This window comes from Arachis stenosperma, chromosome 8 (assembly GCF_014773155.1).
Source record: "Arachis stenosperma cultivar V10309 chromosome 8, arast.V10309.gnm1.PFL2, whole genome shotgun sequence".
NCBI lineage: Eukaryota > Viridiplantae > Streptophyta > Magnoliopsida > Fabales > Fabaceae > Arachis > Arachis stenosperma.
In genome coordinates, this window is record NC_080384.1 from 8,423,219 (window position 1) to 8,495,307 (window position 72,089).

Genomic DNA, 72,089 nt, shown 5'->3' on the forward strand with positions numbered 1-72,089 from the left:
CGCCTGAACGCCATTGCCACCCTCCTGAACTCTGCAACCACCGCTTTCACCACCGTCCGGCGCCGACCTTGCCACCGCAACCCACCTTCTTTTCTCCTCCCTTTCTCCCTTCGCCTCCTCTCTCTTCACTCCCCCCTCAACACCCCTGCCTCCACCGAACCACCGCTGCGACCCCCATTGTCGTCGGCGGCCTGCACACATCACCACCAACCCCAGTCTGTTTCCCCCAGTCGCGACCCTTCCTCTCCACCTTGCGCCCCGCTTCCCGCTCGCTTGGCACCACTGCCCCCTGCCTGTGCCACCCTCTGCTCCACCGCGAGGCTCGTCGCCACCACCGCTACTAGGCGGCGCCACTGTCTTCCTCCCTTTTCATTTTCCAACACCAATCTCTTCTGCCCTGTTCCAGGTTCCCCTGCCTCCAGTGCTCTGTTTCCTTTCTTTTCAGTTAATTATGTTTGTTGTTCTTAGTCAGTTAGTCGATTAATTTTGGTTGCTAGGATAGTTAGCTTGCATGCTGTTAGGTAGCTAGGTTGTGGTTACATGATTCTAGGCTTGATAAGTGCTATGTTCCTGTTTACTTTTTGCTTGCTAGTTATTTGGTTGTTGTGTGGTGATGTCCTATGTTATTTTTGTTCCTGCTATGCTGCTTTCTCCATGCTGTCTTGCTGCACTTTACTTGTAAAATTGTACTTGCTGCTGCCTGAACTTATGCTTTCATGCCTCATATGTAATTTTTGCTGCTTTTTGCTACCCGAGAACGTTCGATTTATTGCCGGAATGTTGCCCAAATTTTTAGAAATTGTCTTGGTTTTAAACTTGCTACCTAAAGTTGAACTTGACTCTTTTGGAATTGTGTTTCACTTGACTTTTATCGAGCTCAATTCTTTGGTTACTTGGGTCAGCATTGCCGTGTTTCTTATGTTTCCCGTGATATGCTTTGCACCTTCCATATGGCTCACTCTTTCACAATGATTGGTGGATTTCATTTGTCTAAACCTTTTCATTCCACTTGGTTCTTAACTTGCTTTTGTTACACTAAGTGCATTTTAACTTTTTGCAACACCACTTATTGCCCATTCAGTGACCATGACATTGTTGATGACTTGTTTTCCTAATATATGCTCTCATGCACAATTTCTTATTTCATCATCAATGACTGCATCTTTCTCTTGTTTTCTGCATATGTCACTCTTTGTTTATTATAAAATGATTTTTTCGATTCAACCACGGTCGAACCGGTTGAACCTATAAACCAATAAACCAATATCTAGAGCGGTTCGATGATCGGTTCAATTTTCAGAACCTTGCTATCTAATACAAATTTAATCGGATACTAAGAGCAACATGTATAAACAAGGATTGATATGATATTTATCATAATTGAAATTTGCCATCCTTGTATTGTCCATTTCATGGGCACCAGCATAAATTTCTTGCACTATTTTGTAGGCGTTAAGCTTAAATTAGAGGTATAATTCATTTTGTGTGTGCTATAGCTGCTGAAATAGTTATGCGCATTTTGATAACAGTTTTTATCCATACGTATTTAGAGAATTAACCTATTTTCTTTATTTATTTAAATAAAAAAGTTCATTTATATTTATTAAATTTTCATAATTATCAATAAATCTTAAATAAATCTTAAATATAAATTTAATTATTATTAGATACATTAAAACTATATTTTCTAATATCTAAAACCTATTTATTTTATAATAATAATTCTTATTCCTTATTTTCTATTTATATAACCAGAATAATTTTTAAAAGCATTAAACACCTCAATTAAATTATTATTATACGTATATATTTTATATCACCGAATTTACCAACAATCATAAATAATTTATTAAATTCATATTTAAAATTTAAAATTATTAATATAATTCATTACCTAAATTACATTAAATTTATTCGGTTTCCATTCTTCATGGTACTATAACAATAATAAAAAATATACCTTGCTTAGTTATCACTTCCAACAATTATTATATTTAAACAATTTTAAAATTTTCGCTTCCAACATAAATAAACAAACATTCTCAAGTAACTATTCTAACAACACACAACAACAAGTTATTAATCCTTAATTAATTTCCCCAATAATTATTATATTTAAACAATTTTAAAATTTTCACTTACAACATAATAAACACACATTCTTTAAGTGACTATTCTAAAAACACACAACAAGTCATTAATCCTTAATAAATATCTAAATAATATATTCATAATAATAATAATAATTAATTCAATAATTTTTTAAATATCTTCTAAATTTATTTTATTTTATTTACTATTTCTAACAATTAATAATAATTATTTTATCATACCTATAATTTTAATAATTATTACTATAATATTTCTACTAATTTCTAATCTCTAACATTATCATTATTATTTTTATTAAATTAAAATATTTAATAATAAAAACTTACATAACTAGAATGATTAAGATAATTAGTAATATGAAACTCTCAACGATTGACGGTTTTTATTTTCTATTTCCTTCGCATTGTTGAAGAAAAGTTTATGATGGTGATCCAATTTTTCCTCCAGATCTGATTCTGCATCAACAATGGGACAAGAGAAGAGAAGAAAAAGTGGGGTTGGGGATAAGTGAGACACAAGTGAAAGTGAGAGTGAAAGGGATGGTCCGATTTGTTTAGCGAAGATGCAAATAAGACTGGAGAACGGTGCGGTGTATGTTTGACGCGTGATATATAGTGTGCAAATTAGACGGTCCAATTTGTGTGTTTGCGATGCGTGTAATCGGACCATCTGATTATTCTCCTCCCAATCAGGTCTGATTTGTTAATCAGCACCGTCACATTTTGGTCATATATTCTGCACTCCAATAAACGTGCTATACACCACTCCTACTCCAGTATCAAAATAAAAAAAAAAATGACATGTTAATGTGGGACTTTTTCACATCTTGAGAGAAGGAGAATTAATGTAAATCACCTCCCTTCCATATGTTCACACCTAATAATTTAAATCAAGAATGAAAATTTTGAAAAAGAATGTTAGAGATAGTAAATTTTGTGATTTATAATCATCAATTAGATATTATTAGTATTTTTAATTGTGTGAAATTTTATTCAATAATATAAAATTACTTATTTTTTTTTACTAGTTAAGTACTAACCAAATTTTAATAAAAATACTACCTCTTATACTTTTTCAATTTTAAATATTAGATGTTGAAGATTAGGAATAGCAATGGACTCTTTGGTGGAGATCTCTTTTCTATTCTTTGTTTTTATTTAATAAAATATCTTTTATTTTTACCTTGCTTTTATCATGAGTTTTTATTTTTTTTTGGGTTAGGAAGCAAATTTGTGGATATCTATAAATATTTAGTTCTATTTTATTTTTAAAAAGGTTAATGCAATTATAATAAAATTTAATATAATTCAATTAAATATATCAAACTAAAATACAATCAAACACAAAATTAACGTAATTAATATATACACAAAATATTTAACAGTAAATTAAAATAAAATGACACAAATTTAAATAATTAACTATTATAAATTCAAATATTATACACATAATTTGCTTTTTTATAAAACTTTGAAAAATAAAAACAAAGACTATTAAACATATACTTGTATAAAAATATTTAAGTAATTTTTTCGTGAGAATTTTACAGAATTTTGTAGAATAAGTACATTAATTTTTACCTCCTTCTTCATTTATCCGTGGAAACAGGTCTCCGTTATAAAAATTTTCAAATTCTCAATAATCTTTCCGTCACGATCTGTATGAGTGCCAATTTTTTTGCCACCTCTATCTACAAAAGATATAATTCTCAAAATAAAGTTGGGTGGAATTATGCGCGAATATGAGCTGCAACTTCTTCCACTCAGTAAGAAGCAAATTTTTTTTCGCAAAAACAATGGAAGAGTGACAATTTTTTTTGTAAAAAATTTCTTTAGCACTGGTAATAAAAAAGAGAGGTTTAATATAAAATTTTTTAAAATTATAAAAGATAAAAATCTCGCATGTCGCGAGAAGAAAATTGATGTGATAGTTTTAAAATAGGACATTCACTTATAAATTAAAGTTTGTATATAGAATACACTAAGATATACAGCCACTCGATATTAAAAAAAATTATTACTCATTTAATTTTTTTTTAATTAAATTTAATTAAATTAGTCTAATATAACAAAAATCAGTTATAACTAATATTATTCTAAAACTTATTATTTAACTTAGTCTAACATAATAAAAATTAGTTATGACTAATATTATTCTAAATCTTATTGTTTAATTTAGTTATACTAAATTAACAAAAAAATTTAAATATATAGTATTATTCTTAAAAAAGATAAGAGCATCACCAATATTAATTTTAATTTTAATTTTATTTTAGATTCTATAATAATATTTATGAGACCATATATTATAAATAATAGTTTAAAATTCAAAGTAAAATTTATTCGTCTAATATTTAATCTTAGTTCATTTAAAATTTTATATTATTTTTAATTATTTTATTAAGATAATTATACAAATAGCAAAATTTTATTGGTTTTTCATCAAAATAATATTGTATCTCTAAAGCGATACGGTTTTATTTCATATATCAACTATAATGCAGATTTTAATTTTAAATCAATTCACTTTTTGAAAGTATAAAAGTGATACTTTAAAAACACTCCATTCAAAATGCTCTAAAGTGACAAATAAACCTCTGATTATTTATATTTTGGATAGGTTTCTAAAAAAATATCAATAAAATCCTTTAGAATAACAAATATAGACAAGTTAGTTCAAATTAAAACCTTCTATCTTAATCATAGAGACTAATTTAAAGATAATGTATCAATAGTTATGCTATAGATTTTTTTTATATATGTTTCTTTAGAGATTCGAAGTGTAAATTCTTAGATATTTATTTGTCACTTTACTATTAAAAAATTAAAAAAATAAAGATGGACTCACCCACCTTTTATTTTTACTATTGAGATTTTGATGGTGTTTTTAAATAATGTGAAAAGTTAATGTATTTTTTTTATATAGATGTTAAAAATCTGAGGGTCAAATTTGTGACTTTTAATTTTTTTTTAATGCCACAAATTTGAGGGTCAGATTTACATGTTAGTGTTGAAAAAAATTTTAAACTTACAAATCGGACCTTTCAATTTATTTAAAAACGAAGAAAATTCTATTCAATTTGTGCATTATGAAAATCTGACTCTTTGATATATCAAATCTGAGAATCCGATTTATTATTTAAATTAAAATAAAAAAATTTAAATTCATATAAAAAAAAATACACCAATTAACTATGATACTAGATTACACATCATTTTTTTCCATTTCTAAAAAAATTAGCCGGACTCACCACCCACATGACTGATGTTTTAAAAAAACATTTATTCTATATATGTTAGAGAGAGCAAGTGAATGATAAATAATATAAGAATTTAAAAAAACTAATATATATATATATATATACCAAAGTTTATATTAGCTAAATTTGTAAAATAATAATAATAATAGTTAATTACGTTGCCTGATGATGGCCTAATGATAATTCTTTTCTTCAACGCATGATTTTTTTAATAAAAATGTACTGACTGGAAGTAATAAAAATTAGACTGATTTTACCAAAAAAAAAAAAATTAGTGTGATTAAATAATTGGTTAAATTATAAAAATCATGCAATCTAGTATAAAACCAACAAAAATACTCATCTCTTCTTTTACCCTCTCGTTTTTACTTCTGCATTTCCAGATGAAATCAGTAATGCATATTTCCAAGCTTACTTCAATTGGAACAGTGAACAAACTGCAATTTCTTTTTCCTTTTTTTTTGTCCATTAAAAAAGTATCAATAACCAATTTAATATAGACATAAATGTTGCCAGTTACTTGTATTCAAATAGGCTTCATTTAGCACTAAGTTGTTATTCATGTGATGGAGGGATGCCACTTCAATAACACTAACTCCTGAACAGCCATCTCCTCCACTGTCTCTCATCATATCCCTCACCCTTGCTACATCACCCCACCTCCCAACAATTGCATAAAGATTTGACATCAATACATAAAATCCACCATTTTTGTTATTCAAGAAAAATAGTTTTTTAGCCAAACATTCTCCAAGCCGAATCTCTTGTTGGATGCAACAAGCACTTAACAAGGCTCCCCAGACAGCAGAATCAGGCCGGATTTTCATATTGTTGATGAACTCAATTGCTTCCTCAAAGAAGCTTGCTCGCCCCAGTAGACCAACAATGCAAGCATAATGTTGCAAGCCTGGCATCAATTTATGCTCTTCTGTCATGATACGGAAGTATTCTATTCCTTCACAAACAAGTCCCCCATGGATGCATGCTGCCAAAACTCCCAAGAAGGTTATCTTATCCGGTTTTAGGCCTTGCTCTTGCAGTTTAGAATAACAACTGAAAGATTTATGTTCAAGTCCATATAAACTATAACCTGATATAATAGAGTTCCATGTTGCCAAACATGGATCATTTATGCTATGAAATACCTTTTCAGCGTAGTCTAATCTTCCACACTTAGTATACATATCTATCAGAGCAGTTCCTGTAAACTCTTCCAATTCCACATCGTTCCTCAGAACATAGCCATGCAGTGTCTCACCAATTCGAAGATCCCCGAGCTGGCAACACCCGGATAGTAAACTAGCTATAGTAATTGCATCTGATTTTTGTCGACATGCGTTCATTTTGCAGAACAACAGCATGGCATCACTTGATTTTCCGGCCTGCACACAGCCGGATATCACAGAATTCCAAGTGATCAGCGGTTTTTCACTCATATCAGTAAACAACGACAACGCAGCTTCTATCTCATCGAATCTAGAATACATGCTTATCAGCCCGTTTGCAACTAAAGAGTCGGTGGTCAGCCCACTTTTCAAAGCATAACCATGGAAAGCACATCCAATAGCAAAATGAGAAGGATTATTAACTCCATGAAGGACAGTAATCAAGGCAACTGCATCTGGTTTTATGTCTAACTGCAGAGTTTGTATAAAAAACTCAACAGCGGAGTCAATATCACCTTTTTCAGAATAGCTAGAGACTATAGCAGTTAAGCAAATCAGGCGTTTTGAGGGAAAGCACTTGTAAAGCAATTTCGCTATATCTGTGAACCCTTGTTTTGCGTATAGACAAACCAGCGAGGTAATGACAGAATCATTATTGATTAAGCCACATTTGGTAATATAACAATGGAAAGTTTCAGGATCAACATTTGCTGAAAGAAGATTCATCATAGTCACTGGGCTGGGATTCAAACCTTCCTTTAGCATCTCTTTGAAGCAAAAGAGTGCCTTGTCAGAGAAACCATTTTGGCCATAGGCACCAATCATGGTATTCCAAGAGACAACGTTTCTCTCGCCCATTTCTTCAAACAAGAGTTGGGATGCTCCCAAATCATCACATTTAGCATACATTGAGGTAAGGGCATTACTCAATTGAGGGTCCGAAGCAAGGCCAGCTTTGATTCCAAACCCATGAATGGATCTCCCCTGAAGAATTAGCCCATTGTGACCACAAGAAGGTAGCAAACTAGCCATGGTGGTTTGATTAGGTGTGAAACCATGTCTAATCATGTGTATAAAGAATTGCAGAGCATCATAAGGATGGCCATTTTGTGAATACCCACAAATCAATACGTTCCAAGAAACAACATCTCGGTAAGTCATATCCTCAAACAGTTGGTGTGCATGAGTGGTAAACCCAAATTTCATGCAGAAATCAATAAGAGCAGTATATACATAGACAAAATGGTTGATACCCCGTTTGAGGAACTGACTTTGAATCTGTGTTACTTGAAGTCTCGCAGAAGATAGAGCGTAAGAATGTGAAGAAGAAGAAGAAGAGACGCACGATTTGATGAGCAATGAGAAAGTGAGATCGTTGGGGTTGGCATTAGCATCTAGGAGTTGACGAAAGATGACAAGAGGACACGTGGCGTTGTCGTTCTGGAGAAGAGAGTGAAAGAATGATAGATTAGGTGCAGTTCTGGTTCTGGTTATGGCGCACCCCACCCTGGAAGCCACATTCATGTTTCATAGTACAGTTACCTAGTTCTCTGTTAGACTGGATCGGTAGATTTAACTACTTGTTCCAACTAAGATTCCGAGTAAAATGTTACACATGGTAACGAAAATTAATATTCGCACTTTTAAAATCAATAACCTCTTCGAAGGAAGGGTAATTTGTCTCTTTTTTTTTTTCTACCAATAAAATAACGGATAATATTATATTATTAGTGTTTTGAATAACTAATATTTTGGTGTATTATTGACTTCTGCAATAGAATTACACGTCACAATGAAAATAATAATTAATATTAATAACAAGATAAAAGAATAATGAAAAAACAGGGAGTATATAGTGAGTGCATGTCTTGTTCCTATTAGAAATTGATTGTGCAGAGAAATATAGCAAAAGCTCGCTTTTGAGTTTTGAATAAAGGGAAGTTCCCTGGTGTGCTAACGCGGAAATGTTTAGTAATTAAAAAAAATTAGACAAAAATAATTATAATTTGTCTTATTTAGTATTTATGCTTTTAAAGTATGTCATAGTGAGAAGGTGACGTATGAAAAGTGATTGTTGGTACTTGGGTCATATTTAATCATTTTTTTAGTTTATTTATTAACTATGTTTATGAAATTTAAATATTTTTAACCCTATTTTCAAAATATTTATTTTATTGTACCTCTATTACTTTAATTTGAATTTTAAATCCTGATATCTTTAAAATTTTTTCTACCACCGTCTACTAATACTTGTGCTTAACCAATCTTTTTTTAATTAATTTGTTAACAAAGTTAAGGGAGATTTAATATATTTCAACTCTAATCTCAAATATTTTTAAATTCATTGAATCTTCCGTGGTACATTTTAATTTTAAATTTTCAAACTTAATTTTCAAAAAAAAAAAAATTTTACCGCAATCTACTTTCATATGGCTTCTTATGACGTTAGAGAATTGGCACATAAATTGCAATACATAATACTTTATTAACATCAAATATAATCTAATTACAACATAAAATTCAGCAAAATACACATAGTACCCACTTCTAATCAGCACATTAGCTACCAAAACTGTTATTATAATTCGCAAATTCACTAACTAGCAGTGTTAAGAACATTCTATTTATATGAGAAAGAATCAGCTAACCATAAATATACTCTTATTATGAAGAACAATTTTTTTTTATTTTTTTCTCTCACCTATTAGATCATTACTACGCCAAATTTTGGTTCAAAAATACACCTAAGGTAGTGACAGTAAAAAATAAATGCTCAAAATTTTTTATTTTTCATTATTTTTAAAAAATATTTTCTTGCATTCTCGACCTCTAATCATATCTATTTTGCATTATAAAACAATAAATATTATCATCGAGTTCATAAGAAAAAAATGCCCAAAATTCACCTATCCTTAACCAACACCTAACTGTGACCCACGTACCAAACTACTTTCCACACGTCAGCTTCTCATTATGACACACCTTAAAAGCATATCATGCTGATAACCAGCGTCAGCACCAGAGAATTATCCTTAAACAAATCCCCTCCAACACCAAAGCAAAAGAAACTAGGGCACGAATTCGGTACGCCGGTCTCTTTTGAGCACCGAAACGCCAAAAACTTATTTGACTTATTGGTGTGCATTTTTAATAGAAAGTTATTAGATCTTTTATATTTTTTAGCTCAACGGTGAATATCATCCTAAATGTAGTTTGATGGGTTAATAGCTAAATTCATTCTTGAAAGATCACCGATTTTTTAAATTAGTCCTCAAATTATTTTTTTAGTCATATTAGTCCTTAAAAGATAAAACGTAAGTCAAACTGATTTTTCCGTTAGTTAGATGATGATGTGTCACGTTAAATGTCACATGGCATGGTGACGTGTGACGTTAAGTGCCACGTGTCACTAGATGATTAGTTGATGTGTCAGGTCAGTGACACTTAGCACGCCACGTGTCACTTGACATGTAAGAAAGATATTTATAATCAAAATAGTCCTTAAAAGTTCAAACGTAAGTCATTTTTATCCCTAAAATTTTAAAAATTAATCAAATTAGTCCTTATATAATTTTTTTAATTTTTTTATAATATTAAATTTAAAATATTTTTTTATAGTACTAATTTTAATATTATTTTTAAATCTTAATAAACAAAATTCTCATTACATAAAATAATAAAAATAATTAAATTATTATAAAATTATTTTGTCATTTGTATTTTAAAGTTTTACATTTTTAAATTGTAAGGCTTTTTATAGTAAAATTTTTTATTTAAATGAGTTTATCAAATTATTGTTGATTATATATTTAAAAATTTAATATTTTAAATTTCACTAAATAATATAGTAATTATTTTAAAATTTAAATCTTTTAAATTTTTTAAAATTATAATTTATATTATTGTTTAATTTATATGATAAATCTCAATAATTTTTCATAATTTAGAATGAGCTATTTGGCCTCTAATCAGTAATGATTACATGAACAAAAGGAATACATCGTGCATACAATATGAGAAACAAATAAAAAACTAGTTTCAGAACTAACTTCTGGTTTCATAATTATCACTGAGAAGAAATTTATCATTACTCTACTAGTTAAAAGCAACAGAAAACTAAAGATTTTCATTTCACTACTATATACTTTAGGATGGCCTACAGAAAATACAAAATACGTTTTAAACAGATTGAGTTCTATCATATAAATTGGTTTTTAAATTATATGATTTCTATCATATAAATTAAATAATAATATAAATTAAAATTTTAAAAAATTTTAAAGATTTAAATTTTAAAATAACTTTTATATTATTTAATAAAATTTAAAATATTAAATTTTTAAATATATAATCAACAATAATTTGATAAACTCATTTAAATAAAAAATTTTACTATAAAAAATTTACAAGTTAAAAATATAAAATTTCAAAATACAAATAACAAAATAATTTTACAATAATTTTATTATTTTTATTATTTTATGTAAAGAGAATTTTGTTTATTAAGGTCTAAAAATAATATTAAAATTAGTATTATCAAAAAATATTTTAAATTTAACATTATAAAAAAATAAAAAATTATATAAGGACTAATTTGATTAATTTTTAAAATTTTAAGAATAAAAATGACTTACGTTTGGACTTTCAGGGACTATTTTGATTATAAATATCTTTCATACATGTCAAGTGACACATGGCGTGCTAAGTGTCACTGACCTGACACGTTAACCGATCATCTGGTGACACGTGGCATTTAACATGACACGTCATCATGCCATGTTGTACTTAACGTGACACGTCATCATCTAACTAACGGAAAGACCAATTTGACTTACGTTTATCTTTCAATGACTAATATGACTAAAAAAAATTATTTTAGGACTAATTTAAAGAATCGGTGATCTTTCAAAAACGAATTTGGCTATTAACCCGTAGTTTGATGTAATTGGTTACTTAATATCTTTTTGCTACTTTTGTATCAGTAGGTTGCTTTAAAAATATTATTTTCTTGATGGTTATTGTTGTTATACCAGAAATATATGTGGATTTATATAAAAAAATTAGGAATATGTAAGATTAAATTAATTAGAGTTAAATATCTCCTATTATGTTAAGTGCCACCTTCAACTCCTTCAACATTTCAGCAGTGAACCGATTGTCCATTCCTCAATGCTTCCCTAACACTCTCCAATATTTTATTCGCCGCAAGAATTATCCTCACAAACCTTTAACAGCTCCCTCTTTTTCGCCACAACCTCGTGCACCTCGGCATCAATCATCTAGTCGGAGATGAGCTTGAGGACTCTGGCCAAATTGTTAGAGAAAAGTTGGGACTGGAAAACGGCACCATTGGCGAGAGAAAAGAGTGACTCGAAGTTGTCACGGTGGGAGAAGATGTAGGATTGGACCTTAGATCAGATCCGAAGGAAATGCGATTAGTCATTGGATGAGGAGGCAGAGATTTAGTATGGAAAACAGTATTGTTGGATTGGAGAGGTAGCGCGTCGAAAGGAGACAGGTGTTGATCGCGTCAAAGATCGAGTCCATAGGACGATTGAGAGAGGGAGAGATGGATTAAGGGTGCCCTTAGCTTCAGGCGGATAAAATGGAGGCTTCGGTGGTAATTTTTGTAGGGGTAGCAAAACGGGTCGAACCCGTCAGGTTGATCCGCTAAACCTACTAAAAAAGGCGGGTCGGGTTAGGATTTTGAGCCCGCCAAATTAAAAAAATCTGCCGAACCCGTACCGCCAAATTGGCGGGTTTTGGCGGGGCGGGGCGGGCTGGTCCGCCGGACCGAAGATTTTTATTATTTTTTATTAAATAAAAAAGTGATTACTATTATAAATTAATAATTATAGAATTTTTAAACACTTTTTTTTCATTTTTTGTTTTTATTCTTCTTATAGTTATTAATTTTATTTATTTTATTTTACAATTTTGTATATATGCTCAAATTATGTGACTTATTTTTTAAAATAAAAATGATTCTATTAACAAATATTATTTTGAACAATTGTATTGAAGTTAAAAATTAAAAAATAATAATACAAAAATTATATTATAATTTGACTATTTTTTATTGTATTTGATTTTTTAATTATTATTTTTTGGTTAAATTTTAATAAATTTTATTTTTTAAAAAAAAAAAGAGTCAAGCGGGCTAGCCCGCCGACCCGCCAATCCGCCATAAAGTGGGGCGGGCTAGCATTTTGAACCCATTTTAATTAGCAGAACAGGCCAATCCGCCCCATTTATGGGGCGGGCCTAGACGGGACAGGACGGGTTGGAGCAGATCGGCCCACTTTGTCACCCCTAGATTTTTGTAACTGAATTTTTTTTAACGTAAATATTATAAAAATGCTTTATCTATCTCACAATTAGTGTATATGTATTAAGCCCATAACATATTCTATATTGATTTTAAATTTGTCTTTTTTTATTAGATTTTGTAAGAAAAAAATATAAAATATTAAAAAAATTTAATTGATAAAATAAAAAAGTTATGAGGAACATTTATGAAAAATTTCAAATGTTAGTTTTGACCGTAACAAAATATATTTATCTTATTTTTAAAAAAAATAAAACACTAATTAGTAAATTTATAAAGTAATTTTATTAATCACAATAATATGATATGAAAAATTAATAATTGTTAGATTAATTTTATTAATTAATGTGACATGTTATAAAAAAAATTATTAATTATTTAGAGTATTAATTATAGTGCTATGAAAAATTAGTATTTTTTAGGTTAATTTTATTAAATTGCAAGGTTGTAAGAACCGGACCGGTTAATGAACCGATAAGACAACTGATTCACTGGTTCGATCGGGGTTCAACCGATTTAATTAAATATAAATAAAAATATTAAAAATTTAATATATAATTTTCAATATTTAGATTTAATAATTTCTAAATCTAAAAATTTTAATATGAAAATAATTTTGAAGTTATACCTCAACATGAGACTAAAAGGTGTTATACCTCAAAATTAGACATTAATAGTTTTCTTAAAAATACTAACATACATTAAGATGCTCAAGTAAAAACACACTTGAGATAATACATTCATAATAATTAAGACAGGATCTCTCCATTATTTAGAAACAAATGATACCAATAAAAATAAAACCCTCTAAACTACATTCCCATACCAAGAGTGACTTTATCTAGCAAAAGAGAACACAACATAGAGAGAGATTAACAAAAGAAAAAATACTTCAATGCAGGAACATGTCCGTGAATGTCATGATTGATTAAATTGGGCGAGGGATTTGTCATGGCTTCAGAAGCGAATCCAAATCCAAAATCTAAAAATCCAAATTACAAATAACATCCAACAATTATAGCAAAATTCAAATCGATAACAATTCAGAACCCAGAAGATTATATCAATTCATCCAGCATTCAAAATAAAAAATTATATTCAATCAAGTGGATAATTCTAGATTTCTTTAGTTATTAAGAAAAATGTCTAGCTAACTACTCAAATTTCTGTATTTTGTTGATTGTTTTTGTGTGTTTACAATTTGTACTCTTAGCGACTAATTTGCTAGCTTCTAGTTAATTATTAACATCACACTACTGTTTTAATGCAAAATTTCTTTTTACGGCATCAATAGAATTTGTTATAGTCTATTATCTTTCATTTCACACGTGTTCTTATTCAAATCTGGTAAATGTATGAACTAATGGAAAAGGATATCGGAAATGATTTCAACTTTTTTTAGTTGGGTCGGAAAAAAAGGGGAAGAAAAAATAAAAATAAAACCAATAAAAATCCATTTGGCAAATATAATCAAGAGAAAAGTAATCATCAATAACAGCAACGAATGAGAATAGTTTTTGTACAATTAGAAGATGAAGATTGATTCAATAGGGCAGAATTTTGAATTTATATAGCAAAATTCAAAATCCAGAGTTCCAAAATTGAACTTATATCAGAACAATTAATTCATATAATTAACAAAATAAAAAAATTGAAAAGCAGAATAAGAACTCTGCATCAAGCCATCAATTCATATAATTAACAAAATAAAAAATTAACTGAACTTAAATCTGAACTAAATTCCTCACTGCAGCAACCAGCAATTCATACAGCTAATTAAAACCAAATAAAAAAAACTAATTGAAAACCCAAGAACTCACGGCGATTCACGGCGGCAGAACAGATGCCCGACTAGTCGACTACGATGTTGACGATAAGCCGATGACAAGCCGACGACGGGGACACCAGAAGCTTCAGTGTTCAGAGTTCAAGACGATGACACTGCTGACAGCTGTGTTGTGGGGTGTGTCGTGTGTGTTCTTCTGAAGACCAGACGACGATGATGCTAGACGCTTCAAACCACGAGGGTGGCAACCGCTGGTGGTCACTGGCTCACTGCCGGCGTCGATTGTGGAGTCCCTCTGCTCGTTGGAGGAAAAGGAAAGTAGGGTTGGGGAGGCGTGTGGTGACAACTGAGTACTGAATGATTTGGGAGTGGGTTAGGTTAGTGGGTCGTGGGTTTTGTTTTGTTTTTTTTTTTTTTTTTTGCGTCACAAAACGTCCCCGTTTTGGGCTATTTTAAAAACCGAAACTTCAAAAAAATCCGTCCGGTTTGTCCGGTTCACTGATTAACCACCGATTCAACCGGTTTTTTAACCGTTTTTTTGCAGAAAAATTTTGGGTCAACCGGATCGACCAGATGACCGATTCCCGGTTAATCCGATCGAATCGGCCGATCCGGTCCGGTTTTCAGAACAATGTTAAATTGATAGGATTGACTTGGAGAATAAATCAAAAATGAAAAAAAAATATATGTAATAAATTCTAAGGTTTAAATGAAAGGATGAACGTATACCAAGGATAAGAAGAAGGAAAAGAAACCCTAAAATCCTAAACACTAAATCTTAAACTTTAAATATTAAACCTTACGGCATAAATCATAAATCCTAAATTCTAAACACTAAATTCTAAATTAGTAATTTTTAGAGTAACTTGATTAATTATATATATATATATATATATATATATATATATATATATATATATATTAAAAATTAGTAATTTTGTTACATTAATTTTATTAACTATAGTTAAATGATATGGAAAATAATTTTATTATAATTAACTATAGTTAAATGATATGGAGAATAATTTTATTAATTATAATAAGATGTTATATGAAATTAGTAATTCTTTAAAATAATTTTATAGATTCTAGTAATATGATTTAGGAAATTAGTTATTTTTTTAGTAATTTTATTATTTATAGTAATATAATCTAAGAAATTAAAAATTTTTAAAAATAATTTTATTAATTATGTTAATATGATATGAGAAATTAATTATTATATTAAATTAATCATATTAATGATAATAATATGTCATAAAAAATTATTAATTATATAGAGTATGAATTAAAATAACAATATAAAGTTTTAAAAAATAATGATATAAAGTTTTTAAATTAAAAATTAATAATTTAAAATTTTAAATGGATGTGCAAAACCAATTCAAATAATCGTATTTATATTATTCCTCAAATAAACTTTGGCTCTTTCTAATTTAGAGAATACTTATATTTTATTTGGTTTATTAAAACAAAAAGTTAAAGAAAAAAGAGGAGCGAATGGATTAATGTTTTCCTCCAAAAATAAAATGATAGTAAATTTGATTGTAAAAATAAGAGCAATTAATTTATAAAAAGATATTATTATGTTTGTATAAATGATAATGTGTTTTAAAACATGTATTTCAGAACACAAATGTGGAGTTTAAAGAAAAAAGTAAATCCAAGTTAAAAAAAGAGTGAAAATCAAGGGTAATAATTAAAGATTATAGATGGATAAAATAGATAAAGTGGGTATATTGATTTCTTATGGAGTATAGATGATGGAAGAATACAACAAAAAAGATTCAATTCAATGTATTACGTATTCCTATGTGCATCGTGTACTTGTTTATTAGTTTTACGTTTATGGTTTAATCTGTATTTTGTGGTTGATTTTGGTCCTTATGTCAAAAGAGATTAAATTTAATCACTTGACATTAGAACTCTGTACTCCCTAAAAAGGTCGAATTTTTAACTACTGATCTAAATTTTTTTTTTTAGTTTTATAAATAAAATCATCTATAGAGCAAGTACCTAATACACCAAGCAAATGATGCATGAGCTAAAGTAGTGTTTGTGGAATGCTTTTGGTTCTTATATTCAACCATACACAATTTTTTTGTGGAATTTTTAGAAAACCTTATATTCAAAGTCGAACCATCAAAGTATAAAAGCGAATTGGATAAGAGCCTCCCCTAATCTCAGACTTAGTTACTTTAATTGTATAATATTATCATAAATCATAAATAAAAAAGAAGACCTTATGATCTTCATCTTGTGATATGCTTACCACATCTCTATTATTCTGTTATTACGAGCACACTTCATATGTGAGATAGTTGTATGGAGGGTTATTATGAAACCCAATTATAATACTGAATAAAATATGCGAAATATTACATAGTTAATATTTTTTATTAATATTAATTAATATTTTAAGTTAATATTTTTATCAAATTCTAATGCGTCGTTCTTTTTGGACCAAACATAAACTGGCAACGAAATATAAGGTTGAATATGGTTGGATTTTTCAATTAGGATGAAAGACCCATTTGAAAATAGAGAAGAAAGCATGGATTAATTTTTCACTACAAAGATAAGAATAGAACATAAAATTAGAACAATATCTCAGTTGAAAAACAAAAAAATACAAAATATATACCGTAATGATTTTTTCATTTCATTTTTGGAAAAAACTATGACTACAACAAAAAAAAGAACGCATCTTTGGCTTGAAGATGCAGGGATGAAGATGCAGTGGAGCTGTCACTATGATGACGAAGTTGCTGTATCGATGCCAACGACGTTAGGAAGCTCCGATTACCCTGTTGAAGATGACGGCAAAATGGAGAAGAAGAAGAGGCGTGTTTTCATTTTTTCAAAGAGTGATTCAGGAATTTTGATCTGTTACTAAAAAAGGGTAAATATGTACTTTTACCATCTTTACATTTTAATCCCAGTTTTCTTCGCATCTTTGGGGAGAAAAAATTAAACTGGCCCCACATACACTTTTTTGTTTTCCATGCAATTTTACTGCGGATTCTAACAGAGGAAAACTAAGTTTTCCACCCATTTTTTTCTCCCCTTTTCTTTCCTTACAAATTCTTTTAAACCAAATAAAGTGTAACACTATGTTTGGATGTATGATAGAAAATGAGAAGAAAGAAAATAAATGGAAAGAAAATGAGAGGAAAGAAAATAAAAGAAAAAGTGAATTTCTATGTTGTTCGGATGAAAAGAAAATAGAAGGAAAGAAAATGAGAAGAAAATTTTCTTTTGTTTGGATATAAAAAAAAGTAAGAAGAGAGAAAATTATCACGGAATAAAATTACCTTATTACCCTTACATATATTATATACATATTATAATTTATTAGTGTATATAAATTATTTTTCAATACAAAAAAATCAACCAAATTATTTTTTCAAATTTTAAATGTCATAAATGAAAAGATATATATTTGTTTTTCAAACACATAGAAATAAATAATTTGTAAAAGAATGATAAAAATTACTCATAGAACGTCATCAATTCCTTTTATTATATTACAACGAAAATGTCCCTGGATCGTCTTCCAAAAAATAAAATAGTAACAGTAAAAGTTGTTAGCATTTCTTTCTTACTACAAGCGACAAAAAACCATATACAATTCTTATAACCATATAATAAAACACTAAAAGAATAACAACGATCAGGACTCCAGGAGAGTAATATTTAAACACCACACGCCAATTCCAAAAAGGGTAATTCTTCATATTTAGAGTCATCAGCGTATGCCTACTTCCCAAAAAATTAATTCCACATAGTTAGAGCTATCTGTCCATGTCTACTTCCAAAAAAATATTTTTTCTAGTTAAAGATATTAACACATGATCTATTTCTGCTTGTAGTAAGTAGTATACTTGTTCACAAACATCTTCAAGTATTATGATCCCTGCACAAGCATACACAATAAATATAAATTACTTAACATAAAAAGTGGATCATAATAAATTATTTTTTGACATTTTTTCTATTCAAAGAATGATATCACTGAATAGTGATTTGTAACCATGTCTTAAAATAAATAAAATATAGAATGATATCTTGGTCAAACACATGGACATATACTCATAGATTACGGCAATAAAAATATAATAATCAATTGTTAAAAATATTAACCTCAAATTTCACATAAATTAAGTCCTTCATACCTGTAATGGTGAATGTTTTCTAGAAGTACCATATCTCCTAGGTGAATACCAGTAGCAGTCATGAAATGAAAAGAGCATCTAGACACAATTCAGGTGGGATACCAAAAATTTGGCACTTTTTCTGCTCATTTTCACATAAGAATTGATAACATTGAATCTGATATGAACCTATCAAACCCAATTCAGTCAACATATCCCATACATCTGATTCGCTATAAAGGAGAGGCCTACTCTGTTGCATTATAGCTAACCCTTTTTTTTTGCAATTACAACTTGTCTTTCAATTAATGAGACTTGTTTTTCGGTAACCGATGTAATACCCTAATATTTCAAATCCTTATGCTCGATTCATAAATTAATGATAATAAGGTGGTACAACTCTCAAGGTGAATTTTTAATACATAACTTATAAGTATAATTGAAAGGAGTATTAATCGAGAAGTCTAAAAAGAGTAAAAATAATATCCATTCGGTAACACTCTGTATCGAAGGAAAGAAGATAAAACGTATTCGGATAGCGAACCAGAATAAGGTATAACGATAAGGAAGAATAGAATAAGGATAGGGCACATATATGTATATAGACATGAATATAATAGCCACTAGTCACCACCTACGAAGCTTAGGCCGACTAGGGTACATTAATAAAATCAGTTGATAACAGTAATTTTCATATCTCTCCTATTATATACATCAAAGCCTCTATAGACAAGTTTTCAAAAGGAAAATAAATACATAACAAAAGGTTTTCAAAATAAGTTTGGAGAGATTCTAAACAAAGTAAAGTAGAGTCCAACGATCTTCGCCATCTTTCAAATAAACCACAACTCACTGCTAAGCATCTAGACTTGTATCTAAAAAATAAGAGATATATACAGAATGAGAACCCCCGACTCATGGGTTTCCAGTACGGTAAAAGTGCCAAATAAATACAATGCACTATAATAAAAATTCACTAAGCATCCTAAACTTCACTTCACCAAATATTCATCCTATGTTCTCGCTAATCCATAAATAGGCAACTGTCATAAGGGAATGCTAAATCTAATTCATCTTCCTCTTGCTTCCCAACTTTCTAACTCTCCAACAAATCAGAATCAGAATCATAAACAAAACCATCACCAGCTATTCTGTCTCAACAATTCTATATCAATACCTCATATCCTCACCTGGGGCAAGTGAAATCACTTCACTGCGTCTACCCAGGGAGCTCAAATCATCTCATTTAATATTCATCATGGTTAATCAATCATCTCATCATTTCATTTCAACAAGAACAGCCCTCAGCGTCAACCGACACCAGCATGAGGGACCTCTCAGTTGTACAAACACAAGCAATACAGACAAGTAATACACAAGTAGATTTATGTAAGGTAAATAGCACATAATCACATAGTATGGCATATACAATTAGGCAAACCAATACAAATAAACAAACCCAAACAAATCAAATATATGCAAAATGATGAATGCCTGTCCTATGGCCGATGATATTATTTGTCGGTTACAAAGCCAACCTGACATGTCCTGGTAGCTAACCATTGGACAGTCCCTGCGAGCGCGTATCCCCAAGTTCAAAGTCATAACCAATAAAATAAAATATCCATGGGGGAGAGCTCATCCAGAAAGGTCTAAGTGTTCGGCCACATCTTACGACGCAGGGTCAACAGAATCTCGGATCTCAACCTGGAGCAAGTGAAGCCGACCCACTGTATCTACCCAAGAAAATTTAAAACTCAGATAGTTTCACAAATCTTAAATCAACCTCGACTAGGAGCAAGTGGAGGCTAACCACTGCATCTATCTCAAGAGTCTCAAACCAAACCTAGAGCAAGTGAAATCACTCCACTGCATCTACCCAGACAGGTATATCTCAATCAGGTTCATATTTAATATCAATCTCTTAATCGTTATCATTCTCATTAACAATCTCATAATCATCATCATTCTCTCTATCAATCTCTTAATCATCATTATTCTCATCAACCATCTCATCATCATCATCACTCTCGCTAACAATCTCATAATCATCATTATTTTCATGATTCATCACTAATTCTTCTCTTATGTCATCCACAGAACTTACCAAGCTTAAGTCACCATCCTCTAAACTCATAACCACAATTATCCCTTTTATTCTTTTACTATTCTTCCCCTTGATTAAATACCCTAAAACTGGTAAAAAAGTTTTAAGTAAGTGTTACAGAAGGTTGCAAGCTTGTCGGAAAGGTAAAACAGTTAAAAGCAAAGTTTTTTTTGAAAAATAGGGCAGTGTGCGTACACATAGGGTTGTGCGTATGCACGCCCAGAAGGATTTTCAAGAAGTATGTGTACGCATAGAGGTGTGCGTATATACAGTAAGTAAAAATTTTCATTCTGCTCATACGCACGATGCGTGCGAATGCCCTCAACAGTAGACATATCCCTGTGTGTGCGTCGCCGCATGAGTTCAAAAATACAAAGGGTGTGCGTGTGCACACAAACCAGAAATCACAAATTCTGCAATATCACAGAATTCAGATTTTTTGACACCAAGTTTCAACGATCATATCTTTCTCTACAAAATTCAGATTTCTACAAAATCTATATCGTTTTAAAGCTCTTTGAAAATTCTTTAATTTGATATAAAAGCCATCTAATTTCAAAAACGGTAGCTCCAGATATGATCCGTCAAAGTTAGCCTAAAACTCATTTTTACCAAAAACACATATTTACCAATTTTCCAATAATTCACTAGTCTCAATCATTTTTCAACCAACAAAATGAACCTAGACCAACTCAAATTATCTATTTACACACAACCAATTCCCATCCTATTCCTTTTACACATTCCACCTAAATTGCATCTATTCCACATAGGGGTGGCAAGCGGGGAAGTCTGCCCCGTCCCGCCCCGCTAGAAGCCCGCCCTTTGGCAGGCTGGCCCGTCTCGCCTAGTGAGGCGGTCCCAAAATCCCAGCTCGCCCTGCCTAACAACGGGTTGGCAGGCCGGTGGGCTAAGCCCGCCAAATTTTCTCTTTTTTCTTTTACTTTTAACTATTAAATCATATATATTAAGGCATAAACAAAAATCTCTTCTGTTTTTTACTTTTAACTATTATAATTTCTAAAAGTATAAACAAATTATAATTTTTATATTCACAAACATTAAAGTCTTTGTAATTATAAATATCTAATAAACATAATTATAAACCAAGTTTTCATCCAAAACATAATTATAAATATTGTCTCTAAAACAAAATAAACATAATCCAAAATACTCAATTTTCATCTTCATTCTCTTGTAAGTTGGATTGGGGAAAGTTGGATTTTGGCCAAAAAATTGTAAAAATACCCCTAGCAAAAAAATGCTAAGCCCGGCAGGGAAGCCCACCCCGTCCCGCCAAAGCCCACGGTTTAAGCAGTGCGGGTTAGGCGGACTTTTTCTATTTGGCGGTCCCAATTTTCGAGCCCAGCCCACCTTTTTTGGCGGGTTACGCGGGCCGGCCCGGCGGGTTTAGGCTTCTTTGCCACCCCTAATTCCACATTTTAAAAACCTCATTTTCCACTATTTCATTAATTAATCACATTTATATACAATGCATACCAACCCTTCATTCAATCTCATACATTATCACACAATTCAATCGTCTCTTACCGTCCTTACCTTTTTTCGGCCTCTGGCCCAAATTCATAATTCAATACACATTTCACAAACCATTAATCATTATCCAATTCCTCAATTCCACAACATACCAAACACACTCATTCATACAAAACTCATTCCAATCCATTAATTTCCACATCATAATATCTATGTACATCAATTCCAATCAAGACACAAAATTCAAACCTAATCCTAGGGGCATCTAGCATAGGAATTCACATCACACTACACAGTACTTAAATGAAACTTAAACCGTACCTCTTGTAGTCACAATAATTTGGTCATTCCTTGTAAATTTCCACCAAGCACGTAGCTTTAAACTCCAACAAGAGTTCCGCAAGCCAAATTCAAGTTTCCAAGAGTACCAAAATGTCACCCAACAACTCTAACACAACAAATATCATACATACATCAACCTAGGTTTAACAAAATCTAGTAAATCACAAGAGTTAGTGATTTCTTATCTCAACTCACTGAAGTTCGTGATGAATATCACCCATGGCTTATACTAGAGCACTCCTAAACAACCAAAATCATAAAATCACTTAACACCCATAACCAATCACATTTTCAAAGGGAAAAATCAAAACTGGTCAGAGAAGAACGAAATACTCACCACAATATCTATCTAGAATTGAAGAGGACGAGAAGAGCAACGCGTGGTTGCAAACAGCTCATCGATCGGAGCTCCATAGCTCAAGTTATGGTGGTTTGAATATCAAGAGGGGTTAGGATTTTCTCTTCTTCCCTCTCCTCTCTATTTTCGGATCTCTCTCACAAATGGGTGAACTGTGGCTGCTGAATGGCCTTAATAAGGCTATATATATGTTGGGTCTTGGGACCAATTGGACCCGATGCACTTGGTTTAGCTCGTTGGCCCAATTTTGGGCCAAAACCTTTAAGGTTAGAGTTTAAAATCGTATTTTAAATATTTATATCCTCCCAAATTATAAATTCTTAGTTCTTAACCTTATTCACTTATAATTACTTTTCTCAGCTGCAGTACCGGACAGATCTCAGCCGGTATTGCCGGTCAAATTTTCAGTACACGTTTTAATGCAGAAAATTATGTTTTCTGACTCAGAAAAATCCACTTAGTCCAAATATCATATTATTATCGAATTCCGATTGCTAAATTTTCTAACCATGTTCGCTCACATTTAATTTATTATTTAATTAATTACGATTTGACCGGGTTTTACAACCGAAACCTGCCTCTCTGTAATAGAAGCTTGTTTCTCAGCCATGTCATGTAGCTTGCTAGAAAGATTATTACCCTCTTTTACAGCATCGGCCATGGTAGTAATTCCCAAAGCAACTTTTTTATATTGTGCCTCCAAAAAATATTCATTGGAGCCTTACGTTTTGTACCTCTTGAAGTTGAAGTCCCTCCTAATTGAGTTGGCTGAGTATGCGGAGCACTTGGTGAATCTATATCAGTAGAAAATATTGGGATATCATGTCCCACATTAACTTCTATGTCAGAAAACCCAATATTTTCAAACGAGTCATTCAAGTCAATGTGATCTCTATCAAGTTCTTGAATCCTTTCTCGTGAAGTAGTAGCCCTTTTACCAGTAGCTCTATCAGCTCCGAACAACTCCTTCAAAGTATCATAATGCTTAATTTGTATTTTTTTTTCATTTTTCTGCTTGTGGTTTCTCCTACGTAAACAAATATGAAAATTATTTTTTGACTAACTTCATCAATAGTATAAGTAATAAAAGTAAAGTTTAAAATACCTTAATAAAGTCTTGCCATACTTCTTCAGCTTCAAACTTTCTAGTAATAGGATTCGACGCAAATCCACTTAAGTGAAGAAATAAGTCGTATGCCTCAGCAAAATGATCTTTCAATTTCTTCATCCTATTCTTTATGTGGTTCTTCGTTATGTGTGGGCCTATTGCTATGCTCAAAGTCTTCACAACATTGGCATATGCTTCAGTTGTCCACGAGTCATCGTGTCTATTACCTTTCGATGCTTCCTCTGCTAATACATTTAGAAAAACTTTGTCCATATCATCAGACCGTCTTAAATTGTCTTGCGAAGGTTGATTGGCTTCTACTGTTTTATTTCCCTTATTCAGCTATCTAACTTGTAACAATCTCTTAAAAAATTCAATCAAACAATTATGAGTGTAAACTACACATATATATACACATTCACATATGTGAAACATATAATCACTCATAATATTTGATACACTTTCCACATTTTGAATGCAATGTTATCTCTCAACAATAATGCATGTCTATATTCATCTTCACATGGTTGATTTGATTGTGATCTATCTATGCTGTGTTCTTGTAGCAATTCTCGATCAACCGCATCAATTATAAATTCATCAACACCGACACCCATCAAAAAGTTATGCAGAATACAACATGTCAAAAAAATGTCTCTCATAGTTTCAAATGAATATTAAGGTTCAGTGTCGCCGGCTATAATTGGAAATCTTTTCTTTGGAACTCCAAAACATCTTTCGATGACATTTCTTAATGAAGAATGTTGGTGGTTGAATAATTCTTTGGGATTTTGTGGCTCACGTACTGAATACTCTTTCAAGTGATACTAAACACCTGTATATGGTGTTAGTGTCCGGGACTTTAGCATAAATTCAGCATCGGCTAGATAATATTTTCTTACACCAGTTACACATACAAATTAAAGTATTACATACTGTGACTATGAATTTAACTTTATATAGACAATTTCATAAATAACACTATCACAGACCTTCGGGTATTCGAAGTGGATGTTCTCTACTCAAAACGTCTTTCAAAATTCTAGAGTCAGAGGCAGTTCCTTCCAAACCAGACAAGACATAAGTTAATTTCATATCAAACCCACAAGCAGCTAAAACATTTTGTGTGGGGTGATCTTTTCTTCCCCGAAGATGAGGGGCTTCCACCCTTGATACTTTCACACGACTATGAGTTCCATCTATGGCTCCAATGTAGTCCTTGTTTGCAAAGTATATTGACATATTAACATAACAGTTTTATGATTATTTCATACACAATTTCATAAATGTCACTAACTGAATTAAAAGAGTTAGTACCTTAAAAAACGGATAGAATCGACTATTATTATGTATTTCATAAGGAACATCCTCACTAGATGGTTGCTGAAAGAACTCTACCTCTAACGATAGAATAGCATGTAGGACATTGTGAATGTGACGACTAATTGTCTCTCCTGAGCGGTGGAAGAAGAAAGACATGGTTCTAGTTTTCACATTATGGCCTATAATATGTAGAAATTTAGCGACTTGCTCTTCAACGGTAGAGCAAATTGAATCCTTTACTCTACCAGTTCTTCTTAACTTTTGACATAACTGCCTAAATGCTTCAGGACCCATACGTATGACATCTTGGCATTTTTTAGACATCAGTAACTGTGTCATTAACTACGTATGCCTATTTTCTCTTTCCAATTTTTTGTAATTAATTTGCCTAAGCCTATATTGTGATAAAAATTTCCATAGAATACAACGTATGCACCATAACACATAAAAGAGATGCGACACAAATACGTTTTCTATTTTTGAAATCTTTCCTAACACGAGTTAAGATTTGTATTGGTTCAGGATGATACAGGTCAGTAGAAGTGACTTGATTTACTTGAAATCCTGAGTCAGGTATGACATTCGTTTTGTCTTCTACATTCGCATCTTCGATATTTTTGCTAGCCATCTATGAAAATATAAGTTGTTGAGTGAACATTTCAATAATAAAAGTAACTAGAAAGTAGCATATGTTGTCACGTTTTAGCAATTCATTAATTGTGAGGAAAAAAAACTGAAACTAAAGTTTTATATAAAATTATGGTGTCAGGTTACGCAATATAAAAATACCTTGTTATGAATCACTTATCGCGAACTCGTAAACGCCAAACTCGATTCCAAAGCTCACTGTCATAAAGGATAAACAAAAAATGTAAATCACATGATATATTAATCAATGTATTGGTTTAGCACCAAAATTTAGTGAGCTTAGCTATTTAAACATGAGTAATGCCTAAACAATATGTACATATTCTATGAACTCTGCAAACTATTTAGTCCATGTTGAGAACGCTATACCTTTTTTATGTCCCCAATCTATTTGGATTATTATAGGGATTTTTCCTGTGACATATACAATAGACAGACAAATTATAGAATCAATTTTTATGATATCTCCAATTTAATACTTACTATCTAAAATAATTGTAATTGTAATGGTTTATCCACCACCAATCTTCGATTAAACTAATTTAATTTCAATTCATGTTAATTTTCTAAATATGTGTAATGGAAAATTTATCCAAATTATCTTTTTTTTTAAAACATATATTCTAGAATACAAATCTAGAGTTTAAAGGAGAAAGTGAATACAAATCAAGAAAAGAGTGGAAATCAAGGGCAATATTTGTAGACTACAGATAGATAAAGTGGAAAAAGGTGAGTACACTGGCTTTTTATGGGGTACAGGTGATGTTAAAACACAACAAAAAATATTCAATTCAATGTATTACATTTGACGAATGATTTGGTCTTATGTGTATTGTGTATTTGTTTATTAGTTTTACGTTTATGGTTTAATATGTACTTTGTGGTTGATTTTGGTCCTTGATGGTAATGCCGAAGGAGATTAAATTTAATCACTTGACATTAGAACTATGTACTCCCTAAAAGGGTAGAGTTTTTCACTACTGATCTAAAAAAAAATCTTTTTTTAGTTTTATAAAAAAAAATCATCTACAGAGCAAGTACCTAATATACTAAGCAAATGATGTATGAACTAAAGTGGAGTTTGTGGAATGCTTTTTGTTCTTATATTCAACCATACACAATCTTTTTATGAAATTTTTAGAAAACCTTATATTCAAAGTCGAACAATCAGAGCATAAAACCGAATTGGATAAGAGCCTTCCCTAACCTTGAACTTAGTTACTTTAATTGTATAATATTATCATAAATCATAAATAAAAAAGAAGACCTTATGATCTTCATCTTGTAATATGCTTATCACATCTTTCTTACTCTGTTGTTACTAGCACACTTCATATGTGAGACAGTTGCATGGAGGGTTATTATGAAACCCAATTATAATACTGAATAAAAGATGCGAAATATTACACGATTAATATTTTTTATTAATATTTTAAGTTAATATTTTTCATCAAATTCTAATGCATTAAAAATCCTTTCTTTTTGGACCAAACATAAACTGGCAGTGAAATATAAGGTTGAATATGGTTGGATTTTTCTATTAGGATGAAAGAATCATTTGAAAACAGAGAAGAAAGCATGGATTAATTTTTCACTACAAAGATAAGAATCATACATAGAACATAAAATCAGAACAATATCTCAGTTGAAAAACAAAAGAATACAAAATATGTACCGTGATGATTTTTCCATTTCGTTTTTGGAAAAAACTATTACTACAACGAAAAAAGAATGCACCTTTGGCTTGAAGATGCAGGGATGAAGATGCGGTGAAGCTGTTACCACGATGACGAAGCTGCTGTAGCGATGCCAACGACGTTAGGAAGCTCCGGTTACGCTGTTGAAAATGACAGCAAAACGGAAAAGAAAAAGAGATGTATTTTCATCTTTTCAAAGAGTGAATTAGGAAATTTTGATATGTTACTAAAAAAGGGTAAATATGTACTTTTACCCATCTTTACATTTCAATCCCAGTTTTCTTCACATCTTTGGGGAGAAAAAATTAAATTGGACCCCACATACACTTTTTTGTTTTCTATGCAATTTCACTGCTGATCCAAATAGAGGAAAATTAAGTTTTTCATCCATTTTCTTCTCCCCTCCTTTTCTCCCCCCTTTTTTTTCCTTACAAATTCTTTTGAACCAAACAAAGTGTAACATTATGTTTGGATGTACGATGAAAAATGAGAGGAAAGAAAACAAAAGAAAAAGTGAATTTCTTTGTATGTTGTTTGGATGAAGAGAAAATGAAAAGAAAGAAAATAAGAAAAAAATTTTCTTTTGTTTGGATATATAGAAAAGTAAGAAGGGAGAAAATTATCATGGAGTATAATTACCTTATTACCTTTACATATATTATATACATATTATAATTTATTAATGTATTTAAATTTTTTCCAATACAAAAAAATCATCCAAATGAATTTTTAAAATTTTAAATGTCATAAACGAAAAGATATATCTTTGTTTTTCAAACACCTACAAATAAATAATTGTGTAAAAGAATAATAAAAATTAGGGGTAAGTACGATTTTGGTCCCTTAAGTTTAGTGCCAGAATCGAATTCGTCCCTCTTGTTATTTTGCCATTAAAATCGTCCTTAATGTTGCATTTGTATTTAACTTTCGTCCTTTGTAATTAAAATTTTTTTTTAATGACAATTCTACCCTTCCCCTTTCCCCCCACCCCCACTGTCCCCTCCCCCTCCCCGTCTCCCGTCTCCCCTTTTCCCTTCCCCCTCCTCGCCTCCCATTCCCCCTTCCCCCCACCTCCACTGTCCCCTTCCCCCTCCCCACCCCCACCCCACGCGTCCCCTCCCCCCCCCCTCCCCACCCCCACTGTCCCCTCCCCCCACCCCCACCCCACGCGTCCCCTCCTCCTCCCCCTCCCCGTCTCCACTGTCCCCTTCCCCTTCCCCACCCCCACTGTCCCCTCCCCCTCCCCGTCTCCCGTCTCCCCTTTTCCCTTCCCCCTCCCCGCCTCCCATTCCCCCTTCCCCCCACCCCCACTGTCCCCTCCCCGTCCCCACCCCCACTGTCCCCCCCCCCCCCCCCCCCCCCCCTCCCCCTCCCCGTCCCCTGTCCCCTTCCCCTTCCCCCCCCCACCCCCACTGTCCCCTCCCACCCCCACCCCAACGCGTCCCCTTCCCCCTCCCCTCCCCCCACCCCCCACGCGTCCCCTCCCCCTCCCCGTCTCCCCTTTCCCCTTCCCGTCTCCCCTTCCCTCCACCCCAAACAGAAACAGAAATAGAAAAATAGAGAAACAGAAATTCAAGAGAAACAGAAACAGAAACAGAAGTCACGGCGACGACGAGGTCACGGCGGCGACGACGGAGGCTCCTCGGCGCCGTCCCCCTCCCCTTCCCTCCCCTTCCCCTTTGTATACCCTTTTCTTTCCCAACCCCCCCCCCACCCAACGCGTTTTCTTCCCCTCCCCAAACACTGCGTTTTCGTTTTTTTTTTATTTTATATTTTTTTATTAAAATAGGAATAGGGGTAGTTTAGGAATAAAACAAAAAATTTTATTAAAAAGGACGATTTTAATACAAAAAAAAACATTAAGGACGATTTTAATGGCAAAATAACAAGAGGGACGAATTCGATTCTGGCACTAAACTTAAGGGACCAAAATCGTACTTACCCCTAAAAATTACTCATACGTTACATCATTAATTTCTTTAATTATATTGCTACGAAAATATCACTAAATCATCTTCCAACAAATAAAATAGTAACATTAAAAGTTGCTAGCATTTCTTTCTTACTACAAGCGACGAAAAACCATATACAATTTTTATAACTAGGGGTGGGCATGGTTTGGATTTTTTAAAATCCAAACTGGATCCACTTCAGAACCAGTTTTGTAGTTCATAAAATCTAACCGGAACTGGATTGAAGAGAGAAATCGGTTTTAGACTAGTTTAAAAAAACAAAAACCGGTTTTAAAGCAATTTTAGAATTTAAATCTAGTTTTATTTATAAACCGATTTTAAATCCTATTTTTTAATAACCAAATCTAAAATTTGTTTTTTTTTTTTGAAAATTTAGTTTTAAAACCAGATTTTTTAACCAAAAATCCAGTTTTTTTTAAATCAATTTTTGAAAATCCAGTTTTAAAACCAGTTTTTTCAACCAAAAATCTAGTTTTAAAACTAGTTTTTAAAAATCCAATTTCCAAACCAGATTTTTTAACAAAAAATTCACTTTTAAAGCCAGTTTTTAGAAATTCAATTTTCAAACCATAATTTTTTTTAAAGTAAAATTAATACTAAAGTCATTTTAAAGTGCATAGGTACATTATAACTAGAATTTGGTTCTTTATAAATCTAATAACAATAGCTAATCTACAAGACATTTAATCATTTTCAAAACATCAAAATAATAATACTTAAAATAAAGGTCAACACTAGAGAAGTCTGGATTTGTTTATATAAAAACATGAGGTTTAACTAGGAAACATGCAGACCAAAAATAGATATATAGCTAAATGTGTTAGATGTAAGTTTTCTTTCTTTAATTTGTTGACCAATTTTTTTTAAGATTCTTAAATTAAAGTATTAATGTAAATGTGTTCTCAATATATTTAACTATTTGTATATACAAGTCTATTGAAATAATTTTTAATAAAAATGTTTCAATGAAAATAACTTATAGACATTTTATAATAAATAAGAAATTAATAAAACTTTCCCAACCTTAATAGTGATGCCTCTCCCGAGGTATAAAGAGAAAAAGTTCTAAATTCTAAGGTCAAAGAAAAATGGAACCAGTGTTACATAAGCCTGCAGAAGCATGAACACTAAGTTCTAACCAAAAATAAAAATAAGACACAAATAAAAGGCCAATCTTCTTTAAAACAGAATTATAACAAGAATGACAAAGAAGTTGCATCAACTAATAATAATACCAAATTGAGATTATAGTAGTCACCGTATAAAACATACACTATAAAGATTTATATTCAAATATTTTCATTGTAATATCGAAATATAATTGGGATGATAACCAATGGTAATTATAATGAGTTAGAACATTATCTCTGACCCAAATTTTATGATGTTATAACTTGGAATCAACATTGTTGTCTGCGTGGAAAATGCACTTCGTGATATGTATGCAAAGAGTGGATGCGGTTTTTTTATTCAGTCTTAGATTAGGATTTTTAAAATTTTTGGATTTTAATTTAGATATGGATTTGGATCTAGATTTAAACTGTTTAAATGATTTGGATTAGAAAACCAAATTATAAAAGAGATCTAATTTGGTTTGGATTTTTTTTATTTAAAATTGGTTTTTTTAAATGGTTTGGATTTGGTTTAAAATCCAAAATTTGGATTTTTTTTGCCTAGCCCTACTTATAACCATATAATAAAACACCAAAAGAATAACAACGATCAGGACTCCAGGAGAGTAATATTTAAATACCACAGGCAAGTTCTAAAAAGGGTAATTCTTCATATTTAGAGTTACCAGCGTATGCCTACTTCCCAAAAAATTAATTCCACATAACTAGAGCCATCTGTACATATCTACTTCCAAAAAAGAATATTTTTTCTAGTTAAAGATATTAACACATGATCTATTTCTGCTTGTACTAAGTAGTATACTTGTTCACAAACATCTTCAAGTATTATGATCCCTACACAAGCACACACAACAAATAGAAATTACTTAACATAAAGAGTGGATCATAATAAATTATTTTTTCGACATTTTTCTAATCAAAGAATGATATCACTGAATAGTAATTTGTAACCATGTCTTAAAATAAATAAAACATAGAATGATATCTTGGTCAAACACATGGACATATACTCATAGATTATGACAATAAAAATATAATAATCAATTGTTGAAAACAATAACTACAAATTTCACATAAATTAAGTCCTTCATACCTGTAATGGTGAATATTTTCTAGAAGTATCATATCTCCTAGGCGAACACCAGCAGCAGTCATGAAATGAAAAAGAGCATCTTGTCGCAGTTCAGGTTGGATACCAAAAATTTGGCACTTTTTTTGCTCATTTTCACATAAGAATTGATAACATTGCATCCGATATGAACCTATCAAACCCAATTCAGTCAAAATATCCCATACATCTGATTCGCTATAAAGGCGAGGCCAACTTTGTTGCATTATAGCTAACCCTTTTTCAACAATTGCAACTTGTCTTTCAATTAATGAGACTTGTTTTTCGGCAACCGAAACTTGCCTCTCAGCAACAGAAGCTTGTTTCTCAGCTATGTCATGTAACTTGCTAGAAATATTACTACTCTCTTTTACAGCATCGACCATGGTAGTAATTTTCAAAACAACTTTTTCATATTGTGCCTCCAAAAAATCATTCATTGGAGCCTTACGCTTTGTACCTCTTGCAGTTGAAGTCCCTCCTAATTGACTTGGCTGAATATGCGGAGCACTGGGTGAATCTATATTAGCAGAAAATATTGGGATATCATGTCTCACATTAACATCTATGTCAGAAAATCCAATATTTTTAAACGAGTCATTCAAGTCAATGTGATCTCTATCAAGTTCTTGAGTCCTTTCTCGTGAAGTAGCAGCCCCTTTACCAGTATCTCTATCAGCTCTGAACAACTCCTTCAAAATATCATAATGCTTAATTTGCAATTTTTTCCATTTTTCTGCTTGTGGTTTCGCCTACATAAACAAATGTGAAAATTATTTTTTAACTAACTTCATCAATAGTATAAGTAATAAAAGCAAATTTTAAGATACCTTAATAAAGCCTTGCCATACTTCTTCTTTAGCATCAAACTTTCTAGTAACAGGATTCCACGCAAATCCACTTAAGTGATGAAATAAGTCGTATGCCTCAACAAAATGATATTTTAATCTCTTCATTCTATTCTTTATGTGGTTCTTTGTTATGTGCGGACCTATCGCTATACTCAAAGTCTTCACAACATGGCATATGCTTCAGTTGTCCACGAGCCATCGTGACTATTACCTTTCGATGATTCCTTTGCTAATGCATTTAGCAAAACTTCATCCATATCATCAGACCATCTTAAATTGCCTTTCGAAGGTTGATTGGCTTCTGCTGTTTTATTTTCCTTATTCGGCATTATCTAACGTGTAACAATCTCTTAAAAAATCCAATCAAACAATTCTGAGTGTAAACTACACATATATATACATATTCACATATGTGAAACATATAATCACTCAAAATATTTGATATGCATTCCACATTTCGAATGCAATGTTTTCTCTTAACAATGATGCATGTCTAAATTCCTCATCACGTGGTTGATTTGATCGTGATCTATCTATGTTGTGTTCTTGTAGCAATTCTCAATCAACCGCATCAATTATAGATTCATCAACATCGACACCCATCAAAAAGTTATGCAGTATACAACGTGCCAAAAAAATATCTCTCATAGTTTCAAATGAATAATAAGGTTCAGTACCGCAGCTATAATTGGAAATCTTTTCTTTAGAACTCCGAAACATCTTTCGATAACATTTCTTAATGAAGAATGTCAGTGGTTGAATAATTCTTTGTAATTTTGTGGCTCACGTACTGAATACTCTTTCAAGTGATACCGAACACCTCTATATGGTGTTAGTATCCCAGGCTTTAGCATAAATCCAGCATCGCTTAAATAATATTTTCCTACACCAGTTACACAAACAAATTAAAGTATTACATACTGTGACTATAAATTTAACTTTATATATACAATTTCATAAATAACACTATCATAGACCTTCATGTATTCAAAGAGAATGTTCCCTACTTAAAGCATCTTTCAAAATTCTAGAGTCAGAGACAGTTCCTTCCCAACTAGACAAGACATAAGTGAATTTCATATTAAACCCACAGGCAGCTAAAACATTTTTTCTGGGGTGATCTTTTCTTTTCCGAAAACGAGGGACTTCCACCCTTGATACCTTCACACGACTATGAGTTCCATCTATGTCTCAAATGCAGTCCTTGTTTGGAAAGTATATTGTCATATTAACATAACAGTTTTATGATTATTCCACAATTTCATAAATGTCACTAACTGAATTAAAAGAGTTAATACCTTAAAAAATGGATAGAATCAACTATTATTATGTATTTTATAAGGAACGTCCTCACCAGGTGGTTGCTTGAAGAACTCTTCCTCTAACGATAAAATTGTATGTATGACATTGTGAAAGTGATGACTAATTGTCTCCCCTGAGCGATGGAAGAAGAAAGACATGGTTCTAGTTTTCACATTATGGCCTATAATATATAGGAATTTAGCGACTTGCTCTTCAACGGTAGAGCGAATTGAATCCTTTACTCTACCAACTCCTCTTAACTTTTGACATAACCGCCTAAATGCTTCAGGGCCCAAATGTACAACCTCTCGGCATTTTTCAGACATCAGTAACTGTGTCATTAACTGCGTACGCCTATTTTCTCTTTACAATTTTTCGTAATTAATTTGCCTAGGCCTATATTGTAATAAAAATTCCAAAGACATGCACCGTAACACATGAAAAAGATGTGACACAAATGCGATGCCTATTTTCGAAAGCTTCCCTGACACGAGTTAAGATTTGTATTGGTTCAGGATGATACAGATCAGTAGAAGTGGCTTGATTTACTTGAAATCCTGAGTCAGGTATGACGTTCGTTTTGTCTTCTACATTCACATCTTTGATGTTTTCGCTAGTCATCTATGAAAATATAAGTTGTTGAGTGAACATTTCAATAATAAAAGTAACTAGAAAGTAACATATGTTGTCACGTTTTAGCAATTCATTAATTGTGAGAAAAAAACTGAAACTAAAGTTTTATATAAAATTATGGTGTCACGTTAAGCGATATAAAAATACCTTGTTATGAGTCACTTATCGCAAACTCATAAATGCCAAACTCGATTCCAAAGCTCACTGTCATAAATGATAAATAAAAAATATAAATCACATGATATATTAATCAATGCATTGGTTTAGCACCAAAATTTAGTGGGCTTAGCTATTTAAACATTAGTAATGCCTAAACCATGTGTACATATTCTATGAACTCTGCAAACTGTTTAGTCCATGTTGAGAATACTATACTTTTTTTATCTCCCCAAGTTATTTAGATTATTATAGGAATTTTTTCTATGACATATACAACAGACAGACTAGAATCAATTTTTATGATATCTCCAATTTAATAATTACTAACTAAAATAATTGTAATTGTGATGGTTTATCCACCACCAATCTTTGATTAAACTAATTTAATTCTGACTCATGTTAATTTTCTAAATATGTGCAATGGAAAATTTATCCCAATTATTTTTTTTTAGTTTTAAAACATGTATTTCAGAACACAAATGCGGAGTTCAAAGGAGAAAGTGAATATAAGTGAAGAAAAGAGTGGGAATCAAGGACAATAATTAAAGACTATAGATGGATAAAGTGAAAAAAGTGAGTATATTGGCTTCTTATGGAGTACACCTGATGGAAGAACACAAAAAAAAGATTCAATTCAGTGTATTATGTTTGAGGAACGATTTATCCTGTGTGTATTGTATACTTGTTTATTAGTTTTACGTCTATGATTTAATCTGTACTTTGTAGTTGATTTTGGTCCTTGATGGCAATGGCAAAGGGGATTAAATTTAATCACTTGACATTAGAACTCTGTACTTCCTATCAAATTTTTTACTACTGATCTAAAAAAAATCTTTTTTTAGTTTTATAAAAAAAATCATCTACAGAGCTAGTACGTAATTCACTAAGCAAATGATGCATGAACTAAAGTGAAGTTTGTGGAATCTTTTTGGTTCTTATATACAACCATATACAATCTTTTTGTGGAATTTTTAGAAAATCTTAAGTTCAAAGTCGAACAATCAGAGCATAAAACCGAATTGGATAAGAGCCTTCTCTATCCTCGGACTTAGTTACTTTAATTGTATAATACTATCATAAATCATAAATAAAAAAGAAGACCTTATGATCTTCATTTTGTGATATGCTTACCACATCTCTATTACTCTGTTATTACTAGCACACTTCATATACGAGACAGTTGCATGGAGGGTTATTATGAAACCCAATTATAATACTGAATAAAAGATACAGAATATTACACGGTTAATATTTTTATTAATATTAATTAATATTTTAAGTTAATATTTTTCATCAAATTCTAATCCGTTAAAAATTCTTTTTTTGGACCAAACATAAACTGGCAGCAAAATATAAAGTTGAATATGGTTGGATTTTTCATTTAGGATGAGAGACTCATCTGAAAATAGATAAGAAAGCATGTATTAATTTTTCACTACAAAGATAAGAATCATATATAGAACATAAAGTCAAAACAATATCTCAGTTGAAAAACAAAAGAATACAAAATATTTACCGTGATTATTTTTCCATTTCATTTTTAGGAAAATATATGACTACAACGAAAAAAGAACACACATTTGGCTTGAAGATGCAGGAATGAAGATGCGCGGTGGAGCTGTCACCACGATAACAAAGCTGCTGTAGCGATGTCAACGACGTTAGGAAGCTCCGGTTACGATGTTGAAGATGACGGCAAAACAGAAAAGAAAAGATGAAGAGACGTATTTTCATTTTTTCAAATAGTGAATTAGAAATTTTGATCTGTTACTAAAAAAGGGTAAATATGTACTTTTACCTATCTTTACATTTCAGTCCCAGATTTCTTTGCATCTTTGTGAAGAAAAATTAAACGGGCTCTACATACACTTTTTTGTTCTTCAAACAATTTTACTGCTGATCCAAAGAGAGAAAATTTGAATTTTCTATCCTTTTTTTTCTCTCCTTATCTTTCCTTACAAATTCTTTTGAATCAAACAAAGCGTAAAAACTTAACCCCCCTTTTTTCCTAAGAGCGTCTTGTTTTTATATGCAAATTAAAGCATCATGTGTTTTTCAGATAAGACATCATTACTATCTTGTTTTTGTTCAAATTAAAATTTATTAATAGATCAAGTTAACTACCTTATGAAAAAGCATTAGTTAGGTAGGTAGTGACTCTGTGGCCCTCTCTCACAAGCCGAAATTAGATTCAATTACAATTCGCATACTTTAAATCAAAATACTACTATGATTGGTATCTACAATTCTTGCTGATTCACTTTAAATGCTTAACCCTTTCGAATTCGGATCCTTTAAATTTTAAATTTGTACTTTAAAGGGTGAAGTATGATCTTCTATCCTTGAATGATTTCTCTATTATATTTATTATTGGTCTCACTTATAAAATAAATGGTGAGAGATCACACTTTATTCTCTAAAGTGAAATTCAAACTTTAGAAAATCTAAATATAACCCTTCCATAGTTTTGTTCTAATCTTAGTAATTTATTCATCACTACCATTTATAATGTTATTTATTTTTGTTTTCCAAATAGGTAATGTCTTTACTTGCGACATTTCGTTTGGAAATAGTAATCAATCTAGCTTGGGAGAGTGAAAGTCATGTACGCGCTTATGCTCAACTCCATTAGTCCTTTTTAAGAGATACCAAAAGTTAGCAGCAAAGATTACAAATTTTTTATCACAAGCCATACATATAAAAGATGCCACAAGTTGTATATCCGAGGCAGGACATTTTGCATACCTATTCCTTTGCCTATTTTAGACAGGACTTGAAGAAACCAGCTGATTCTGGAATTTTCCATGTGGGTTTCAGCTTGTTTTCAAGGCACAATCATAGTAAACTTTGTCTTATGAGGCGCACATTTTGCCCTTGTAGTAGTACAGGAGTTGTTGCAGATGAACATCAAGAAGACTTTCCTAATGTAAATGAGGACCTGTGTCCCGTTGATTGTGTAAGGGAATTCACCACGGATGAAGAGTTCTGCAGAATTCTGGACAAGGCTAAAGGAACAGGATCTTTTGTGATAGTAGATTTTTACCGTACTTCTCGTGGAAGCTGCAAATATATAGAGCAGGGTTTTGCTAAGTTGTGCAAGAAGGCTGGTGATGACGAAGCTCTGATTATTTTCCTAAAGTATAATGTAAATATATATAAACATCAGTGATTTTTGTCTTTCGTTGATTACTGAACTGAGCACTCATGTTCTCTAAAATGTCTTTTATAACGCTATTCCTTGCAAGGTAATGAACGAGTATGATGAGCAATCCGAGGTTGCAGAACGGCTAAGGATCAAGGTATTTCTCTTTAGTTTGTTATGACATGTTTCTATAACTTTTTTCACAGTGAATCCTCAAAGAATTTTAAATTTGAGAGTTTGGTCCCAATAAATTTTTATTCACTAGAAGTCTTCAAAAATTACTCTCATAAAAGATAAATCGATCCCTCTATCAATTTTAGTTACATAAAAAAATATTATTATAAGATAAATTAGTTTCTCTTTAAAATGATAAAAGCACCAATATGTCCAACATGAATAACTCTTAAGGACTTATAAAAATTTATTAGAGATTTTTTTAGTACTAATTTGAGTGTTTTTTTTTTCCTCTCGAAATATCAATGTTTCTCCCGTCTCCTTTTTGGATGATTCAATCTTCTCTATATACGAATCTGATCATATATTATTCATTCATTTGTGCTCAAAACAAAATTTTAAGTCATCATGTTTTATGATCCTAAGAATTCTAAAATAGTAATTCAACTGATGCAGGTTGTACTTCTTTCAATTCTACAAAGATGGAGTCCTGTTTTAGAAGCATTTCCAACCAAAAATAAACAAAAGATTGTCGTAGCCATCCTCAAGTATTCATTTTAGAACCCCAAGATATTTTGTGTTAACTTCATGGGAAGGATCACTCTCATGCAAAATTAGTTCTACATGACACAAGTTCCTTAAACATAATTTGTAGACCATACATTAAATATTTTAGCCATGTAATTAAATTTCACTTAATTGGAACACTTGTTTGCAAAGACTACAATAAATAATTTCTCATAGACCCCTTCAGAGGATTTCAATTTAACAATCTACAAAGACTACAATAAATAAATAATTTTTTTCTTGTTAACCCTGTGCGTCTCGTTTGTTTATATTTGATGAAAACCTTTCACTGCATATAGATTTAAATAATAGTACAGGCTAACAGGGCTACAGCCTACAGGTCTACAGTGCCTGCGAATGTTATTCAATTGCTAGTAATACGATAACTTGTGTGTGTATTGTATTGGGAAGAAATAAATGTCCATTTTACATAAACCAAGAAGGGATCTGCGATAGCTTTTTTCCATTCCAGGTCACATTTTTTTCAAGGAAAAAAAATTCATGTTAAATTCAGGTCACTTTTAAGACTGTACAGAGTGTATTGTAGAATTCATCTACACAAATTACAAATATCACCAGGGATTAGAAAGAGAAATGATCAATCGTACTCATTCGGCATTGGGCGGCACACAATCAAAAACCTTCCCAATTAATGTTGAACCTGTAAATTGACCTTAGCCCTGTTCGAGACAAGAAACTGATGTCTAAACCAATTAAATTATGCCCTTTCTCCATATGACCTTTCATGGACCCGCACCTCTGGTCCATATATCAAACGGCAACGCTCCGTAAATGAACCAACCATCCTAGAGGCTACCTCCTTGAAGAACATAGATGCAATCTAACCAACAGAAAAGGAACATTGATTAGTCATCACCCGAAAAATACATAATAATGTTAACATTGATTTTATAATGTTAACATTAACGGAGTTTCTTGTGATGGAATGGGCTACATAGCAGATTGTATGAACACCGATGCAGGCATATAAGAGGGTTAGTCAAGTTACTGGTAATGATACTCAGCAGTATTTTATCAGCAAATAAACCCTTGGCATATATACATGAATTAACAGATTAAGTCCTCAAAAATCAGTGAAAGAAAAACATAAAAGTGAGGAAAGAACATTGATTCCAAGAAAGCATAGTGACAATAAAAACAAGTTGATCAAGACAGATACAAAATGACAAAACCATACCTGTCTGTAAAGTGGTGACTGAAACTTGAAATCCACCAAAAAATAAAGATTGCACGTCCCTGGAACTGGGCCTGGATTGAATTCCCATATGTTTATCAAATGATCAAACAGGGTACTCTGTGAAACGGTTGTCTGAAAATACAAAACATATAGTATAAGGCTATAAGCACAACAAAATAGCAATCAATAGAAACGAAGAACCAAATTCTATTGCCGTAAACAAGTTGATTTCGGGCTACCCCTTTCAACAAAGCAGCCAACCCCAATCCTGCTAGTGGTCACTTGGCTTGACCCACTCCCACAAAAGTGGGAACAATTGCCAAAAACCCAAATATCACATGCATTTTCACCGCCTCTAGTTTTGAGATGTAACATGATACCCTCTTAACTCTCTTTTAGCAGTTTTCACATCAAAGTGATACCAATGGCCGATGATGTAATACATTATGTAAAGTTGTGTAGCAACGACATATTGGCAAAGCGACTCCATTGCATTAGCATGAACAACGTACTGCCAACTTTTTATAAAAGTAGAATCCAACAGATTTTAATGGTAGGAAAAAGAGAAGGTAACCATAATATTCCAAAGTAGAGAAAATGAACTACCTTTATACGTTTTGGTCTCTCCAATTCAACGTGAGAAACATAACTTTCAACAAGAAATTTAAATCCAATCTCCAACTCAGCGTCAAATGATCCATCTGGATAGTGCCTAAGTATCTCCGACCTTTGACACCAGGGAACGAACCCATGGTAGAATTCAACAGCTGCAACAACATCAAATAATTGCTCTGGCGAATACCTGATAATCAGAAAGTGTCAAATTCCAACTATTACGCACCAAAATGATCAAATTGTTTAAATTCAAAGCTACTAAAACATGCATAGGGATTAAGGGTTGGGAAGGAAGAGAAGGGTGTTACCCCAAAACGCGCTTCTCCTCGTAAATTTTGGAGAGAACACCTTCTTCACCATCTCCACAGCCAAGGAAGTGTCTCGTTTGGAGAGCAGCATTGATGTTACTCAACGCTCCCGTAAACGGGGAACCGCCAACGTGGCATCCAAGGGACTGAATCTGACTGGTGGCGCCGCCAGCGATGGAGGTAAGACACCGGCAGCCTTCGAATTTGTGGCTGCTGCTCCTCCTAATCAATTGAGCGACGCCGCTTCTGCATGACGCTAAGGAGCGGAGTGCCTTCGCGGTGGATAAGAATGCCAGCATTTTTCTCTTCAACTGGTAAATAATTGGAGAAAGGAAACTTAAATTGAGAAATTAGGCAGGTTTTTTAAAATGAAAGAATAAGAATGGGGGGATGGCAGATTGGGATTGGAAATCCAAAGTGAAACCTAAAATATGGAAAAGCGGGGGAATGGAGAAAATCTTGGAATGAGAGAAGACGCGGAATCGAGAAAGAAACGCTAGGATAGAAATAGAGAAGGGGTGAAGATTTGGTGGGCGTTGGTTAAAGGAGGCGAAGACGGTGATGACGGTGGGATTCACAAGTCCAAACTTCAAAGATCTTAACACCGCACGTGGTTAACACGCCACCCCCTTTGTGTTATAGTTGACCATACACGTGGACTCCTTCACCCCCCCCCCCCCCCCTTTTTCCTTCCTTGTCGTTAACGCCTGAACTTCTCCCTTTTTTTAACTTAAAAAAATGTAGTGATGAGGACCGAATCTGTAGTCGATTCGGACATATAACTGAATCAGTGAATTACTAATTCAACTGATAGTACCATCATAATTAAATATAAATATAAAATTACAAAAAAAAATTTAATTCAAAATTCAAAAATAAATCTTCACAGATACATTAATTATATCAATATCAATTCTTAAACATAGATAACTTTTTTGCAAGAGAAAAAAAAATTAAGATTTAATGATGATTGTCAACAACAAATTCAACTCAACGATAGTTTTTGTTAACTAAAAAATTAGCTCAATGATATTTTCAGCGACATTTACGGCAACAAAATCAGCAACAAATTTAACAAATCCTTATTCAGTCATGATTTACTGCAACATTTAGATATCAACCAGACAAATTAATCGATTAGCAATTCAACATCTCAAAATACAGAAGGAAAATCTGGAAAAGACAGAACAGGAGAAGCGATAATGCAGAAACTCACCAATGGTCCCGGTCCACGGCGACGACCCCACGGAAGGCGACGAAAGAAGCGACAGCCCCACGAGTTGCTTCTGCTGCCGGCGACGAGGCGCCCAGGAAAGGGCGAGACACGCCGGCGACGAGAAAGACGAACGACGAGACGCCGGCAGTGCGACTGAGACGAGCAGAGACAACCACGGACGACGAGCAGCAACAAACACGCACAGCTCGAGCACTTACTGGCGGAGGGAGGCGAAGCAGCCAAGCACAGACGGAGGAGAGAGGCGAGGCGCGAGAACACGAATCGAAGGATCCGGCGGGAGGCGCGGCGACAGCGGCGAGCGTGCGGTGGTGACGGTGAACCGAGGTAAGCTGAGAGTGAGAGAAAGAGAGAAATGGGGTTGGGGTGAGTAGCTTCAGAGCTAGGGTGGTGTGCCGTTTGTGAGAGAGAGAGAGAGAGAGAGAGAGAGAGATTGGGGGGGGGGGGGGGCTTCAATAGTTCAATGCTTCATGCGAGTTCATTCCAAATTTTAAAAAAAAAAAGAAAAAAAAAAAGAATAGTACTTGACCCGGTCCGGGTTTTATAAACCGTCCGGGTCTCCGGGTTTGATATATATGATGGTTATTGGTTAGCATTTTTTAATTAAAAAACTTATATTAACAGTTGTTGTTTATATATGTGTTTCCTTGGTTCCTGGACTTTCGAAGAAATTACTCAAATTAGCTGCTATCATAAATCTGAAACTGGCCATAACCATAAGTGCGTGTGCATATATATTCATAGTTAAATTTCTCATGATTCTAATACTAGCATGCACATTAAAAGCTTAGCTTAGCTTCTCTCGATTCTAATCTCTACATTCTACAACACTTGTTAAGGATATCTGAAGCAACATTTGGAATGGATATCAACCCACTCATCTCCAATATCCATAGCGACTAAAACTATGTTTTACAGTATCTCATTGCTGCAGCAGCATCATCATTTATCAAAGTCCTTTTAAGTCTTTTTACATCTCTTTTGTTGTTTTCCTTTTGTTGCTCCTCAGCTTCTTCATCGGCAAAGTTCTGATCCGACATCTCTGTAATATATAAGAGCTTAGCTTTATTGAGTTAGTAATGATAAAATAATAATGGAACCACAACCACCCTCCCAAGTCCCAAATATATTTGTTTCAGATATCCACACGCACCTGCATGAACAATTGGAGCATGTGGAGCACCTAGTTTGTGTGAAGATCCGTAGTGCTGAATCCACGGATTTGTTTTTAAATCATGGGACTCATTGAGTCTAGTGATTGAGGCGACTGTTTGCTTGAAGTCATATAATTGGTGGACAAATGATGCTTCCATAGAGTTAAGAAACATGCTGTGTTTCTCGTCTGTCCACTCTGCTGTAGACACTGATCCCTGATAATAATAATGATATCAAACACAAAACCAAAGTTGTTGGTTGTTGCATCAACCAGCTAATAAGCCATAGAACATGCCGGGTAATCTAATTTGATTAGGTCCAATAGTGTTGGAAACTTTATAGGGCCCAACAAAGATATTATATTGCATTTGTCAAAACAACAAAATCCATTATATTGCACCTTAGCTTCTATACAGCAAATTAGCAATGACACATCCTTTCCTGTTAGAATATTCTCCTTTTCCAAAAAGGGAAAGGAGAGAATTATCTCCTCAGGTAATGAAATATCTGTTAAGAATCTGACCTTTAAAAAAATAAAAAAAGAAAAAGAAAAAGAAAAATCTTCGGAACAATTTGATGCTATTTGGACTAATTTTGGTCACCTCGTCCTTTAGATCTCAGATAAATCGAATTCTAAATCCCGATAATATAGCTAATTAGACAGAAGAAATATAATGCATTATCACTGATAGAAAATTTCGGACATAACTTTTACTTTCTTAATCTAAATCTAAACTAATAACAAATGAAAAATGACGATTGAATACCTAAGTAATTAAAAAGTTCAGCACTTTTTTTAAAGAACAAAAAAAATTATAGCCTACTAACAACATAATCAGTATTGCAATATCTTGTCCCAAAAAGATAGAGTTTTTAGAAAGAAAAGGATCTTTGTCTATGTCTTTGTACCAATGAAAATTAGAGGTAGGCAATAAATTAAACAAAAATGGAGATAAATTAAACTATGTACAGTAGTAAATCTTAGACCTGGTTGAAGTTGTAAAGCGTATATGATTATGATCACAATTTACTTAGGCATACCTCTGTATTTATTGAAGATGAATTTTATGGGTTGCTTCGTCACTGTGAATATATAAACTAATGGCAGAGTCTTGTACTAATAATTGTTAGGAGGAATGAACATGGAGAAGTAGTTAAAGGAAACTAGCTACCTGTATCTGTTGTGGTGGCAAAAGGAGATCAGTGGTGGGTGAACACATGGCAGGTTTTTCTTTTATCTTGAAATTGTTCTTCTTCATTTGCGGAATTTGGGGGAGTGGGCGTGATGAAACAGAGAAAGATGAATTATTAAGAATAAGAAAAGTGAAGGAGGAATTGAAGGAGATAGAGAAAGCGGTGAAGATCGGAGATATGAGCACTTTTACATGTGTAGTACCGTAGTGGGTCCAAAGCACCGCCACGTCAACCGGTGGGGGTTTCATTTAGAATCATCTCAACCCAACGGGTCATCACAGTGCAGTAGATATTTTCATTCTCATCCCAAAATATCTCTATTATCACTTATCATTTACTACACTCTTTTCTTATTTTTCTTTCTTTTTTGGGCACATTATAAATTTAGTACATTTTATTTCCGTCTTTATTTGTCCATTGTTTTGTATATTCCATTTATGATATGCTTTTGATTTTACGTGGGCGAATGGGCGATGATAGCGCACTGTCACAGGAAATTTTAAAAAGTTAGATTCCACTGTATTTTTATAGTTTTTATAATATTTGTACAATTTTTTTAGAGTGTTTAAAAATATTTTAGATAATTTTAGAATATTTTAAAATATTTTAAAAAATCTTAAAAAGTCTTAGAATATTTTAAAAAGTTATAAAGTATTTTAAAAAAGTCTAAATATATAAAAAAATATAAAAAGTAGTATAAAATAATTTAAAAGTATTTAAAAAGTTGTGATAGAATAAGAGCCTGTTTAAAAAACAGTAAAAGCTACTCTTTCTTCGTTTTAAATTATGAAAAATTACAATACGAATTTTTTGCATCATTTAAAACAAATTTTAACTTTTCAAAAAGTTAATTTACAACTTTTTGAAGAAGTAGAAAGATATGATTTATTGTTCTCAATAAGTCATTTTATCATTTTCCTAAAAAAAATTGACTTTAAATAAAAAAAAATTTACTTTTATTTTTTATTCTGTCAAAATATTTCCTATTTCTGTTGGAGATACTGGCCCTCTACTACTATTTTTAAGTAAGGTTCCATCTCTTAAAAGCACACTATCATTTTCACTCAATGTTCCATATGCTGAAAGTATTGGCCCGTCACCACTATTTTCACATAATGATTCATCTGCAGAAAGTATTGACATTCCAACAACATTTTAAAATAATGTTCTATCTGAATCACCTACTTTATATATTTTTTCGAGTTATTTTTTTATCATATTATCACTCTATTTTTATTATTAAATTTGTATTTAAGATTGTGTGATATGAAATCTCAGTTTTAATTTTATTTTTTTTACATGTGATATTATTTTTATATAGCTTGCTATTATTTTTATAATTAGTTATAACAAGTTCTTGAGTTATTTATCTAAACGCTACAACTTTAAAATAAGTATATTTATAATTAAAAATCCAAGCACACAAAATAACTTATTTATAAGGTGCTGTTAATAAAAGTCCTTATACGTTAAGCTCTTTTTCCAAAAGAACTTATTTAAGTTGTTTACCGAAACTGGACCTAAATATTTGTAATAAAAGTTTTGAATGATTAATTTGGACGGTTGATTAGATTTAATATTAACTATCCGTTAAGGAAGTAGATGACTATAAATAAGAAGTGAGAGTTAGAGTTTGAGAGTCTGAGTCATTTGTAATAAATATTTGAGTAATAAAGTATTTTTTCTACCAAAACTTTCTTTCTCTTATATTCTTATCTTTTTTGCTAGGGTAGTGCTAGGGAGCCAATGGCTTAAGCGTACAATGTGTACAATGGGTTAAATCTTTGGTCCATGAATAAAATGAACATCACCCATACTATCCAGAATAATCATCCGGATACTAGGGTTAATAAACATCTAATGTCATAAAATCACTCATCCCAAAAATTTAAGTTGATTTAGGAGTTCACCAAGGATCGAACACTTGACCTTTCGGATCTAGAATTATAATACCATATCATGAACCCACTCATCCCAAAAGCATAACCTGACAAGACAATGTAACACTAATGGTCATATCTCTAATACTCCCTAAACCTCCATTGTACACATTGTACGCTTAGACCATTGGCTCCCTATACTTTCCCTTTTTGCTAAATATTAAGGAGTTAGACTGATTTAGTTTTAACTCAATAGATTGAGTAAGTTCAAGTGTCGATACGATAGTGTTGGAATATGTCTAAAACCATGACAGCACTCTAAAATTAAATGTGACATAAAATAGTAACTACCCAATATATAAATTATAATTTATTAAATAATTTAACTTTCATGCAATGATGTCAGTATTATTGGGGTAGAGTTATATATTTATATAAAAATATATTTTAAATAGATATTAAATTAGATATATCACTAAATGTAAAAGATCTTTAGTCACTAAAAGAAGATCATTAATTGATAATTTAATACGTTTTTTTTTTTTTACATAAAAGTCAATTCTATTTTAGAGTTGGAATATTCTCAACCTGCAAGTAGAGTTAGGATTGGATCCAAATACTAACCTATCTTATCTATTGTTACACCTACCGTATTACCTTTTAGCTTTTATATTAATGGTATAAATAGTCATTTAAAAAACGAATATGATAATATAATTGTATAAAATATTTTATATTATCATTTGTACATTAAATTAAATTATTTAATATAATATGTACTAATATTTTAATTTTTTTTATATAAATAAAGACTTATCACTAAATACAAAATATTCTTACCCACTAAAAAAAGATCATTAATTGATAATCTAATACATTTTTTACATAAAAGTTAATTCTATTTTAAATTAGAGAAAATACAACTTTCCTCTCTTGAGGAAAATGCTAAAATGACACTCCCTTTTCTTCTATTTATAAAATGTATATTCTCCTTCCTTATAATATTTAAAAAATCTCCTCTTTAATTTATTTTAAATTTTTTGTATTAACTAATGTTAACTTTATCTATTTTTTAAGAAAAAATAAATTATTTTTTACAAAATATCCTTTAACAAAAATTTTATTTTTTGTTATTAAATTTTGCTTATCAAAATATCATTTAATAAATTATTTTTTATTAATTAAATTGTATTTTTATCAAGATATTTTTTAAAAAAATTTAGTAATTAAATTATTTTTTTCTAAAATACCCTTCAATAGTTTTTTAATTATTAAATTATGATTTTACCAAAATTATCGTTAACAATTATTTTTATATTTTACTATTATTTTTTCGATATCAATATATATTATTTTAACATTAAATAAAAAAAAATCTTACCACTGTTAATATGTATAACAATTAATATATATTGATATCAAAAAATAATCTTACCAAGATTTTTTTATTTAATGTTAAAATAATATATATTGATATCAAAAAATTAATAATAAAATATAAAAATAATTGTTAATAAAAATTTTGGTAAAATCACAATTTCATAATTAAAAAATTATTGAAGGATATCTTAAAAAAATAATTTAATTATTAAATTTTTTTTAAAAATATTTTGGTAAAATACAATTTAATCAATAAAAAATAATTTATTAAAAGATATTTTGGTAAACAAAATTTAATGACAAAATAAAATTTTTACTAAAAGGTATTTTCGTAATAAATAATTTTTTTTTGAAAATGGATAAAGTTAACATTAGTTAACACAAAAAATTTAAAATAGATTAAAGAGGAGGTTTTTTAAAAGTCATAAGGGAGAAAAATGTACATTTTACAAATAGAAGGGAGAGAAGTGTCATTTTATCATTTCTCAGGAAAGAGGAGTGGAATTTTCGCTTTAAATTATTATCAATTTATATAATAATATTGCATCTTTTTTATAACTCGCAGGTAGGGTCGAGTAGCGTTGGGATACTCTCAACACACGAATACGATAGGGTTGGGTTTATATAAAAAATTTTAACCTACAAATAGGGTTAGGGTTGGATCCAAATCCTACTCTACTCTACACATTATTACTCCTACAATATATTTTTTTCAAAGATAGTAGGTTATATTTCATTAATTATTGAAAAATGAAATACAAAGATGTCCAAAAGCAGGACAACATAATAAAAGGTGGAGATTTTCCAAAACAATACACTGAAGGTATTCATCCAACGATGCATGGTCGAAAAACGAAGAAAAACCTTAAAGAAGCGAGAATGATAAATCAAATTGAATGAAACTAAGAGTTTGCCTCATGGAGATGACGATCTAAATTAGGAGTTCTTTGGATTTCACGGAGCAACTTGACAGAGCTTGCTAGAATGGCAGATGACATTGAAGTAAAACCTTCAAAAATTAACGGGTTGAGAGCTTTCCAGCAGTTCCAGCAAATGATGGCAAGCAATTGAGGATTACGGTCAGCATTTTTTAACGAGTTAAGCATCTTTGTTGATGCAGTCCACCATATCCAAAAGTCGTTAGGACTCTAAAGAAAAAAACCGTCATGAAAATAACTCTGAGACCATATTTCTTTTATTCTAGAACAATCGATCAAAAAATGAGTGACTGTTTCTGTTGCTTCATGACAGCAGGGGCATATTGGCGATATAGATGGGATGTAGTAATGAATCTGAGCAAGCACTGGAAATCTGTCATGGAAAACTTTTTAGATAAATAGCTTAATTTTGTGAGGCAAATTCAACTTCCATTGATCAATTCACGACTTTTTCTGCTGCATATAATTAAGGCAAAGCTCTAGAGGTGGATGATAAAGTAAATAGCCAATTCTGTAACCTGAAGTTGTATTATATTACTTGAATTTGTTCAAATCTCATTACAATTTGTCTCTATTCTACTGAATTTTAACTGAGAAAATTATGTCTATAACATCTTAAAAAAATAATTCTTAAAATGAAATTTTGAAAATCCCCTTTCTATACATTGTCACTCCTATAATATTAGTTTTCAGTTTTTATATTAATAGTATAAATAGTTATTTAAAAAATAAATATGATAATATAATTATATAAAATATTTTATATTATCATATGAATATTAAAATTAAAATTTTTATTAAATTATTTAATATAATACATATTAATATTTTAATTTTTTTATATAAATATATATTTTTTAATCTATGTTAATTTTTTATGTCATTAGTCGTGTTTTATTTGATTATCTTTTTATTCCACTAGGGAGTTGGTACTGGGTAGCTGGAGGACTGGGAAGTTAATATTAATAATGCATTCAAAATCCATGAATGAAAACTTGAACCCACCTATCACTCCATCCGGGTATTAGGACATTAAAGATAATATTGAATCTGTGGATCGATTGGCCTAATATCAGACCAAACCAAACGGCGCAGACAGACGCTTTTGCGGGAAGTTTTATCTTAATTTTGTTTAGGTTATCCTCATATTGTTGGCAGTGACGGATCTTAAGAAAAAAAAATTTAGGAGGACCAAATATATATTTAAATATATAAATTACGTAAAAGTATTTATAGTCAAATTAAATATGTCATTTTTTTAATTTTTCAAACATTATAAATTTTAATTATAAAATCGTTATAAATTTTAAAAGAATTAAAAAATTATAATTAACATAATAGTGTTTAGAATTATATTTTTTGTTTATCCAAATTAATCCTTTTTTATTATTAAAGATCAATAAAAGTATAAAAAATAATTAAAAATCGAACATAAAAATAATATCCTACTGTGTAACATATTCTGATAATAACATAGATAATTAAAAAAGATTATACTTATTTAAATTATATATATGACTTATCTAATAAATCATGTGAAATTAATTTATATATTATTTCATAGTTAAATTTTATTAATAAAATCATTATAATTTAAAATAATTAGCTTATCCTTCTAATTATAAACTTACAAAATATTACTTATAATTATAATATAAAATCAAGATATAAATAAATAAAATAAAATTTTTTTAATTTTATTAAAAGAAAGAAAAAAAAATATCTCCCTCATGGACAATAAAAGAAGAGAATGTGGTTGAAGTAAGAACTGAATCTATGACACTAACATTGTGAAGAACTTATGAGAAGAATGAACATTAATCCAACAACAAGTGAAAACTATTTTTTTATAAAACTTTTGGGAGGTCATAGTCCTATTGTCTTATTTAAACTCTGTTCTTGATTGTTGGATGATTAATTTTTGATTATGTCTAAATTTACTTTTAGGATTAATCACAAAATTTATTACATAGATATATCGTCTTTAAATATCTAATGCAAAACATAATGTTAAAACAACTTAAATAAACTATGCCAAAAAATGTCGTTGCTTCTATTAAAATTTGAGCCAAAGAAATTTTTAAATGGTGTAAAAGAAAAGCCGTTCCAAGATCTATAAATACCAACTCTGTAACCTGTATCAAATGATTCCTTTTCATGAGAGTGCTATTAAATTAAATGTGGATGGTTCGATTTTTTCTCATACAAATAATGCTGCATGTGGGGATATCTTCAGGAATTCGATAGGATCTTGTATCATGAGCTTCGCTTGTAATTTGAGGACAACCTCGATCATGTATGTTGAATTGTGGATTATTATCAAAGGGCTCCAAATTGCAGTAACGAATGAGTTAACTCATCACTCATGTGATTGTGGAATCGGATTTGCAAATAGAACTTGCCCGAAAAAAATGCCTTCTATCACACCGTGTTACTTCTTTATACAGAATATTACTGTTCTTGTTTGTAGAATTTTCCATGTGAGGTAGGTCCACATCCTTTGGGAAGCAAATGTTTGTGCAGATGTCATGGCCAAAAAGGGTCAGCAGCTTGGCATTAGATTATATCTGTTTGATCATCCTATTTCTGAGCTTTATTTGCCATTGTTATTTGATTGTGTTGAGACTTATAGGCTTAGAGACTCCGCGTAGCCATGTTTTGTTTTTTCTGTTTTGGGGTCCTTGACCTCCTTTCCCTCGTTAAAAAAAAAAAAAAAACTATCTGTTGTACTAGGGTCTGTTTAAAAAGTTTTAAAAGTTATTTTTTTTACCTTTTAATTTATGAAAAGTAGAAATATTAATATTTAGTACAATTTTTAAAATTAAATTGTAACTTTTTAAGAAGTTATTTAAGTACTTATAGAGAAGTTAAAAAAAATTATTTCTCTCATAATAAAAAACTTTTTATCATATTTTTTTTAAAATAAATATTTTTAAAACTAAAAAACTAAAGACAAAATAACTTATTATAAATTACTTTTAATATAAATATTTATTATTTAAACTATTTTTTCAAAAGAAGGTTAATTAAGTTGTTTACCTAAATTGGGCTTTAAAGCTTAGTTTGGCAAAACTTTCTGCAAATGTGCTTGTGCTTTAGCACAAACACTTGAAAAGCATAAGCACTTTTTTTTTGTATTTGGTAAATTAAAAAGTTAGTGTGCTATTTGCAACTTTTAAAAGATAAGAATACTTTTATCTAAGAAGGAACCTTTTAAGGTTGGCTTGTATTTACTAAAATTAAAAGGTCTAATATAACCTCGTACATTAATTAATACTCAAATTTAATTCTTATATTAATGTCTATTATAGTATTTTTAAATTTTAAAAACTATTTTATCAACATACTTGTTGTTGTTTATATTTATTAAAAATTATTTTTTATTTAATTTACCAAACATAGATGTTATAACTTTTAAAAAACTATATTTTTAAAGTTAGTTTTTATAAGCTACCTAAAAAATAAAAGATTTACTAAACAAAACCTAAATCTCATCATTCTAAAGACAAAAAAAAAGAAAAAATCTTATCTATATAAAAAACCAATCGTCAAATTAATTATTATGTACTTATGTATAAATACATTATTTAAATTATTTTAATATATAATTTATATTTTAATATATATTTTATATAAATAATTAATTTTTAATGTAAGTTAAATAATCACATAGAAAAATTAATATTTTCTCCCTCATTTAAATTTTGGATGGAATGCTTCTTACTTTTAAGATTTACGACTTGTTTAGTTAATTTTGGCAATATAATTTTAGTTAGACATCATTTTTCTCCATGTTTTTTATTTTGTTTTTTTATAATAAAATTATGCATCCAAACGTTTTTTAAACCAAATTTTTAGTTAAGTCATTGTGCAACTTTTTTTTTTGTACGTACCATTCTTCTCCTCCTTATTATTATTATTTCGAAAAGTCTAAGGGCTAGTACTTTTTTAATAATTTGGCTAATACTTAATCATAAAAAAAATGAGTAATTTTTTATCATTAGATATAATCTCACATCATTCAAAATATTATTGATGGTTATAAAATACAACTTGTTGGTCCCCTAGCAATTTTGTTATTTTTTTTCTTTTTCTTTTTTTTCCTACTCTTCTTCTTCCTTGTTATTGTCGCCGTCGTCTTCTTTTGTATGCTTCTTCTTCTTCTCTTTTGTTGTTGTCATTGTCGCTGCTACAGTCATCGTCGCTGCGGCGCACAACAGCCGTCATCGTTATCATCACTATCTTGTTATTGTTGTTGTTTATTTTTTTTTTCTTTTTTTTCTTACTCTTCATCCTCCTTTATTATCATCATCATTCTTGTTGTAGAGAGTGGATCCTTCCAGTAGAAAAAGATCTGGATAGTATCTAGTGAAAGATCTCACCATTCATTACATTCTCTTTCTCATTTATTTTTAGTCTCACTTGTAAAATTAAAGGTGGAAGATTATATTTTATTCTCTCCAATAACAAAAAAAGGAGAGGATCTATTTCTTTTGTTGTCTTCATCTTTTTTTTATATATGTTTAAAAAATTAAAGTATATAAATTTTTAAAAATATTACTTGTACACTAAAGTAAACCACTAAAATCAATTAATATATCTTTATACACATACGTTAACAATTCAAACTAGATACGTAACAAATACTCCACGCACCCCAAAGCACCATGCAGCACAACGAGTAAACAAAGCACCGATAAAAAAACTTCGGCACTTCTAGTTCTCTTATCAGGCCCTTCATTCTCTTCTCATCTCTTCACTCTCCTCTTCTCAATGTCCTTCAATTTTCTCTTATCGGTGTTTCGGTTCTTTTCTCATCAAAAGTGAATAATTTAGTGTGTGTTTGGATTACAATTTACAAACTGTAGTTTGTATAAAATTGATTTTGTAAACTTGATTTTGATAAAAAGTAAGTTTGTGTTAACGTGATTTATGTTTGGCAATCTTTATATCAAAATGGATTATACTAAAATAAATGTTGTTTGGATTATACTATTCAAAATCATTTTTAGATAAAAAATTACTAAAATAGACATCAATTTAAATAATTTTTTTATTATTCTATTATTTTACTTTAAATATTTGAATAGATCTTGTTAAGAGACATGATAAAATAATAATAAAATACATAAAAATAATAAAAAATATCATAAAAAATTCATATAATAAAAAAATTCATATGAACTAGAAAACAATAAAAAAATAATAATATACATGAAAAAACAGTACACTAAAAAAATAATATAAAAAATATTTATCATATAAATAAAATAAATATAATAAAAAATAAAAATATGAAAGATAGTATTATACATTTTATAATGTCAAAAAAAATGTTCTATAATTTTTGTTAGTACTGTTAGTACTTAGTACTCTTTAATTTAGTATCATTTTGGACTATAAATTTTTATTATTTATGACTCTTTTGTTACTTATAATTAGTATATAATAAAGACGAAAATAAAGTACAGTCAAAAGTACAATAAAAACGAAAAAAAATGCAAACATAGTATATAATAATTACGATCAACAACATATATTATATAAAGAAATTACAATAAGAAGTAAATAAAATTCATATGAATAATACCAAATAAAAAAATTTATACACAACATAAATATAGTACAATAAAAGATAGAAAAAAGAATTTATATAAACAAAAAGTAATAAATTTTTTACTTGGGTTGTAATTGAAATAAATTTATATGAAAAAAAAATTGGAGCTAATAACATACGCAAAGAGCTATTGTAATTATATGGTTACTTGCATTTTTTATAGAAGAAAATGATGGGTAAAATTGGTAGAAAAGAAAAAAAATTCTCATCTAATTTTTCAATAGTAACCAAATCTCCCCAATGTAAATGCAGAAGTTATAAATTTTTGCTTCCAAGTAAACGTATGTTTAGAGGTGTAAGTACTTCTAGGTTGAGAGTTTCAAAAGATTGCCAAACATAAAAGTGGAACGTTGAAGATGCTCAAACGAGCTTCTCTCTTCCCCAACGTGAATCCCAAACACAAATCTGTTTGAATTTTTATTCTTTTTCTCTCATCAATGTATTAATTTAATTCCTTCTATTTTGATTATTTTGATTTCTTTAAATTCAGGGTTTTAATTTTTTTTATTGTGCAGCTTGTGGATAGAATCAAAGAAATTATTGTTCATAAATCAGAATCTAATAAAATATCAATCTCTAATGTTGAGGTTTGTATGTTTAAATACTTTAAATTATATCTAAATTATTATCTTTGTTGAAATTTTCTTTCTTGAATTTATATTTTCCATGGTTATATTTATCTTCACTGGATCATATGCAATACACACATGGTATTTCTATTTTATAGGGGTGTTTGCAGTGCGGTTTGGATCGGTTTTGAGTCAAAAACTCATCCGATCCGAATACTAATTATACTTGCGGTGCGGTTTGGATTGGATGATGTTTTTAAAAAAATACGATCCGATCCGATTCAATTTCAAGCGGTTTGGATTGAATTGGATTTGCGGTTTTGTAAATTAAAAAAATTAAATACATATAACAAATCTTAACATCAAATTTTAAATAATTAACAATAACATAACAAGTCTCAACAATATCTTAAAAAGCCAACGATAACATAACATAAAAATAAAATTATAGGTTAGTTAAAATAAATAATAAATAACATTTTGAACATAAACTATTTATTAAATAATAATAATAATACATGAATAATATAAAAATGTATAATAAATTAAACATGTTATAAGTATAATTATAACTATAATAATAAAATAATAATATTATAGCACATTGTGCGATTTGTATTGGATTGGATCGGTTTTGAAAAGTAGATCCGAAATCTGATCCGATCCAGCAGTTTGTAAAAAATAAAATCTAATTAGATCCAAATTAGTGCGATTTTAATTGATTTCGGTTTGGATTAGATTGGATGAACGGTTTAATTTGGATCGGTTTGGATTTGAACACCCCTACTATTTTATATACAACTTCTCCTAACATTTTAGAGTGCCAGAAATTAATTAACTATACTGCTCTATTTAAACTGTATAGTTCTTTTAGGTATTCAAAATTCGAGAATTATTTTATAGAGAAGTAGAGAAATAGCAAAATGATTTTGTAGAAGGGTAAGGTGATTAAGAGCTTTTAGGAAGGGCAAATTTGATTGAATAATTTCTATAATTTCTTTATGAAGTCTTAGATTAACTATAGTGAAAATTGATGCTAATGAGATATTGTAGGGAAATGGATAATAAAAGGTGACCCTCTACAAAGTGACCCTACTAGATTCAAAGAAATTTAAGGATAATAATGCTTTATTGTGCTTAAATATGATTTAGCCGATCTCTGGACTTTGATTATTTTTCTTTTATTGTGACAATGATTATTTCTAATTTTTTGTTATGCATGTTTAAGTATTTGATTATCATATTTAGCTTGATGTTCAATTTTTGTATGGTGATAATTACTTAGGGCTTGTTTGGGTGAGCTTTTAAGAAAAGATCTTTTTTTTTTAAGTTATCTTTTTTTAAAAGATATTATGAAGAAGTAAAAGTAATTTTATATTTGGTTATCTCATATAAAAAGATCTTTTTATTTATCAATTATGTTTGGACATAACAATATAAAAGTACTTTTTGTTTATTTATTACATGAAAAATATCTTTTTTTAAAAAAAATCTTTTAAAAAAAGATATAAATTATAACTTCTCAAAAAAAATATTTTTTTTTATTTTTCTAGTACTTTTACTTTTACTACTAGAATTTGCCAAACATGCTAAAAAATAAAAAAAGATCTTTTTTTATTGAAAAAAGATCTTTTTTTAACAAAATAATTGCCCCAAACAAACACTTAGTACGACAAATATTTTTGTATTATAATTAGATTATAATTAAACATGTGCTAAATCATATTATTGAATTTAGTTATAAATAAACTGTTAGAATAAATTAATTTCAATAACCCAGATCATCAATATTAAATCACCAAAATATTATAATGCGGAAGCGTACCTGTATTCATAAGAGTCAGAAATTGATGGAAGAATTTGAATCTTGTGGTTCTTTCGATCTTCCTTAACCAAAGACTTCTGTATTTCTAGGTGGCTGAACTATAACTCTTTTGATGGGAAAAGAGCAACAAAGGCGGCTTTGGTATATTGGGGACCGAAATCCTGAAGGTCTATTTATATTTGAGCATGGCACCCATTAAACCCTAAAACCCAAATAAAATAGTATCTAAAACCCAAAAGATAATATATCTAAAATCCAAAAAGATAATTATCTAAGGAACAAAAGATAATATCCGGTTTTATTCTCATTTAATTCCAAATCAAAAGTAATAATGACTTATTCAATTAGCATTTATAATAATAAACGAGATCATCATTATATAAGTCATTTAATTTGAAATAGCATCATTTGTGATTATAATTGATATATGTATTGCCTACAAATAAGTTAGGAAATTAATTAATTTCCTAACAATCTCCCACTTGGGCTATACATATATTCTTTCTTGACATAATCACATTTTATAAACTTTATGCGCGCATCTGAATGCTATTTCTTTCATTACTTTAACAATCTGGTCCGTCTCATACATTAGATATGGAACTACCGCAGCTTTTATCACATTAAATGCCGTGACTAAACCACGCCAATCACCATCCTAATATACTTAACGACATAGATCAAATTTGGATGAGTAATATGAAAATTACATGCCAAGTGATCTCATGCATGTCTATTTTCAGCTGGTCCAACTTTATTGAGATCAAACACAATACAAATATTGCAAAATAAACATTTCATATAACATGAAATAAACCATCAACTTAGTTCTGCAAAAAATAACTCAATATCTGTCATAGGACATATAGCATAAAATAAACTTCCACTAAACCAAGGCATCACTAATATTGACACCCATCCGAGCAGTGTGCTCATGAAAGACTTTAGGGATCAATTCTTTGGTTATTGAGTCTGCTAGCATATACTCTGTTCCTATATTTCCTATGGAAATCTATTTTTCTTAACCTTCCTCCTTGACAACTAAGAACTTGATGCCTATATGCTTCGATTTTGTCAAGCTCTTATTGTTATTGGAGTATAGTACTGCTGACTTATTGTCACAAAATATCTTTAATGACCTTTTAATGTCATCTACTATATGAAGCTTAGTGACAAAGTTTCGCAACCATATGCCATGAAATCGGAATCAGAGTACCTAATGATTTCCAAAATTTTCTGATCTCCGATAAGTAAGCATGTAATCCTTTGTTCTCTTTAGATAACGCATTACACGTTTAATAGCCATCCAATGATCCATGCTTGGATTGCTCAAGTATTTACCCAACATTCCCACTATAAATGATATATCGGGACTTGTGCAGACTTGAGCATACATTAAGCTCCCTAGTGCTGATGCATAAGGTTTATCATGCATTGCTGTCCTCTCAAGATCATTTTTAGGGCATTGCTTGAGACTGAACTTGTCTCCTTTAGTTACGGGTGTGTCCATTGGTCTACATTTTTCCATGCCATGTCTACTTAAAATTTTTTCGATATAGTTCTTTTGTGATCATCCAAGAATACCTTGAGAGTGATCTCTTAGTATCTCGATTCCTAATATAAAAGAGGCATCACTAAGATCTTTCATTTCGAATTTGTTCGATAGAAATTTCTTAGTTTCATACAACAAGCCTATATCGCTACTGGCAAGTAGAATGTCGTCAACATGTAAGACCAAAAGGATGTATTTACTCCCATTGAACTTGCGGTATACACATTCATCTATGATATTTACCTCAAAACCATGAGGTAATGACTTGATGAACTTGTGATACCATTGACGGAAAGCTTGTTTGAGACCATAGATGGATTTTCTCCTTTCTCTATTGGATCTCAATAATGACACTTCTTGAGGTTGTTGAGCTTGCTGTATGGATTAGGATTGAGGAGGATTCTCATTATTTTCCTGTGCTGTAGCAGTATCATGAGCAACAACGATATTCTCATTATTCTCTTGTACTGTAACTAGATCTACAGTAGGATTCTCATTGTGCTCTTGTACTATAACTGTATCTTGAACAACAATAGGCACAAAGACCTGATCATTGTCAGTTACAGAATCCTCATCAAAAGCAACATTCCTAATATTTTCTTCCCCCCAAACTCAACATCCTCAAGAAATCTCGCATTTCCCGTTTCAAAAATAGACCTTGATGCAGGATTGTAAAATTTGTACCCCCGTGAGTGCTCAGCGTAACCAACAAAGTAGCAACTAATTGTTCTTGAGTCCAATTTTCTTTCATGCGGCCTGTAAGGTCGCGCCTCAGCTGGACATCCCCAAATATGCAGATGCTTTATACTGGGCCTTTTTCCAGTCCAAATTTCATATGGGGTTTTGTTAACTGCTTTGCTTGGCACCCTATTAAGGATGTATACTGCGGTCTTTAATGCTTTTCCCCAGAGTGATTCAGGCAAGGAAGAATGACTAATCATACTTCTCACAATGTCCTTAAGAGTTCGGTTCCTTCACTCTGCAATACCATTCATGCTAGGTTTGCCTGGCATGGTGTATTGCGGAACAATACCACACTCCTCTAGGAAAAGAGCAAAAGGCCCGGGATGATGCTCACCTGAGCCGTCATATCTTCCGTAGTATTCACCACCACGATCAGATTTGACAGCTTTAATTTTCTTTCCAAGTTGAAGTTCAACTTCAGCTTTGAAAGACTTGAAAACATCCAAGGCTTTGGACTTTTCATGAATTAAATATAGATACCCATAACAAGAGTAATCATCTATGAACGTAATAAAGTACCATTGTCCATTCCAAGAGACAGTAGGGAATGGGCCACATATATCGGTATGTATCAGTTCTAAGACATCTTTAGCTCTCTCGGCACCTAATTTCCTTTCGTTTGTTGTTTTCCCCTTTATGCACTCAATACAGACCTCAAAGTCCGCCAAATTTAGGGGTCCAAGAATTCCATCCGACACAAGTCTCTGAATTCTCTGTTTAGAGATGTGACCTAGGCGTTTGTGCCACAATGATGCCGAATTCTCATTTAGTTTTCGTTTTGTACCCGTTTGCAGTATTTCATTATTATAGGAATTTAAGTCAAGCCTATATAGATTATCCACCAAATGACCAGAGCAAATATTATTCAAATTATAAAAGAGACTGACTTTATTGTCTCCGAACGAACAAAAATAACCTGATTTGTCCAAACGAGAAATAGAAACCAAATTTCGTCTAAATGACGGTACATAAAATGTCTCTAATAAATCCAAGTAAAATCCACTCGTGGAACATAATCTAAAGGTTCCTATAGCTTCGACTGCAACTATATTGCCGTCTGCCACATAGATGTATCTTTCAGCATCACTTGGCGGTCGGTTCCACAGGCAACCCCTTCTTTACACGTCAAGTGGCATATTTGGTACAATCCTTCTTCATGTGTCCCGCCTTCTTACAAAAGAAACAGGTTGAAACTTGATCATGTTTCTTAACCTTTTTCTGCTGAGAAGGTATATCCGCATTAGTATCACGCTTTCTTTTATATTGAGAAGATGAAGCCATGTGAGCACTTTCAGTCTTATCTTGTTGTAGCCTCTCTTCTTCTTGCACACAGTGAGATATAAGCTCATTTAAGGACCAAGTGTCCTTCAGAGTGTTATAACTCACTTTGAATTGCCCAAAGTGTGCAGGAAGGGAAATCAAAATGAAATGCACGAGTAAATCTTCAGACAACTCTAACTTTAGTGCTTTCAATTTTGAAGTAAGATGAGACATTTTATAATGTACTCCCTAATGTTCCCTTTACCTTTATACCTCATGGAGATAAGTTTGCTCAAAAGACTACTTGCCTCCGCCTTTTCATTTTTAGTAAAGAATTTTTCAACACCCTTTAGAAACTGTTTGGCATCTTTATCCTCAGTAATTGAGCCCCGAAACGCCTCAGGAATTGAGCGTTTCATGATCATAATGCTCATTCGATTGGATCTTTCCCACTTCTCTATTTTAACCTCATTGAGATTTTCCGGAGTGGAAGTGGGTTTCTCTTCTCGAAGAGCTGTATCTAGATCCATACAACCGAGGACGATCTCTACGGTATCTTTCCAAACTTTAAAGTTTGAACCATTCAGCATAAGAATACTGCTAATTTGTGCAGAAACATTGGTAGCTAAAGCCATAGTTTCTTGATTAGAACAAATAAACATGCAGTAAACATTAGTTAAATAATGGGAAAAATATCCATATTGAGATATCCAGAACAACATTTATTTTTAATCTTTGGATAGAAAAATTAACTGTAAGTGATACTCTCATTGCAGTAATCAAATATTGTCAAAATTCCTGTCACACATTAAGCGTTTCTTTGGACCGACTTAATGTGCACATGGAGACTTAAATTTTGCAACCTACTTATTACCGCATATATTTTCTATTAATTGGCCAAACAATAACCTTCCTTTGGGCCGATTATTGACTGCATAATTAATAGAAAATAAACAAAAATGTGCAATGCTTATTATTTGGCCAAACAATAAATTTTCTTTGAGCTGATTATTGTTAGCATAAATAATAAGTATTACTTTATTCTTAGTTACCCAAATATTTATTTACCATTAATATGTGCATGTAATTCGGCCAAATATAGGCCTTCCTTTGGGCCGACCAATATTCGCATGAATTACATATCACCATATTCCTTATTTTTTGAATAAATCAATTTTCACAAAAGAGGCTACTTTGACAGCATAATATTCAATCAATTTATTCCAAAACCAAATCTTTATAAAATATGTGGGTATAATAATCCAAATTGTTACTAATTTCTTTATGTAACAATTAAAAAAATATTTAAATCACAAAAGGATTTAAATCTTAATGGTATCTTTTTAGACCTTTAAAAAATTATAATTTAATAGTACTCCATCAATATTTCAAATGAAATTATCAATTTTACAAACAAATAAAATACAACATGCTTTACACATTCTGTACGCAAGAATGTATATATACAATCAAAGAATAATATATATATTATACATGTATATATGAATGGCCGAAAACACAATCGGGTTCAACGCAAATGAAATATATATTTTATATATATGTATATATAAATGGCTGAAAAAGGAGCAAGCAAGCTTAAAGAAATCGATCAATAATATATATACGTATCAATTTATATATATATATATATATATATACATTGATGCACACACACAAACGCAAACAAGTTCATATATATGCGTGCAACGGTTTTACCACGTAAACAACATACATATATGGTGCATTCTGTGGTACCTATTATTTTACTATGCCTATGATGACTATAAAAAAGTGCTAAACTTGATTTTTCTAAAGAAACTTTGAACTAATAGTTAAGGTAAACATTTTAAATGGAATTTTAGAGAAAATAATTTTTTTTATGCTAGAAAAATAAAGAGAAGATAAATGTTAGCACATCCTCTATAAATACTGAAATATACATGAGTTAGGTTTTTTAGGTTTGAGAAGACTGATCATCATAGCAAACAAAAATTATATTATATTATATTTAAAAATTAAAATAAATTTTTGTTTATATTTATAAACACTAAAAATCCACAAACACTAGAATTTTAAACCCATACAAGAAATAAATAAAAAAATAAAAATCCTTTTATAAAATTAATTTGATTTTAAAAATAAAATAATTAAATTTAATTAACATGAATAATTTTAAAAAATATATTTTTATATAAACAAAAATGTAGAATAATTATCAAAATTAATCATTGGGCATTTTAAAATGAGAAACTTTAGTCTCTTAGATTTTAAAATAGATAAAACCGTCTCCAACATTTATTTTCGTTAAACGATTCAGTCTCTCTCCAATTTGATTCGAAAAGTTAAGTATAAAATTGTCTCTAAAAATTTAAAAGTAATATTTAAAAATTTTAATAGTCATTTTGATTAGAAAAATCAAATTAAAAGGAGATTGGATTATCTAACATAAAAGTAAATATTATGGATTGTTTTGTGTATTTTAAAACTTAATAGACTCAAATCTTCAATATTAAAAATTTTGAAGACATTTTTGGATAATTATTCAAAAATATATTACTAATTAAAATTTATAATTTTAAAATTTAAAACTTTTATATAGTTTTAAATTAATGTTACAATATTTAAATTAAACATCTGTAATTTATAAGATATATTAGTGTTCATAAATACTAATAAAAATAATAAAATTTTGTCCAAAAAAAAAAAAAAGAAAACCATTAAAGAGAGAAGAGAGTTTCAGACAGAGAAGAGGCATCATCAAGGAGTGTTTTTTTCTTTTTTTTCTTTTTTATTTTTCTCTCCTTGTAAATTGGATTTTCCTTTTCTTTTTTCTTTCTTCAAGCCATGTGTTATAAAATGTAAATTTGGTAATCTACTATCCATGTCTAAAGAACAAAAAAGAAAAAAGAACAAGAGAACCAATTAAACAAATTTTATCATTTTTAGCACTAACTAAGCAAGCTTTCTTTTATAATTTTTTTTTGCTAGGTGTCACATATTTATTGGTGGGTCAACAATTAGCCACCACTAGGCACCATTTCTTGTGCCACCAGAGAACTGGCCTACATATATATATATTGATTCGATAATAGAAAAATAAAAAATGAATATTTTCGATGATTAAATTATGGAGGGCTCTGATACCACTTGTTAGAATAAATTAATTTCAATAACACAGATCATCCATATTAAATCACCAAAATATTATAATGCGGAAGCGTACCTGTATTCATAAGAGTCAGAAATTGATGGAAGAATTTGAATCTTGTGGTTCTTTCGATCTTCCTCAACCAAAGCCTTCTGTATTTCTAGGTGGCTGAACTGTAACTCTTTTGATGGGGAAAGAGCAACAAAGGCGGCTTTGGTATATTAGGGACCGAAACCCTGAAGGTCTATTTATATTTGAGCATGGCACCCATTAAACCCTAAAGCCCAAATAAAATAGTATCTAAAGCCCAAAAGATAATATATCTAAAATCAAAAAAGATAATTATCTAAAGAACAAAAGATAATATCCGGTTTTATTCTCATTTAATTCCAAATCAAAAGTAATAATGACTTATTCAATTAGCATTTATAACAATAAACGAAATCATCATTATATAAGTCATTTAATTTGACATAGCATCATTTGTGATTATAATTAATATATGTATTCCCACAAATAAATTAGGAAATTAATTTCCTAACATAAACATGTTCAAGATAATAATTAAACTCAAGTGACAGAAAATTTATTATATCAAATTTTCATAGCCAATGGAATGAATTAAGGCCACACAAGAAGAATACTCAGAGAGAACAACAACAACATATAACTCTTTTAGAACTTAGTACCCAAGTAAATCAAAAGAAGAATGCAAATAGGTATTATATTTCAAATTTGATGCTTTTTCTACTTTATAAGAGAGTTTAATGAAGTTGTCCTTCTCCATCTCCACCCAAAATAGTTTAAAAAGATTCAAAAATATATTATAACCAAATACGTTCTAAATTATACTACAAAATTCGGCTATAATCAAACGTGTTTAAGGTAATAATCAAATTCAAGAATTCAAATTAAAGTTCTACTCATGTTATAATCATATTATATTCAAAAACACTCTTAAATCATTTTACAAAATCTGATTGTAATCAAATTCAAAGATGCAAATCAAAGTTCAACTCATGCTATAAACAAATTCTACTTACACACATTCCAAATCATTTAATAAAATTTTGTTATCATCAAAGACGCTCAAAATAATAATCAAACACAATGATACAAATCAAAGTTTCAAAGAGTGTCTTGTTTGATTGGATGTTACTTACGTTGTAAAACTCAAAAATGTAACACACTAACGGTCAAGAATTCATAAGCATCAAGTAAAGTAAATAAAATAAAATAAAATCAAAGTAATAATTTTATTTGTCCAAAAGAATCTACATTCTAAAGTTTCACCAAGTCCACCAAAACTGTAAATATCAATCCTTGATATTATTATTAAGAGTTTCATTATTCGCATGCTTTAAAGGAAGAAATGTAAGAGTCAAAATATAAGTAAACACTATTAATAGAACATTTAGATTTACATGAGAAAGAACATTCCAAACTAAAGTAAAAAATAATATGCTGGACACATTTCATTACAGCACTAAAAGATAAAACTTAGTTTTAAGTTCTTACAACTTGATCCTTAACATTACTCATTAACTTGTTTGATAAAACATAAGTTATCTATCTTATGTGAAAGGAGGGGCAAACAACAAGATTTTCAAGAACCAACAATAACAAACAAATTTACAGGTTTGATATATTTTTTTCTTTATCAATAAATGCCTCAAAATGCAGGATTATTTCAGATTCAAAACCACAAGACCCTAGATAAAACTGGCGACAAAAAATTATTCTTTAAAAAAATGAAAGACCCTGAGATGCAGAAGGTTCTCTGTATGTTTGATTTCTCCCAAATGGAAAAACGAAGAAGATGAAGAGGTAGCAGATGTGTCAGAAAAAAATCGTAACTGAGCGTAGAAGAAGAGGTTTGGCACGTGTGACTTAGGGGTTTACAAGAGGAGGAAACGTAGTTTAGCGTGTGGATGAATGAGAGTCTACCTGTTTTTTTAATTTTTGAAAATTGTATTTATATATATAGTGTATAAAAATAAAGTGGTTGATTTTGGCATACAGCTAATATGGTTGAAAAATTTTTGGTGCACAGGACAAAAATTTTTTTGGTTAAAAAAGCATTGAATTTTTTGAAGGACCACATGCTTAAAACATTGAATTTTGATGTACAACACATAAATTTTAGATATCACAGAAATTTTGGTGTGCAGTAAAAATTTTTTTGGTGAACTACGCACTCAGAATATTGATTCACTCAACTAATAAAATATATTTGTAGCAAAAATTTATGCGGTATGTAAAAAAATTTCTATACTATGTGCAAATATTTATGTGTTATGTACAAAAAATTTTATATTATTATATTGATAAATGTGTTTTGTATAAAATTTTGTGTTATATCAATAAATTTTGATGCTCTCCAACAAAAATTTATGTATTGCAGATATTGGGAATAAGGAGTATAACCACAATCCAATCAATCATGTGTCAAATAATTTGTTATTGTTATTATATTAAAATGTTAATATAATAAGGTCCTTGATTAAATTTAGAGATTTATCATTGTGATAGTGATCATAATATTGAGAGATAAATCTTTTATAATTTAATCTAAATTGTTCTTGGTCATAAGATTATTAAAAAGGACATTAATGATCCGGAAAGATGAATATATATATATATATATATATATATATATATATATATATATATATATATATATATATATATATATATATATATATATATATAATGGATGAAAATTAATAGATCTCATTTATTAAATTATATATATAGATGGTGCATATAGAGATATGACCATTGAACTGACTCAGTTTGAGAATTCCTAATAGTTATAATTACCGCATATTTGTCAATAGGATATTCTCAAGATGAACATAGTAATAGAGTTTCCTTTGACCTGCGACTATCATAGTAATTAACAACGTATTTATTATACTTTGATTCCGGGCACCTAATACCCTAGGGTGCTAGTTGAATGGACATTGGGTATGATTTAAATACTTGTAGAATTAATGATTAGTCAATAAGGAATCCGTCAACTCTCGGTAAAGAGTTTGAGCTCTATGATTATAATGATTGAGATGAATAAAACCTTGGCTAAGGGGATTGAATGAATAAAGAAATTAGTTTTTTAAGTCATTCACAGTTCATTATAATAATGGTAACAAGTTAGAGTTTGACAATTAAACCATACTCTAAGGGTTAACCAAGAGCTGGAAAGATGGAAGGAATTATACTTTGTTCTTCTGAGGTTCTTAGTAAAAATATATTACTTCATACTATCAGGTCGTTGAGGATTGTTGCTAGATGCCAACCTTAATTAGTAAATTTAGTACGACTAATTTACTACCCGCTTAGTATTGAACCTATGGGGTCACACACTAACGAGTGTTCTAACCTTTGCTATAGAATTATTTAATTATTATTTTGATTTGATCAAATAAATAATTATATTAATTCAAATGGAATATTATTATATTTTTTGCTAGCACCAATAATATAATAATAGTATGATAATTGAGAATATTAAATGAGATTTGAGAATAATTAGTTATTCTATTTCTAAATTTGGATGAAATCTTAACTGATTCTGTTTCAAATTGAGTTATGATATGATTCATAAATTTGAAAGATTCAAGTTTAAAATAGTAAGATATGATTTAAATTTGAATTGAGATTCAAATTTAAAATCAGTAACAAATCTCATACTATATATATGTATGCCAAGAGTAGAGGAAAAATGAGAAACAGACGAGAATAAAACACAAGGGTTTTATTCCTTTACCTCTACGCACATAAATATATGTGAGCCTAATTCTTGGAGAAGAATTTTATGGTGTGCAAAGAGTTGCAAGAGGTTTCTCAATTTAGATCAGATATCCATTAGTCAAAGAGTTGACAGCAAAATGTTGGTCTCCGTGTGGATACGCATAGCGCCTTTGTACCATTGAAGGAGAAAGTGATTTTTACTAACGTACATACAGGTAGTTAGATCTGATTTACTATATATTATATTATTGGAATAAAGTTTAAGCACAAAATAGATCTTTAAGGATTACTTTCTTTTCTTCCGATGCGTGTTATAAACACATGGTAATCCTTCAGCAGAAGCGCAAAAAATGAAAGGTGATGACTATACACACTTTTTTTTCACTAGATTTATGCTAACTTAGTTTAATTCGATTACAAAAACGTATGTAAATGCTTCATTATCTATTTTTTTATTTCCTACTTGATACATCAAAATATTTTTCAGTACACCAATAAAACCTAAATGTGAAAAAAAACACTAGCTAATATATAATAAGCATGGAGGTTGAAGTGTTCCCTTTTATATCTTGAGATATTAGAAAAACGGGAGGTACTAAACATCTATTTTAATGATGAAAAAGGGCATCTGTATTTCCATTTAGTTTGTATTTTCTTTGAGCGTTTAGCCTATTTTCAATATGAAAGAAAAATGCTAAGACATTAAAGACGTGAGATTTGTAATGAGGTTTGTCCATGAAAGTGAATTCAAATTGTTTCTTTAGTTTGTGTTTAATGAACCAGTCTGCACGCATATTCTTTTCTTGTAGAACATCTTGAACATTAATCTCCACGTAAGATCATGAATATTTTGCAGTAAGGTTTCTAACATTGGAAGTTCTCTTGCCTTCTAATAAGTTCTTCGAGCACTTATGTTAAATCAACTTCGATTACGATCTTTTTCCTTCCAAGCTACCATATATTACTCCCAACGAGATAAATCTCAAAGTGGTCCCTGAAGTTACACCCGTGCTTTATAGTAGTTCTTGAATTTAATAGTTACCCATATTTGTCCTTGAAATTGCACACCGAGAATCAGTCTCGTCCTTCCAGCACATTTCCTCCAGCTGGCGTTATCGGAAGGCTGATCTGGACAACAGGGTGACACGCTGACGACGCTAACGGCTAGCTGACGTGGATGAATAAACTTTGTGAGTCAATTTGGTCTCCAATTTGAAGTTAAAAGCCCTAATTCCCAAATGTTGAGAATCAATCTCCAGTGCCCCTTCTCTTCTCTTCTGGTCTCTTCCTTTGGATTGTCTTCAACATCTTCATAGGCAAACGACAATGGCTAGCGCGAGCAACATAGCTGGGAGATCCAATAACCCACGATTGTTTGGAAGCATTATGAGAAAAATGAACAGAAACAGGGATTCGCGTTTGCCAGAGTGGTGTGGGTGCGGATCGAGACCAGTGCTGCAATGGTCAGTAATGGATTCTAATCTAGGGAGACCGTTCGTGGGTTGCCCAAACTACAATGTAAGTGGTTGTTGTTGTTGTTTATTGTAATTCTGGATATAAACTTGGTTGATTCACTTTCTTGGGTGCAGACTATAGGTAAGAAGTGGTGTGGGTAGATAAAATTCTTGAAGAAGATGTGATAACATGTGATGGTAGAACAAGCCTTGCAATTGACAATGAAGAATGAAAGATGAAGATTGCTTGAAAACTTGAAAGATTAGAGTTTGAAGTTAGGGTTCTAAAAGTAGGTGGAGTTTTGGTATTTGTATTTATGCTTCTGATTACAGTAGCTATTTGTCTCTTAAAGTTAGATAGGCAATTTGGCCAATTATATCTGACAAAAAACAAATGACATGCATATGTTGTTTCTATAGTTGTACTTGTCAATTTGTTGGAAAGAAATGCAAATTAAAGTGTTTGACACTACTGTGCTTGCATATTTTGAAAATTGGAGAAACAATATGAACTACTAATATGTTCATCTAAAATATAATTCTTGTAAATAAATGGAAATGGATAGTGTTTGGAATGTATCTTAATTGCATATAAGAGGACAAAATAAAACTAAAAATCCGACAGATCAATTCAAGAAAGTCGTAATTCATGTTTCATAATGTAGCAAATACATCCAAAATAAGGCATTATAAAGCCAGAATAATAGATTCTCAAGTATATCAAAGTTGTCAAAACATAAGTCTCATAAGTTTTCAACACTAAAATCCTCCACACTGGGATCCTAATTAAGAAAGCATACAAAGTAAATTACTTCACCAAAATAGAAAAACAAAAAACACCATCTGTCCCTAAAGATAATAATTTAAGTCATTAATTTTTGGTTTTGGGTGGTTTGAATCTAGAATTAGGCACAAATCTTATTATGCTTGCTGGTTGAATGCTTGCTAGTAGAATGTTTGCAGATGGAGTGCTTGCATGTTGAGTGCTTGCTAGTAGAGTGCTTATAGATAGAGTGTTTGCAGGTTGAGTGCTTGCTGGTTGAGTGCTTGCAGATGGAGTGCTTACAGGTGGGGTGATGGTTGGTTGGGTGGTAGCAGCTGGTGTGCTTGTTGATGAAGTATTCTTTTTGGTTGTGGACAATTTTCTCTTAGGAGGGAGTTTGGTTGGCCGAACAGAAGGGAGTTGCACCTATATATGAAACATGAAATATTTGAAGTGACTAAGAAAATTTAAAAGAGTATATATATATATATATATATATATATATATATATATATATATATATATATATATATATATTATATGGGTAACTAACAATATGAACCTGTTGAAAGTCATCAGTTTCTGACAAAACAGGCTGACTAAGATCAAGCTGAATCTCGACCTAAGTCTGGGGCACAAGTGGGGCATCACCACTATTTATAGCAGTAGTTGGAGTAAAATTGTTGACCTCACCTCCATTAGCATCAGTATCAGCAGCCGTTGCAGCAGCTACAACAACTGCTTCTTCGTCAACAGCCCTCTTACAACAATTCCTCTTGGTGTGACCTGTTTCACCATAATAGCGACAATGTCCTTTTTTATAAACTCTTTTCATGGAGGTCTTCTTCTTCTTGTCTCTACTTGACTCCTCATCGGCATCCTTTCTTCTTTTCTTCTTAATTGGCCCTAACTTCTTCTTGAACTTTGGTGCTTGAGGTCTGTTATGTGGTGATTTCTCCCACAATACCTGACCAGAAAGTGGATTTATATGGAAGACATAGGTGTTGTTGTATACATCCATGGTCAACTAGTGATGACAGACTTCATCTGGCTTTTTACTAGCCCTGGCCAATGCGGCACATGCATGCATACATGGCATCCCTACACAAAAATTCATAGCCATAGATAAACAAAATTTCAACTGCAAATCATGAATAAAACAATAAAAAAAATATACATAAAAGACCATACCACTTAGTTGCCACAAACCATATGTGCATGATCTCTTGTCCAAATCCACAACCATATTGGTCGGCCACCCATGAACTTCAAATTTTTTATAATCTGCATCACCAGACCACATGGGAACCTAATTTTTTTATTCTTTTCTTATCTTTTCCAACCTAATTCGCTGTATTGGAGGTAGGATCCCAACGTTGTTCCTCAACTTCACCTTGTTTCTGGCTATAGATCTCATGGCATACATCCGGACTTCCTCCAATAGTGTGATAATAGGCTTGGGTTTAGGTTTTTTGATCCGTGAGTTTAAAATCTCACAGGCATTATTGCAGATGTTGTCCATTTTAGGTGCACTACTAAAGAATGCCTTGCTCCATGAGTCCTTTGGCCATTTGTAGACATAAGTACATGCATCTTTATTTAGCTTCTCCAATTTTTCTTCCCTTCAATGAACCCTTCTTTAGTCGTAGCCTTTGCACACTTCCAAAGCAAACCTCTAAGCTGATTATCCTTCCACTGTTTGTTGAAGTTTCACCATAAATGCCAAACACAGAATCTGTGATGGATATTTGGGAAGACATCTTGAACTGCATGGATAAGTCCATGCATAACCAAAAAGCCAGTACAAAAATTTATAATCAAGCCTCAAAAAGGTCCCTAAAGTTGTATTAATGAACTCAGACTAGTCCCTAAAGTTGTGTAAGTAACATCACATTGGTCCCTCGACAGAGTAAACAGATACTACCCATATACAGTAGCCATCAACTATGCAGCATCCAGTTTATATAACAACTACTCAATTGTTCTAAATAGTAGTAAACAGATTTACTACTCAGCACACATATAACAATAAACAACAATAATTAAGATATCTAACAAGATACAACAGTAAAAGGATTTACTAATAAGCAGTTATATCTCATAATCTTCGATTACTACCATTAATTAATTATATCTAGCAATAAACAATATTTTTTGCATGTCTGAAATAAAACACCAACCATATTGTTTATAATCATCCAAGTCTTGATGCAGTAATTCTAGAAATCATCGCTAATTTTTCGTGTTTTTGATGGACACAATTGCATAAGCAATCACATAAATGTGATTGTTTGCGTCTTGACCAGTGGCAGAGAGGATTTGACCACCATGTTGTATTTTTAGAAATGCTCCAACCAAGCCTATAAGTGGTCTGCAGCTAGCCTTGAATCCTCTTTTTCATCCATTAAAGCAAATGTACATCCTATCAAAAATTGGATCTTCATCAGGATTAGAATGAGGTCTAACACCAATATTAACAGTGGAGCCAGGATTACATTTCAGCAATGTCAACTCATAATCTCTAACCATACCATACTGGGCAGCAGCATCTCCATACACTACGGTCCTATCATCC

The 72,089-nt window shown here is 30.9% G+C and overlaps 3 protein-coding genes and 1 pseudogene across 3 annotated transcripts; 1 reads left to right on the top strand and 3 right to left on the bottom strand.

Annotated features, from left to right (window-relative positions):
- Positions 1-5,862: 5,862 nt before the first annotated feature.
- Positions 5,863-8,157, bottom strand: LOC130946617 (pentatricopeptide repeat-containing protein At2g04860). Its single transcript, XM_057875419.1, has one exon. The coding sequence runs from the start codon at positions 8,059-8,061 to the stop codon at positions 5,863-5,865; it is 2,199 nt and encodes a 732-aa protein (XP_057731402.1). The 5' UTR covers positions 8,062-8,157.
- A 29,591-nt stretch (positions 8,158-37,748) lies between these two features.
- On the top strand, positions 37,749-38,944 carry LOC130945320 (thioredoxin-like 4, chloroplastic; annotated as a pseudogene).
- A 223-nt stretch (positions 38,945-39,167) lies between these two features.
- Positions 39,168-42,486, bottom strand: LOC130943954 (uncharacterized). Its single transcript, XM_057872058.1, has 5 exons — positions 42,265-42,486; positions 41,049-41,359; positions 40,732-40,927; positions 40,126-40,257; positions 39,168-39,768 (listed from the first exon to the last, which is right to left on the bottom strand). Exons 2-5 carry the CDS (start codon positions 41,345-41,347, stop codon positions 39,646-39,648), a joined length of 750 nt encoding a protein of 249 aa, XP_057728041.1. The 5' UTR covers positions 41,348-41,359; positions 42,265-42,486; the 3' UTR covers positions 39,168-39,645.
- A 508-nt stretch (positions 42,487-42,994) lies between these two features.
- Positions 42,995-44,963, bottom strand: LOC130946987 (uncharacterized). The gene is made up of 3 exons (XM_057875906.1): positions 44,610-44,963; positions 43,436-43,652; positions 42,995-43,324 (listed from the first exon to the last, which is right to left on the bottom strand). Exons 1-3 carry the CDS (start codon positions 44,877-44,879, stop codon positions 43,188-43,190), a joined length of 624 nt encoding a protein of 207 aa, XP_057731889.1. The 5' UTR covers positions 44,880-44,963; the 3' UTR covers positions 42,995-43,187.
- Positions 44,964-72,089: the final 27,126 nt, after the last annotated feature.

Coding starts and splice junctions, on each gene's coding strand:
- LOC130946617 (XM_057875419.1), bottom strand. CDS start 8,061: ATGAATGTGGCTTCCAGGGTGGGGTGCGCCATAACCAGAACCAGAACT.
- LOC130943954 (XM_057872058.1), bottom strand. CDS start 41,347: ATGCTGGCATTCTTATCCACCGCGAAGGCACTCCGCTCCTTAGCGTCA. Junction 40,928..41,048: donor GAGGAGAAGCGCGTTTTGGG/GTAACACCCTTC, acceptor TCTGATTATCAG/GTATTCGCCAGAGCAATTAT. Junction 40,258..40,731: donor AGAGACCAAAACGTATAAAG/GTAGTTCATTTT, acceptor TTGTATTTTCAG/ACAACCGTTTCACAGAGTAC.
- LOC130946987 (XM_057875906.1), bottom strand. CDS start 44,879: ATGAAACCCCCACCGGTTGACGTGGCGGTGCTTTGGACCCACTACGGT. Junction 43,653..44,609: donor TGCCACCACAACAGATACAG/GTAGCTAGTTTC, acceptor TATTATTATCAG/GGATCAGTGTCTACAGCAGA. Junction 43,325..43,435: donor TGCTCCAATTGTTCATGCAG/GTGCGTGTGGAT, acceptor TATATATTACAG/AGATGTCGGATCAGAACTTT.